At 45.4% G+C, this 72,089-nt stretch overlaps 1 protein-coding gene across 1 annotated transcript; it reads right to left on the reverse strand.

The window, feature by feature from the left end:
• Positions 1-12,716: 12,716 nt before the first annotated feature.
• Positions 12,717-19,605, reverse strand: LOC311026747 (uncharacterized protein; the record flags this gene model as incomplete). Its single annotated transcript, XM_084030445.1, has 3 exons — positions 12,717-12,727; positions 14,760-15,131; positions 18,114-19,605. 3 exons carry the CDS (start codon positions 19,603-19,605, stop codon positions 12,717-12,719), a joined length of 1,875 nt encoding a protein of 624 aa, XP_083886571.1.
• Between the last annotated feature and the right edge of the window lie 52,484 nt (positions 19,606-72,089).

Below are 72,089 nucleotides of genomic sequence, written 5' to 3' on the forward strand. Positions count from 1 at the left end.
TAGCTATGTCCCTAGCGGCCGCCGGGAACAGCTGGCTTAGGACACGTGTGTGCGGCGTGTATGTGTGTGTGTGTGTTAGCGGGTCACAAACAAAGAGAGAGAAAATGCGCGAGCGATATCCGGAGGGACAGAAAGCCGTGCTGCTATCACACGGGCTCGCGTGAATGAACTGGAATTTATTCCGCGAGACCGGTCTTTTAACTGATAGTAGAGGTTTTCTGAGCTCGCGAATATGGCGGAGGTTAGTCGCAAACACTGTTACAGAAAATCAACCCAGCTTTGTGGGTACACAATCAACATTCACATACAGCAGCACATGAACAAACGGACTCGGCGATCCGCGATCAGAACTTAAAACACATTAACAAGAATTACAAGCATGTCCTACACTATCGAATCTCTGCTTCTGCCCAGACAAATAGCCTCTTACTTTTGTCGATGTGAGATGCGTCGATGTGAGGTTTCCGTCCCGTGCGTTGATGGCGTTTCTTCACGCCGGCAGCGGACGGTAGTTGTGGGGCGCTGGTTCAGCGCCGGATCCAATTAGTTGAAGAAAACAGTTAGTATTTCTTCCTTTTGCAGGAACAATCGCATGGCTCGGCGATTTAGTCAGCTGATTTCAGACAAAGACGGGTCGAGTTATCCGTTCTGCTGGCAGCTGGGACGAAGAAAGTTTCTTCTTACCGCGGGGAACGGGAGAGTCGCGCTGGTCTCCTCGGGATCCAAAATGATAAACAAAAGAAAAATAAAACGAGTAGAGAAAAAGAGGGATAAACAGTCTGTTGCTCGTCCAGCGAGTTTGGGGAAAAGACTGCGGCCTAGGACAAAGGAAAAACGCTGCAGACGTTATATTCACCTCCTGGTGTAACGTGAGTTACTTTGGAGAGAGAAAGTTTTTCTGATGGCCGCGGGATTTATAGCTTACGGCTGGTCCGGGGGACCCCCTGGAGTCCCATGCAGTTCGCAGCCAATGGCGCGCCAGCGGTGTGACGTCAGATCCCGTGACCAGGTGGAGGTGACACTAAAATGGTGGTTGTAGTTTTTTATCTCCTTTGTCCCATTGTCCTGGCCGCATGTGTAGGTTTCTGTAGGCCGCATTGTGTAGTCCTTCTAGTGAGGTCCCAACAGTCCCCCTTTTGGTCTGAAGGTTGAGGTGTGGGACGCAACCTTCGGAGCAACATAAGGGCCGAACCGTCCATGTATTCCTTGAAACACGTGGAAGTCCAAACAGTCTGTATATTCCATGGAAAAGAGGTTAAACAGTCATTCAGGTTAAAGTCCATAACTTGATGGAGGCATTGTCTGGGCAGAGATTGAGGCAACGTCTGGGCAGAGATTGAGGCAAAGTCTGGGCAGAGATTGAGGCAAATTCTGGGCAGAGACTTCTAACTATCTAACCTATATTAAACATCACTAAGGCACAATTTATACAAACATCAGCATTATCATTTCATTCAGGAAATTTCAAACAGGACCCATTCCTATTATGAAAAACAGAACGAAGACGGAAGGAAAGCAAGGAAAAAGGAAAGGGGTTAGTGGTCGCTAGGCTTACTCCGGGTGGAGGTTGGAGTTAGCCTGTGGGATGTGTGTGGTATCTCTCCGGAACCTAACATTTAGTATGGCTTTAGCCTATGCGTATCCTGTTTCCCTATGATAGATAGATTGAGGATGAATCTTATGCCCAGGTTCCTGGGGTCTACTGAGATCGGGATTGCATTGCCAAGACTATAAACCAAACGCATTTATGAAGGTTGCACCACAGTTGTAATAGCGGATTGGAGGATTTTCGTGACCAGGCATCTAAGGCATGTAAGGTGTTATTAAACAGGCTGGAGTGTAAGTTGACAGTGGCTACGATTCCCTGAGGGGGTGTTGCCTAACTTCTGCAGTTGTTGTCACTGTGAGAAGGGTTTGATGTTTAGGTGTTAGTGCATGCGGTTACCCTGCTGTGGCCATGGTGAGTCTTCTCCTGGGTGAGAGGGAGACTGCCTCCCCCTTTCGGGTGCGGCAACTGCGATCTCTAAGAGGTGTGACAGGTTTGTAGGGCTTGCTCTGATTCGCATGAACCCACTTGTGTGTGGCTGGGTGCCTTGGTTGTGAGACCCTGATGCGGTAAGCCACTGGTGATAGCTTACCGACGATCTCGAAGGTTCGACTCCTCATGAGGATGTCGTCCACATAGATGAGGTTACCGCGTGCAGCCGCGTCACTCATCGCCTTGTGGAGGAAAATGTTGAACTCGGCGGGGGAGTTCAAATACCCAAAAGGGCAGCGATTCCAGGTATACTGGCGGTTCCCAAAGGAGAAGGCAAGCTTGTACTGGTCGGTTGGATCAACTTTCATTGTCCAGAAACCATTAGCGATGTCTACCGTTGAGAAGAAGCGGGCTCCCTTGACTTTAGCTAGCTCCTGATCCAGGTGAATCATGGGCCAGCGGGAGAGAGGAACCTGTTTGTTCAGTGGCCGGTAGTCGATGGTGAGACGCCATTTCCCAGTGGGTTTCAAGACCGGCCAGATTGGGGAATTATATGTTGAGTTGCACTCCCGGATGATTTGCTTCTCCAGCAATTTGTCCAGGATGTCTCGGATAGACTCGTATGCGGCTAACGGGATCCTGTACTGGCGTACGAAGGTCGGTGGCGCATTCGGATCAGTGGGGATGCGGACCGTGTGAAGTTGGGTCTCCCCACAGTCCTGCGAGTCTCGGGAGAAGATCGGCTGGAAGTCGTGGAACAACTTCCGTAGCGCGTCTCTCTGGTCCTCGGTAGTGAGGGCATCTGCTTTGGCAAGCTGTTGGTTTATCTCAGATTCAAAGCCCGAATAGGGTTCCTCAGGTGGTTGGTGTGTCTCACCTGAGGTCGCTTCGGTCGATTGAGTCGTTAATGCGTAGACGACCAGATCACCCCCTTTCCCCAATGCTGTGCCACAAATGGCTTCACCGTGAAGGGTTTCACGACGGGCCATGGTGATCATTGCAGTTGGGAATGTGAAAAGGACATCGTCTAAGTTTTGGACCAGGATGTAGGTCGAACGATTGTTCAACTCAAGCAGGGGTGTGCCGCAGACGGTAAGGTTAAGTTCCCAGAAATGGGGTAAGGCCTGGAAGAATGCTTGGGAGCCAGGCATCTTCTGTCCCTTAAGGATGGCGAGCCGGATGGGGACGCCTGCGGTCCTGGCAGGGACCATCATGTCAACTTCGCTGGCAACCTGACATGCCTCTGGGATGGTTTGGCCTGATGTCAGGTGTTCAAGTTCAATGGGCAGGGGCTCGCTCTTAGCGTTAGCCTGGGACCAAAGAATCTGATTGACCGTGTCCAGTTTGGTGCCAAGTCTGACCAGAGTATCAGCACCTAAAAGGAATGGTGGATGTAGTTTGGGCACTACGCTTATGAAATGGTCAACCTGTTTCTTCCCAATACGGATCGAGAGGGCGCACACTCCCACCGCCTTAAAGTGAATCTGCGGTGATTCTGCGGAAAGGAGGTGGTGGTTGAGAGGCGCGAAAACTGGGAGAGGTTGATGCTGGCACAGATGGTGGCACAGATCTTGACTGACGGCTGTCTTCTCTGACCAAAGCCCCAGGATCGCTTCTGGGACATGGGTGTCATTGAGAAGCACACCGCCAACCAGATGAGGGCTGTAAAGTGCTGGGTTTCGGTTCTCCAGCGGACACAGGAAGGATCCGTGGTGTCGGAAAGCACTCAAGTCGCCGGCTTGGAGTTGTGGGCTCGCAAGCGGTGCGGTTCGAGCAGAGCCAGGATTAGGCTCTGGAAAAGGCATCCGCATTGGTCGAGGGTCTCTGGACTCTTGGATGACGGCGACTCGTTCGTCGGAAGCCATCAGGCCACCTGAGGGGTGGAGCGGTTTTGCCGTCTCGACCTGAGCCCAGATGCGCCCCTGATGGCAATCGATAAGCGGTGCCAGCCGGTCCAGGAGATCCTGACCAATGGGAAGTGGTTCGGTGTCAATGGCACAAATGTGGATGGGGTGCACAAGAGTGACTCCCTGCAACGTGAGGTCCACCCACGCACATTCTGTGATGGGTGACCTGTCCTGCGTGTAGCTGGTGATGCTAACGTGGCAGGGCTCAATTTGAAGTGGTTATCTAGGGAGAGCATGGTTCGGGTCACCTCCGCAAAGGTGCGTTGGCACATTAGACTGATCTCAGAGCCTGAGTCGAGTAGGGCGAGGATGTTGACACACCCCCCTACCACCACCGAGGTATAAATGCGTCTAGCGTGGCCTTTGCGAACAAGATCTCCTAGGAAAGTCAAGAAAGGGGGTTGCGACGGGTCGATGGCCTTGGTTGCCGAGTCTGATTTTGGTTCCCCCGCCCATCCTACCAAGCAAACCTTGGCGGTGGAAGTGGGAACGGCCCGGCCTAGTCATGTAGGCGGAGGCTCCCTGTCCGGGTTCTTGCCGGGCTTTTGTGGGGAGCTTGGTGCCGGCTGTGACCATTGGGCCAGGTTGAGCCGCAACCCTATTGCTTTTGTCAGCTTGTCGACCAGGTCGTCCATATCCTTTTCTCTCATTCGGGAGTTTGTCGCCCAGGAATTATACTTACCCTCTTGTTTGCGTTCAAACTGGACCTTATTCCTGGGGTTATTTTCGTTCCTGGGTTCTGTGTGATTCCAGGGGCGTGCGTTCCGCCCACCCCCTTGGTTCTGTCGCCATTGTTGCTGGTTAGGTTCCCGGTGTGTCTGTTGTACTGGTCTAGTACTTACCCTTGGCTGAGGCACTTCATCTCCCTCCAGCCCTAGGCCTGTGTGTTCCGCGGTTTGGATCCCCAGGACTCTGGCGTCCTCCCCGGATGACCTTGCGGGTCGCACCCGGGTCTCCCATGACATCTGTGCGAAATTACGAACCTCTTGCATGGTGAGTCGGTATGTCCTGCAGTGCATGGTGACATCGTAGCGCACACTTTCGTGTAGGTTATGCAGGAAGAGGGCTTTGAAGGCAGGCTCTTCCTCCACTCCTGGGGAGTTACGGCCCTGAGCATAGGCGGCCCTGAAGCGCCTATAGTACTCCCTGGGTGGTTCCTGCTTCCTGTGTAGAACAGCGAGGGCGCCGAGCGTGGCGGAGGCGGGGTCCCTGTACCGGCTATACTCCTCCTTGAGTGCTTCACAAAGTCTGGAGTATCGGTCCCGGTTTCTGGGTGCGAGTGTTTCTATGAAACTGTGGACCTGTCTGGTACTGGTCTTCCAGATTAGCTTGAGCTTCTCGCGTGAGGAGGCATGGGGTAGGTCACGCAGACAGTGGTCCATCTCTTTGAGATAGCCATCAATATCCGACTCTTTGTGAGTCGGATCGAACCGTTCAATGTCTCTGGCGAGGGACTCTAACTGTCGGGTGCGCAGGCCATGGTTTGCGGCTGGATATGGGCCATCTGATTCACTTGACGACCCGTTATCACCACGGTAATAGTCTCGGACAGAGTGACCCCTCCCCCTTGGAGGTGGGGATGGAGTCCGAGGCATGCGTGACCCTCCTACCGAGTGTCGGTGGTGGGTGCGTGGGAATCTGGAATCCCCCGTCGAGCTTCGAGCCACTGGGAAATGGCTCAGACTTCGGCGTGGGGACTCGTCCCGCTGGGAGTAGCTCCACTTGTGAGGTGGGGCTTCTCGTTCCAGTGGGTGGGTGGATGGTGGCGCCTGGTAGCGCCGACGTTCGGCCTCTTCCGACTGTACCAGTCTCTCCCTGCGCATGGGACGGTGTGCGTCCGTGGGGGGCGCGGTTTCAAGGTCGGACAGGTCAGGCATATCCGTGTCTTGGGGTGTACCTACCTGGGCAGCCTGAGTTTCCTCACGCTGGAGTTCTCTCTCCTCCTCCCTGCATGGCCTGCGGAGGGCTTCCTCCCTCTCCACCTTCAGTTCGGCCACTTCCTGTCGCAGGGAGGTGGTCGCATGACCCAGTCGATTGATTAACTCCTCATCCTCAGCTTTCTGCAGTTGTGCTCTGCGCTGAGACAGGAGGAAGATTCGACCCACCACGTCAGCGATTGTGCGTTGTGGTTTCCCTGACGGGTGATTAACATAATCAACAAGCTCCTGCAGTTGATCATTGCATGTCACTACATCGTAGTGCTCCAGGTTTTCCCTGTCCTCAAGGGACAGGTGGATGAGACCAGCGACCGCATCCTGCAGGTCTGCGTCGACTGATACCTGGGGAGCCTCAGCTCCTTGTTCTTTCGGGCCGTAGTTGCTCATTTTACCTCTAGTAAAAGGCAGAACCCGGTGGCTTCACTTGTTTGGTTTTAACAGCGAAAAGAATGTATGTTGTTATGCTGATGTGGGTGCACAGGTGAGCGGCGTCGACCTGTGACTTACAATGAAAATGTTAATACACTTCTACAGTCTGTGGACTGGTAGTGAGGTGTCTCTAGCACCTCTGGTGAGTGATAACAGTGTTATAACGCGTCTTAGTTTCCCTAACCCTGTGTTTGTTAGTATTGTTGTTAAACAATAAATGGCTAATCACAACATGCATATGCAACCCTCAACTGTACTTGCTTGGCAAATAGTAATGGGGAACAAACAAATCGATCCTTGAAAATCAATTTCTAAACAATCATATTAACAATAACAATATTTACTATTATTATTATTATATACCTCTCAGGTTATTGTGCATAAATCTCTGGATAAAGCTGGTTTAAGAAGCCCTCACACGGGGCACCAATTATGTTGGGGTTGTAGCAGGGGCAGATTTGGTTATCAACAGTTAACTATCAATATCAATGTGATTATCGGTATTAATAATTATATTTAATCTATCATCATGATATAATCATGAATAAACGGGGCACCACCCTGGGATCAGGGAAAAGATAACCTAAAACTGTATTCAGTCTCAATATGGAGGTTTTATACTCACATGCCAATCATCGTGATCATTGGCATAGGAGTACAAAACCAATCGAACAATTAAAAAGGCGTGAAATTCAAGCACTAGCCTTCACAACCTGCTGTTATCCAGTGACATATACACAACAAGCACAAGAGACCGCTAGTTATAATATAATAAGATTTATTAAAATCAGTAATAATGATCACAATCAATAACACTGCAATTAACAAAGCCTTATTACCTAACTACCTAACACACAAAGGGAGAGACACACGTGGAGTGTGTGTGTGCGTGTGTGTGCGTGCGTGCGTGTGCGTGCATGTGCGTGTGTGTGCGTGCGTGTCGCGAGAGAGAGAGAGAGAGAGAGAGAGAGAGGTGGCTATGGGCGGCCACCAGATGGAGCTATTCCTCGCAGCGTTCAGGGGCGGAGCCACTGAGGTTCGATGGGGTAGCGAGAGAGAGAGAGAGAGGTGGAGCTATTCCTCGCAGCGTTCAGGGGCGGAGCCACTGAGGTCTGACGGAGTAGCGAGAGAGAGAAAGAGAGAGAGAGAGAGATAGCCGTATGTAGCCACCAGATGTAGCTATGTCCCTAGCGGCCGCCGGGAACAGCTGGCTTAGGACACGTGTGTGCGGCGTGTATGTGTGTGTGTGTGTTAGCGGGTCACAAACAAAGAGAGAGAAAATGCGCGAGCGATATCCGGAGGGACAGAAAGCCGTGCTGCTATCACACGGGCTTGCGTGAATGAACTGGAATTTATTCCGCGAGACCGGTCTTTTAACTGATAGTAGAGGTTTTCTGAGCTCGCGAATATGGCGGAGGTTAGTCGCAAACACTGTTACAGAAAATCAACCCAGCTTTGTGGGTACACAATCAACATTCACATACAGCAGCACATGAACAAACGGACTCGGCGATCCGCGATCAGAACTTAAAACACATTAACAAGAATTACAAGCATGTCCTACACTATCGAATCTCTGCTTCTGCCCAGACAAATAGCCTCTTACTTTTGTCGATGTGAGATGCGTCGATGTGAGGTTTCCGTCCCGTGCGTTGATGGCGTTTCTTCACGCCGGCAGCGGACGGTAGTTGTGGGGCGCTGGTTCAGCGCCGGATCCAATTAGTTGAAGAAAACAGTTAGTATTTCTTCCTTTTGCAGGAACAATCGCATGGCTCGGCGATTTAGTCAGCTGATTTCAGACAAAGACGGGTCGAGTTATCCGTTCTGCTGGCAGCTGGGACGAAGAAAGTTTCTTCTTACCGCGGGGAACGGGAGAGTCGCGCTGGTCTCCTCGGGATCCAAAATGATAAACAAAAGAAAAATAAAACGAGTAGAGAAAAAGAGGGATAAACAGTCTGTTGCTCGTCCAGCGAGTTTGGGGAAAAGACTGCGGCCTAGGACAAAGGAAAAACGCTGCAGACGTTATATTCACCTCCTGGTGTAACGTGAGTTACTTTGGAGAGAGAAAGTTTTTCTGATGGCCGCGGGATTTATAGCTTACGGCTGGTCCGGGGGACCCCCTGGAGTCCCATGCAGTTCGCAGCCAATGGCGCGCCAGCGGTGTGACGTCAGATCCCGTGACCAGGTGGAGGTGACACTAAAATGGTGGTTGTAGTTTTTTATCTCCTTTGTCCCATTGTCCTGGCCGCATGTGTAGGTTTCTGTAGGCCGCATTGTGTAGTCCTTCTAGTGAGGTCCCAACAACACAAAGTAGTCTCTGTCCTTCAAGTAGGATTCAAACCATTTTAATACTGTGCCAGAGAGTCCCACCCAGTTTTCCAGACGGTCTAGGAGTATGTTGTGATCGACTGTGTCGAATGCAGCACTGAGATCAAGTAGTACCAAGACTGAAATTCTACCATTATCCGTGTTTAAGTGGATGTCATTGAAGACCTTGACAAGAGCTGTCTCGGTGCTGTGGTGTGGTCTAAATCCTGACTGGAAGACATCAAAACAGTTGTTCATTACCATAAAGTCGTTCAGCTGCTTAAAAACTGCTTTTTCGATGATTTTACTCAAAAATGGGAGGTTTGATATTGGTCTATAATTGTTCATTAGTGAAGTGTCTAAATTTTTCTTTTTTAGGAGAAACAAGGGCTGCGTTTCAATAACAGTTTGAGTCGCCCTCGCTCACTTGCCCTAAGCACTTGCCCTCGGGGGAATCCCCGCCGCCATCTTAAGGGCTGTTCCATTTCCCTGAACAGCTGAAGTGAACTCCGTGAGATCGACCCTTGAGGGCTGAGTGATCGAGTGAACAACGATGGCCACTTCAGAGCTGTATATCACCCACAATGCATTGCAGTGGTGCACGAAAAATATGTCCATGCGGTGGCGATAATGAACCTCAAACACCAGTGTCTGCTGTCTATTCACCACCAAGGAAGAAGAAGAAAGAAGAAAGTAGAAAATTAAATTGTGCAATTAGACTGTCTGTTGCAGAGTTATGGCAGAGCCCACCGTTTACAAGTGTAAGTATATAAGCCGACGTATTGCCATCAAGCGCAGAATACGTCTTCGTCTCAATGAAATGAGTCTCTGCATATTTTGTGTAATTTGGAATAGGCAGTATAGCGCTACTCCAACAACGTGTGGTTGATCCATGATTGTCTGGGCTGTTGGTGAACGAGGGCAGGTGTGTTCCATTTACCTCTTTCACTCCCCCTCCACCCACTTTCCCTCCACCCTCCAAGGGGCCTCTGTGTGACGTCATAGCAAGGGCTGAGGGCAAGTGAGCGAGGGCGACTCAAACTGTTATTGAAACGCAGCCAAGGTGTCACGCCAGTGAGGTTTGTCTCGTCTTGGTTTTTGTCTTGTCATTTCCTGTTTTATTTTGAAAGGAACTCCCCTCTCGTTTCAGGTCACTTGCCCTTCCTCATGTGTTTCCTGGTCTGACTGATTCCTGATTGTCTCCACCTGTTGCCCATTATCCCTCTGTGTATTTAAGTCTGCGTCTCCCCTTGTCTTGTGCCAGTTCGTCTTTCGTCTCTCGTCATGTCACGATCTTCCTCCCAAGCCCCAGTCCGAGTTTGTATTTTTGCGTTCCTTTTTTCCGATGTGCATTTAATTTCATAGCCATGTTTCCTCCCTGTGGAGTGATTGGATAATTAAGCAAGAAAATTAAAATAAAAGAGGAAAATGATCAAATGCGATAGTATGGTTATTTTTAAGCCATTAATTGAATTTACAGGGGGAAAAACCAAACCGTGATATATACCGTTACTGTGATATGAAATTATTCATACCGTGATATAAGATTTTGCTCATACCGCCCAACCCTACGCAACAGTGATTTCTGGATTACTGTTCAATGGCGGCGACTAGCGTCAGGAGCTGAAACATCAATACGGTAGAGCTAAGAAGGCTGTAAGAGCACTCCAGACCACCCTTACCAATGTATGACGTACGAAAGAGATTAGTAGCAAAGAATGTTTGGGGAAACACGCGAAATGTAGGAACTCTAAGTAGGGGTTATGAATGACGTAGTGTTAAGAAGGTTTCGGGAACCGGGCCCTGGTCCAAATCAGCCTTTACTGCAGTAGTTCTGTCACTGCCTTTTTTTTTCATAAACCGTACGTTGTATAAAGCTACTCTGAGATGGGTCATTCATTTTTTGTATTGCATTTCTGCAGCAAAAGAAAGAAAATGCATGTATTTACAACAAAACACAAATGTGGAGAGACTTCAAAAGAAACTGTAGAGCAAAACACAATCTATGATCACTACATTATACTGTCTATTGTAGGAGGGCAGACCTGACACATAAACAATAATGCAGTTTGTCATTTCATCTGATGTTTTTATGACATTGTGTTATGACTAAATGTTCCTGTTGGAAGAGAACATGTTTTAGTGTTCAGTAGACATAGCGTATTGTGTTAGTGTATTATTGTATTTTGAATATTAATGTTGGATTTTAGTTTACAATGTGTGATTTTGAGTATGAAACCGTTTTGCCAATAGTGTGTGGTAGGTGTGTTAAGAGTTTAGGAAAATTGTTAAATGTATTGAAAAAATTGTTTTAGCGATTGTAAAAAACTGTAAGTCACTTCTCAAAACACACTTTTATATAGACTTGCTTTTATGTGATGTTGCCCGTTTTAACTTTTTAATTTTATTTATTTATATTTTATTGACTTTCTACTGTCTTTTTATCTTATCTTTACTCTTAAACTCTACCTATTGCTTCTCCTGCTCTGCACTTTGTATGCTGTTGTTTTTAAAGGTGCTATATAAATAAAGTTATTATTATTATTATTATTATTATTATTATTATTATTATTATTGTATTTTGAAAATAAATGTTGGAGTTTAGTTTACAACATGTGATTTTGAGTATGAAATTAAGTATTGCAAATTGCGTGTGGTAGGTGTGTTGGTATGATAAGAGTTTAGGAAAATTGTTCAAAGTATTGTAAAACAAGTTTTTATATACAATAAAAAATCAATACTTGATGTTTATGTATCAAAATTATATTGGCAAGCAAAATATTGAGATACTATGCCGTGTTGATTTCATCCCCTACCGCTAGTAAAAGTATACTCTAGTATCTGTGTTCAAACAAGTTTCCAGCTTTCAAATAGGCCCCTCAGACACCCAAAGAGGCTCCATTCTTCAGTTTTGTGTTACCATGAGACTAAATGGTCTGCAACAATTGTGACCGCAACAAGCATGAATCCAACCAGACAAGAGTGTGTGTGCTGGTCACACTTTTCTTCCTTTGTCCTTCAGAATCAACAGAGAGAACAAAGCATTCGGGCTCCAGATGCTGCTGCGGGGCCCATGTGGCCTCCAGAACATCCATCAAAACACAAGACTCACTGTCAGCATGTTGACACTCATTTTCCCAGACTCATACTCAAATTCACTCTGTTGGTTTTGTGTATAGAGACATGAATTGTTCATGTTCGTATATCTCAGCATTAAAGGGACAGTGTGTAACATTTTAGGTAATTTGTTAGCTAAAATCAATATCTTAATTCATATACAGTATAGGTCCTCATACTGTAAGTGTATAATCACCTCTGCCAATAATCTGATTTATCCTCGTAAGCAAAGAATTTCTTATCTGTATTTACATTGGAAGGGTAAGTCCTCAGGATGCTTCCATGTCGTTCCACCATGTTGAAGACTAGAACCGCCGAGGAGGGACATAAATGCACTATTCGTTTGAACGCAAAATACAATTTCACCACTAGATGAGAGTAATTCCTACACACTGTCTCTTTAAAGCAACACTTAAGAACTTTTCCTCTTCGGTCCCCCTACAGGTGGGAAGGGAATTGTCCATTACTGCCGTCGTAAATAATTTAGCCTACCGCAGCCTGACGTCGCACGCACGTTATTTGTTTGTATGCAGAACCAGCTCTGGAAACGATGAACGCACAACTGGTCTGGAAACTGCTAGCCTGGCTCTGTCCAAATGTAAGAACATTCCCATACCAGCACTGCTAAAGCTCAATAACTAACATGTTAGAGCTTGTTGGTACGCTTCTGCTTCGGTATGGATTCAACAAATGACAGTCAATAGTGTTTTTCTCTTTATTATTGGTTACTTTTTATGAATTGTTCAAAAGTATTTTCTGATGCAATCCACTTATTTTGTCAGTCTGATGTGCAGAGTGTCCAAGTCTACAGGACTGTACCTGATTGGGACCAAAGGTCAATGGTCAAAACCAAACAAATAAGATCAGAATCTGACCTTTACTGTAAATGCAGACAGTCCGTATTAAATCAGTTACCAGTTGACCTTTAACTAATTTAAAAAGGTAAGTCCAACACCATCCTCCTCCGTCTACATCTGTCTGGAGTTACATGAGAACAATGTTTCCATTGTTGTCCTGAAAACATGATTAAAGATCAAGTGCTTAATGTTCATCTAAGAGGGAAACAAGAGAATGGAGCATTTTTGACTGAGGGCAGGTTCAACAGCTCTCGGTAGTTCATAGCAGCTTGGTTCGGCCGTTAAAGGTCAGTGCCTGCAGCCGCTGAGCCTCAGAAGAATGTGAAAGCTTTTACAGTGAAACTCGCTGAGGTGAACAAAGGATTTCAAAGACAAACTGGGCAGCAGTTATTGTTTTGTGGCTGTGCACAGTCATGGAAATGATGATGATCAGACAGAGCAGCCAAACTGAGGCTGAGAAAATACTTTGGATACTGATGAAGACCAAAGAGAGGCCGACAGGAGTTCTGCTGAGCCAACCGGATGCGTTCAGATGTTCTTCGATACTGCACACAGCTGAGTCCGAGCAGCACAGCTGTTCCACCAAAGACACCTGGATGAAAGGTGTGTTGCTTCCCTGTAATCTGGCTGCAGCCACTTCTACGGTCCAGCCTAGTCTCGTGTAACCTCAAGAAACAGTATATTCATTTTGTCTACAGGAAAACAAATTGTAAATTTTTCCATGATTTTTGTCCGTCACCATCTTGGTTTTCTGCCATGTCCATGCCTTGGATTTTGGCCGTTGTCATCTTGGTTTTGGGCTGTTTGCATCTTGAGGTTTTTGGCCTTTTCCATCTTGTGGTTTTTGGCCATCGCCATCATTGTTTTTGGCTGTCAAGTCTTTTATGAAGTTATAACTTTCATGAAGTGAAAGGGGACAACTGTGTCGCTCAGCATGAAAAGGATACCAATGTAAAGTCAATTAGAATCCTTTTACGTGGTGGAAACACAAATCAAACGCATCTACGTGACTATGTAACATTCAGAGCTAGTGACGTAGTATTAAATATTTATATATTGATTCGATAAGATGTGTTTTTTCTAGGGCTGTCAAAATTAACTCAATGCGGGGCGATTAATTTGTGGAATTAACACGTTAATTTTTTTAACGCATTAACGCTGTTGGCTGATGGGACGTTTGAGTATTAAAAAACAAAGATGGAACAATCAATAAACACCTCATAAAACTACTAAGATACAATGACTACGACACTGCAGCACCGTGACGTTAACCTCTCCCATGGAGCCTAATAAGCTGCAACAATAACCTGATGGACAAACATGTTACATCATCATTTATCAGCTGCTACAGTATGAAGCTACACAGTCTTGTGAGTCTCCACCACATCACTTAATTTGGCTGGGAAGTCAACTGTGTCTGCTGATAGAATCTGTCAGTTTCACCGATGTACTACAGCCATTAGCATGTAGCGTTAGCGAGTGCCCGATAGGGAGAGAGAGAACGTGTGTGTCATCAGTAATCAGTAATCAGCATCAGTAACATTACATTACAGCGTGAACATAGCAGTGCATTGTGGGTACCGTTTATCTGTCGGTGAATACATGCTACAACTAGACACAAGCTTAGGTCCCGTCTTGTTGTCAGCCAGCTGATAGTTAAAGTAATGGGAGTTAGCCCTTTAGTTAGCAACAACTATGTCTGCTCCTACTCAGGAACACAAGCTCCTCCTCTGAGTCTCTTAGCTTTTGTATCTTGAATATTTATTTTAACTGTGTAACTGACAGCAGGTTAAACAGTTAATTATTAATACCCCTACTGCAAACCCTTGTCTTTTTTATATCAGGAAAACACAAAGCTGAATGTTTTCAAAGTAATTGTTAGAACTATAATGCTATTATTAAGTACTCATATCAGTACTGCAATTTAAGTATTTGTACTTGGTCTGAAAAAGAAGTGGTATCTGTGCATAGTCTATTATCTTTCCATTCCCACGACCATATACAGAGGAAATGGGAATTTTTCGGGTATATGTTGATTAATTGTGATAAATTGACAGATACCCTGTGATTAATCTGATTTAAATTTTTTAATCCATTGACAGCTCTAGTTTTTTCTAAACTAAGGAGGTTTTGTTTCCTAAACCTGCATGCTGAAGTGTCCTTGAGCAAGTTACTGAACACTTAAGTAAGGCTGAGCCATCGGTGCTTTCAAAAGATATTGTGGCACCCTCAGGTGTGGGGAGGGATGCCACGTGACCAATCCCAATAGAAAAACCACTGTCCACACTAGAATCAGCTTTTTGCAATTTTATTACGGGAACAGGGCTGGAGCTGTGCAGCGTGGGGGCCGCCGTGAGGTCCTCGTGGCCGTCGGCGTGGTGGTTGCGCACGGGCGGCGCCGTCGGGAGGGGCGCGAAGATCCGGGGGCGGGGGCAGATGAGGCGGCGTCTTTGGGCGAGTGTGGGGTTCGGTGTCCGGGCTCGGGTAGTCCTACGGTCCAGGGTTCGGCAGGGGGAATGGCGGTCAGGCAGGCGGGGGTCGGTACACAGGGGGGTTATCAGACGATCCGGGGGTCGGGCAGCCAGCAGGGTTCTCCGTCCTAAGGGGGTCATACACAGCGCTTGAATCTGTCTCTCTCTTACTCTCCACATTCACCTCTCCGATGTTTCGCCGTAGCTACTCCAGCGATTCTGGGCATCTCTTCCTGCTTTTATCTCCGTCCCTCTCATTATGCCGACTCTCCCCAGCTGTGCCTTCGCAGCACAGGTGAGACCGCTTCCCTCATCGGAACGCCTCATCTGGTTCTCTGCGGAGGGAGAGCATTCAAAGTGCCCCGCTGCTTTCGCATGCCAGGGCGCGATGTACACACCATCAACCACTTGCCCACACTCCCTTTTCCCCATCCTTACCCGGGGGGCGCCACATATCCCCCCCCTTAGCCCCGACCTTGTGGGAGGGGCGGTCCAGCAGCTCAGAGCGTCCCGCCGGGACAGGGCATCCGCATTCCCATGGGCTGCTCCGGACCTGTGGGTAACCTTAAAGGAGAAGGGTTGGAGGGCCAGAAACCAGCGGGTAATGCGGGCGTTGGTATCTTTGTTGCGGGACATCCAGACCAAGGGTGCGTGGTCGGTGACCAGGGTGAAGTGCCGTCCTACTAGATAATATTGGAGTTTGTCTACCGCCCATTTTATTGCGAGACACTCTTTTTCTACCGTAGAGTAATTCTTTTCTCGGGGTAACAGTCTGCGGCTGATGAATGTAATTGGATGTTCCTCACCGTCTTGGAGTTGAGACAGGACGGCACTCACCCCGGTCTCCGAGGCGTCGGTCTGGACCACCATGGGGAGGGAGAAGTCAGGGGTCACCAGGACGGGGTCGGAGCAGAGGGCTGCTTTCAGGGTTGCGAACGCTTCTTCCGTTTCCGGGGTCCACTTTACCCGGTCCGGTTGCTGGTTTCTGGTGAGCTCGGTGAGGGGGCCTGCGAGGGAGGAGAAGTGGGGGACAAAGCGGCGGTAATAACTGGCTAGGCCCAAAAACACTTTTACCTGTCGTTTGGTCTGGGGGCGGGGCCACTCACGGATCGCCTCGACCTTCCCTATCTGGGGCTTCACGCATCCTCTCCCAATGGTGAACCCCAGGTAGTTAGCATCCTGGAGGCCGAGACGACACTTCTGGGGGTTAGCCGTGAGCCTCGCCTCCCGCAGGGCCTGGAGTACCGCTTCCAGTTGGGCCAGGTGGGTCCCCCACTCCTCCCCGTGTACCACTATGTCGTCCAGATACGCGGCGGCGTATTCCTGATGGGGCCGAAGCACCTGGTCCATCAGCCGCTGGAACGTGGCCGGGGCCCCATGCAACCCGAACGGGAGCCGGCAGTACTGGAAGAGCCCGTTGGGGGTTGAGAAGGCGGTCTTCTCCCTGGCTCCGGGGGCAAGGGGCACCTGCCAGTACCCCTTGGTCAGGTCGAGGGTGGAGATGAAGCGGGCCTTGCCCAGGCGCTCGATAAGCTCGGCATGGGGTAGGCGTCGAATTGGGAGATGCTGTTGAGCATGCGAAAGTCATTACAGAACCTGATTGACCCATCAGGTTTGGGGACAAGCACAATAGGGCTACACCACTCACTTCTGGACTCCTCGATGATGCCTGCCTTTAGCATTTTTTGTACTTCTTCTTTAATGGCCTTCTTTCTAGCTTCGGGCACTCGATAAGGGCGTAATTTTACCTTTTTCCCGGGGGTTGTGAGGATGGGGTGCTCGATAAGAGTGGTGTAGCCCGCCTCTGTGGAGAACACCCGCTGGTGCCGTTGTATCAGCTCCTTGAGGTCTTGGGTCTGCCGGGGGGTGAGCTCCTCCCCCATGGGGATGGCGACCGACTCCCTCACCGGTGTTTTCTGAGGGAGAGAGAGAGAGAGAGAGAAGAGGGCGTCGCGGGCCAGCCACCTCTTCAGGAGGTTGATGTGGTAAATCTTGGTGGGGTGTCGCCTCCCTGGCTGTCGCACCCGGTAATTCACCTCCCCTACCCGTTCCATTACTTCATAGGGCCCCTGCCACCGGGCCAGGAACTTGCACTCCACCGTGGGGATCAACACCAAGACCTGATCCCCCACCTGGAACTCCCGTGGCTGGGCCCCCCGGTTGTAGACCCGGGCCTGCGCCGTCTGGGCCTCGGCCATATGTTCCCTCACTAAGGGCCACAGTCTTGCCATCCGGTCGCGGAGCCCCTCCACGTGCTCCACCAGGGTCCGGTGCGGGGACGGCTGCTGCTCCCAGGCCTCCTTGGCGATATCCAGGAGACCCCGGGGTCTTCGCCCGTACAGTAGTTCGAAAGGGGAAAATCCTGTGGATGCCTGGGGAACTTCACGGATGGAAAACATGAGGAAAGGGAGGAGCTGGTCCCAGTTCCTCCCGTCTACTTCCATTACTTTTTTGAGCATACTTTTCAATGTCCGGTTGAATCGTTCTACCAGCCCGTCAGTTTGCGGGTGGTACACCGAGGTGCGTAATTGTTTGATGCGTAGCAACTTGCACATGTCCCTCATCAACCCCGACATAAAGGGCGTACCTTGGTCTGTGAGGATCTCTTCCAGTATGCCGACTCGACTGAAGAGCAGGACCAGTTCCCTGGCGATACCTTTCGTGGCCATAGTGCGGAGGGGGATGGCCTCGGGGTAGCGGGTGGCATAGTCGAGGATGACCAGGATGTATTGGTGTCCGCTGCTGCTCTTCGGCAGGGGTCCCACCAGGTCCATGGCGACCCTGCTGAAGGGAGTTGCTATAATGGGGAGGGGGATTAATGGAGCTCTTACGTGGGGTCGCGGGGCTACCATCTGGCAATCGGGACACTGCCGGCAGTGGTCCTCCACCGCTCTCTTGACCCCCGGCCAGTAGAACCTGGCGACCACGCGCTCCAGTGTCTTCTCCACCCCGAGGTGGGCGCCGAGTAGATGACTGTGGGCGAGCTGGAGGACCAAACGACAGAAGGGCCCCGGCACAACAAGCTGCTCTATTTGTTCCCCGGCCTCCATTATCACCCGATACAGTAATTTATTTTTGATGGCAAAGAAAGGGTGGTGTAGTGGTCTTACCCCTTGTACTGGTCGGCCGTCCACCACTGCTACCTGCTTCAGGGCGTTGGCTAGCTTGGGGTCCTCGATCTGGGCGGTTCCGAATCGTCCCGTCAGTCGGGGTGCCAGGGGGGGGGGCGTCCGAGCCGAGGGGGAACATCTCTAGCAGGTCTTCCGCTTCCTCGGCGGGGGAGAGAGGTCTCCGGTCGGGGTCGGCGGGGCGGGCTTCCTCCTCGGCCCTTTCGGCAGCGGCGCTGGCGGCGCCATCGGACAGTGGTTCGGTGGAGTCGCCGCTCTCGCCATCCTGGAAGCCGCAGAGGGGGTTGCCGCGGGGAGCTCTCCGGCTGCGGGATGCTTTCGGGGCCCCGCCTCGATCCGCCAGGGAGCGCCACAGGGCTGGAAACAGGGCCGCATCTCTCCCGATGAGGACCTCAACGGGGAGGTCCGGCACGAGCCCCACTTTATTCCTAAATGTCCCCCTCGTAGTCTGTACTTCCAGGAGTGCTGTGGGATATTGTCTAGTCTCGCCGTGGATGCACGTCACGGCGAGCGTGCCTGGAAGGGGTTCACCGGGGCCGTATTCGGGCCGGGCCAGCGTCACGGCGCTGCCCGAATCCAGAAGGGCCTTGGCGTCGCGGCCGTTGAGACGGATGGGGGTCATCGGGGAGGAATCGTCAGTCTGGCCCCAGCAGACTGTTAGGAGGCCGCAGGGTTTCCGGGTTGAGGGCTCCGAGGATGCGGACGGCATGGAGACGTCCTGGCGGTGGGGGCACGCCCAGGACAGGTGCCCTAGGTCGCCGCACGTGAAGCATCGCCGGCTTTCCGTCATCGGGGTCCGACGTTCCCCCAGCGGTTGAGGAGCGGGTCGGGCTGGTTCCGGGGCCGGAGCTGGCGTTCGGGGACGGGCAGGACCCTCCGTCCGAGGGGCCCGGGCAGACCGCAACACCACCTGCGCGGCCTGGTGGCCTTCCACGAGGGTCACCAGCTGCTCCGCCGTCTGGGGGTTAGCCTGGCAGGCCAACTTTTTGGCCTCATAGGGGAGGGCACGTAGAAACCGGTCCATTATAACCCTCTCCACCGGACCCGGGGTCGCTGGCTCGGAGGCCAGCCATCGGTTGGTGAGCCTCGTGAGCTCATACATTTGCGCCCGCGGTGACTCGGTGGCGCTGAAGGTCCAGTCATGGACGAGTTGTGCCCTAGAGATCATCGTGTGCCCCAGTCTTTTCAGGACCTCCGTCTTTAGTACCTCATAGGGGACCGCTCTCTCCTCACACAGGTCCTGGTAGGCATTCTGAGCCACTCCGGTGAGGAACGGGGCCACCAGGTCGGTCCACTGATCCCTGGGCCACTCCTCTCTGGTGGCCGTCCTCTCGAATGTTAAGAGGAAGGTTTCGACGTCGTCTTGGTCGGTTCGTTTCATTAGGAACCGGGCCGGGTTTATCTGCTTCTTCGGCTCGAGGTTCAGTAGTCTCTGGGTCAAGGCGCCCGTCTGCTCCATTTGCATCCGCTGCATGTCCACCAGGCGCGCGCACAGCTCAGCGAGCTGCTGCCATCGTAGTGGGGAGTGGTTTTTTATTGATATTGGTCGGCGGGTGTCTGTGCCCGCATTCTCCACCATATGTGGCACCCTCAGGTGTGGGGAGGGATGCCACGTGACCAATCCCAATAGAAAAACCACTGTCCACACTAGAATCAGCTTTTTGCAATTTTATTACGGGAACAGGGCTGGAGCTGTGCAGCGTGGGGGCCGCCGTGAGGTCCTCGTGGCCGTCGGCGTGGTGGTTGCGCACGGGCGGCGCCGTCGGGAGGGGCGCGAAGATGTTTGTTTGTTTGTTTATTAAGATCCCCATTAGCTGCAGCAAAGCCACAGCTATTCTTCCTGGGGTCCAACAGTATCAAATATACAGTTGAAAACACAAAACATAAACATTATAAAAATTTAAAACAAAAAAACAAGTGAGCGATATGCTTAACCTAACAAAACAAAAACAGAATAAGTGTTTACATTTCTTAACTGTGCTTCATTCATTCTTCGTTATATTAATTGTTCACATACTAATCCTATTACCCACATTTCTACATATCATATATGTATACATCATTACACATCACACATCATACTTGTATATACATTCATTCTACAGAATATACATTATAATAACACATATCATATCTCCATCGAAATATACTCCATATATAAATATACCATGTTGTCTTACTTTGATAAATGCTGTTTTATTAATATTTTGAATTTCTTTGTGTTCGTGGTGAGTTTGATATTTTTCGGCAGTGAATTCCATTCTTTCATACCTCTATACAAAACCGTACGCTTGATGGCGTTAGATCTTGCTTTAGGTAATGTAAAGTTTCCTACAGCTGCATGTCTGGTGATATATTTATGACTCTCTGCACTAAAAGCGAGGTTTTTAAACAAGATAACAGGTGTTTTTAGGACAGATATATTTCTAATAACCACAAACAGTGAGTACAATAGTCTGTCTTTGACCAGTAACCAGTTAAGTTTCTTGTGCATATAAATTATCCTTGTCCTGTAGTCACACTTCAGTATTGTGCGGGCAGCTCTATTCTGTATACATTGTAGTTTATTTAACATGTCTCCAGTGGCATTTGACCAAACTGCTGGGCAATAGTCGAGATGTGATAATATTATCGATTGGATTGCTGTTTTCAAGATGTTTATATTTATAAAAGTTGCATGTCTTCTTAGAATTGATATACCTCTACCCATCTTTGCAATCATATTATTAATGTGTTTTTTCCATGATAATTTGTTGTCAACTGTCACTCCCAGCAATTTGGTCTCATGTACCTGGTCTATAGTGATATCTTTGATTTTAATATTTAATACAGGATTTCTATCAATATTATGATTTGAGCCTACAATCATGCACTTGGTTTTAGATATGTTCAGGACCAGCTTGTTTTCTTTAACCCATTCAGCCACACTTTCTAGTTCCTTATTCATAATAGTTTCTAATACATTATTAGTAGATGCTGATGTATATATGGTTGCGTCATCCGCATACATAACTGTGTTAGCTTTCTCTAATACATACGGTAAATCATTTGTGAAAATACTGAATAATAAAGGACCAAGGCAGCTCCCTTGAGGTACTCCACATGTCGTGGTTTTGGTTTCTGAGTAGCTGCCGTTAAAAAATACTGTTTGTGTCCTGTTTGATAGATAGCTATAAAACCAATTAAGTGCAGATTGCTCAAAGCCATAGCAGGACAGTTTTGTTAGTAGTAAGTGATGATCAATTACATCAAAAGCAGCTGAGAAATCCAGAAATACAACACCAACCATATTTTTGTTATCAATTGCTCTAAGCCAATCATCAGACATGCTAGTCAGCGCCGTTGCCGTGGAGTGAGCCCTTCTGTAAGCATGTTGAGAGTTACAGATAATGTTATTCGCAGATAAATAATTATTAATTTGTTCAAATACAATCGTTTCCATTATTTTTCCTAATACTGGTAATAAACTTATAGGACGGCTATTTGAGCTGGAAAAGGGCATTCTCTTGTTTTTTGGCAGTGAGATTATTTTCGCCTGCTTCCATGCTTGTGGACATGTACCACACATAAAACTTAAATTGATTATATGGGTTAATGCAGGAGCTATCTGATCAACAGCTATTTTGAGAAGCCTGCTGTCAAGGCCATCAACACCCGATGGTTTGTCTTTGCAATTTTTTAGGAAATCCTTTACCTTGTTAGTGCTTATATTCTCCAGTTTAAACTTGGGGTTTTTTCCATTCATGATTTTATTTCTTATTAATAGGTGAGATATATCATTACTTAGATTAGACATGTTTTCTCTTATTTTTTCTAGTTTGCTAATAAAATAATCATTTAAATAGTTTGCAATTTCATTGGGCTTGGTGATGAACTTGCCATTTGCCTCCATAAAGGATGGATTCGTTTTGTTTTTTCTCCCTGTCAGATCATTTAAAATGTTCCATAGTTTTTTACTATCATTTCCTACCTCGTTAACTCGTTTTTCAAAGTAAATTTTCTTTTTTTTCCTGTTAAGTTTGGTAACAGAGTTTCTCATTTTCTTATAGAGGTCCCAGTCACATATATTTCCTGTTATACTTGCAGTTTTTTTCATTTGATCTCTCGTTCTCATAGCATCTTTAATTTCTTTATCTAACCAGGGTGTTTTGGCATTCCTGACAGTAGACTTCTGTAGTGGTGCATGTTTCTCCACTAGAGGCAAAAATAAATTGTTAAACTTCAATAGAGCAATTTCAGGATTATTGGCTGCTAAGACTTCAGACCAACAGATTTCTTTCACATCATTAACAAATACATCTTGATTGAACCGTTTATATGACCTTTTAAAAATAATTTTGGGTCCAGGATTACTTACTTTAATGTTTCTTCCAACTATGACCAGGTTGTGATCACTGCTGCCGATGGGCACAGACAATATATTATTACACAGGTCTGGACAATTTGTAAAAATATGGTCTATGCACGTTGATGTTTTAGTGCCATCCTGCTTTACACATATTCTCGTAGGTTTATTTATAACTTGAGTAAGTCCACATGTATTTGTGGCAGTTTGCATCTTGTTCTTCAAAGGGCAGTTATTAGCAAACCAGTCAATGTTAAAATCTCCCATGAAGTAAATATCCTGACCCACAACAGCATTATTATCTAACATATCACAGATTGTATCAAGATATTCACTCTTAGCGCTGGGTGGTCTGTAGCAGCATCCTAACAGTATAGGCTTTCGATGAGGTAGATATGCTTGTAACCATAATATTTCAATGTTGTATTGCATCATATCAGTACATATTTTCACAGGCATGTGATCCCGAACATAAAAAGCTACTCCCCGACCATATTTATTTCTATCATTTCTGTAAATGTTGTAACCTTTAATCTCTAGCTCCGTATCTTCAAAGGAAGAGTCCAGGTGAGTTTCCGAGATGGCAAGAATGTGCAATTTATGTTCAAATAACATTTCAGTGACTTCATTTATTTTGTTCCTAAGACTGTTTATGTTAATATGTGCAATACTTAGGCCTCTCTTTGGTTGTTTGTGTTGTGACATGATTGTGTTAGTCCTAAATGTGTTAAAAGTGTATTTTATGTAGGCATACCTTCATTCATACCCCACTTAACATGGGGTGCTGGTGCGAGGATGGATGATCAGCCTGTCGTGTCTGAGATAGGCTATCTCTCCTCTTTCACGTGCTGCTTTCATCTTTGGCATCAGTTCTTTCCTTTTTTGTCTTACAGCGTCCGTGTAGTCCTCATTGATGAATATCTTCGTGCCCTTGAGGTTCTTGGCCCTTTGCAAGACTGCAGCCTTATCCTTAAAACGCAGGAATTTAACAACTATAGATCTTGGTCTTTCTCTGGTCGCTTCCGGGGGCGATCCGGGGGCGGGGGCAGATGAGGCGGCGTCTTTGGGCGAGTGCGGGGTTCGGTGTCCGGGCTCGGGTAGTCCTACGGTCCAGGGTTCGGCAGGGGGAATGGCGGTCAGGCAGGCGGGGATCGGTACACAGGGGGGTTATCAGACGATCCGGGGGTCGGGCAGCCAGCAGGGTTCTCCGTCCTAAGGGGGTCATACACAGCGCTTGAATCTGTCTCTCTCTTACCCTCCACATTCACCTCTCCGATGTTTCGCCGTAGCTACTCCAGCGATTCTGGGCATCTCTTCCTGCTTTTATCTCCGCCCCTCTCATTATGCCGACTCTCCCCAGCTGTGCCTTCGCCGCACAGGTGAGACCGCTTCCCTCATCGGAACGCCTCATCTGGTTCTCTGCGGAGGGAGAGCATTCAAAGTGCCCCGCTGCTTTCGCATGCCAGGGCGCGATGTACACACCATCAACCACTTGCCCACACTCCCTTTTCCCCATCCTTACCCGGCGGGCGCCACAATATCTACACTTGGGAACAACGAAAGCAGAACAAGAAAAGGCCTCAATTGTCCCCAAGTGTCATCATATATTCTTAACTGGGATTTACAACCAGGAAACACGATGCACAACCCAGAACAGCAGAGTTCCTTTGAAATTGACTTTTTCTAACCAGATAGATGGATGATCAGATCTACCAGCTTTCAGCCAAACTGTCTTCTCGACAATCGCGCATCTGGCTGCTGGAGCAGGAATTTCCCACCCTGGTTGTAAACAACATGACGTAAACAAAACACACACACACACACACACACACACACACACACACACACACACACACACACACAGACACACACAGGACATGCTGATTTCCTATGATTCAAACACCTGTGAGGTCAAACATCCCGTCACACACTTCCTGTGCTGCTGTCACTGTACAGAGGATGTTTTATATTCCCTCAACTCATCACATAAAAAAAAAAAAAAAGACAGCTGGAATAAAGTCACACCTGGATTTTCATGTTTGAACCGTTGGTTTCACTTGGCTTCTATGCTGTTATATCTCAAGGACTTCAGAGAACCACGGTCACATCAAAACATACCAACCATCAAAACACAAAGACAATCAACTCCCTTCTTATTACATAACACAAACAATGCCTGAAGTCAAAAACAAGGAATAAAGTGACAAAGATCGTTCATCTCACCAAATTAAAGGCTCCTACACTACTTTATCTTTCAATCTTGTTGTGGAAAAATGAATCTGCCCAATAAAGATCAACAACCAGGATCAGCTTTTTCTCCGAGGTTTATTCCACTAAGTATTCTCATCTGCAGAGGAGGGACTGGTCACCCCTGCCTTCTGATGCAAAGGTTCAGAATCAGCAGGAACGACCCTGAGTCCAACAACAGTCTCCCTTTTAAGGAGGAGGAACCAAAGGACGGATCATGTCCTATCTTACAAAGACAAGATGTACAGGCAAGGTCAAGATTTAGAGAACACAGGCGTCATAGTCCTGAAATTATCTTATGTCAATGTGGCACTCATGTTCATATCATCTACAAACAGGCATTCATTTTCGTCATAGCATAACAGTCAGATGAGGAGATGCGGATCGACGTCTGGCCTGACAAATATTCTGATTATAAAGTACAAACATCCAAAATTCCCATTACAATCTCAATTCAATTTTTCAATTTATCTTTCATTCTTAGTAAAGCAAACAGTATTGAGGTTAAAAACCTTTGTCCTTGCATTAAAATGTTTTTTCTAAGGCAGAATTTGCTCCCCCCAAAGAAACACATTATGAATACACTACAGCTCTAGTGTCCACATCTTAGTACCGACACCATGTGGTTTTTCCACTGCGGAGCTGATTGGTGAACTTGAGCCAGATACGTCTGGGAGCGTCACCAGTCAGCTCCTAGTGTACCGTTACCAAACCAAAAACCCACTGAGCAGCAATGGAAAAACTCCCCAAACAGAATAGCAGGGCGACAACATGCTGCACTCATGCAATGGAAAAAAAAAACCTCAACATATCAGGAATGGTTTTCCTTGAAGAATCGAAGCTGGAGGGATGGGATGGAAAAGATGTGCCCTGGATATGGGAAAACCAATAACTGGATATGTTTTCCAATTTAAACGAAATCACTTTAGGAGGGAAGAGCTTATGAGCTCCACATGAGCCTTTTTATTAAACATTTTTAAATGAAATCACTGCAGAAAATGAGCTTTGTGTGAAGTCACAATATAATTCACAACAAGCAGTATCGTGACAGGCCCTCGCTCATATGCGGTTGTGGAGTGCCTGCCTGGGCTGTGGCCGCCTCCTCGTGGCGCAAGTTAGACACAAGCGATCGACATTCAAAGCCATCATTCTTCCTGACAGCTGTCTCAGGTGCGTGCGAAGTGTGGAGCAGATCAGACAATGTATAAAGTCATTGGCAGGTGTGGAAAGTTTCATGAGTGTTGATCTGGTGTTAAACAGTAACAGAGGTTACAATTACAATAGGGCTTCGCAGCCCGACGTTGTAGGCGCTCGGGCCCCAATTACCTTTTTGGGGGAAGATGGTCTCGGAACGTCTTTTACAGAGACTCATACTTCCTTAATGCTTTGGTCTACGATTTGGAATTAAAAAAAAAAAAACATTTAGTCTGTCAGCCGTAGGCCTGCATAGAAATTGTCCAATGGGAGCCATTGCTCCGGAAGGCTTGGTTGGGGGGGGGATGCTTTTTTCAAATCTGTCTCACAGGCTCAACTGATTTTCAGAATGTAGACCATAGCTTTAAATAGAGATATAATAACTAGGGATGGGATCTAGGACTTTAGAGTGGATCACAATCAAAAACAATTAGTTGATCGTGGTGAATTTTCATTATTGGAATAATCATAAGTGTAGTCACGAGTACTTGAAAAGCTATCTAGTTCATTATCATGGTAGAGAAGTGAACAACAGAGAAAAACACATTTTTAAATACATTTAATTATTTATGCACCATATTATCATCTCATTTGAGGTCATCTGATTATTTTTGACTAAAAAGGATGTTTACAAAAAAAAAATGTTTCTCCACATTTTGATATCATCCCATGCATTGATATAACATTGATGAAAAGTCACATATGAGAGTCCAACTGACCTTTATTTCATTTATATTTGTGTTCACATACTTCACACTCGGCAAGTGTGTTGCTGGGGACCCTTTATTGAATATTTGGCCAGCTGGTGGTGCTTTAACAACAAACTTTAGATTTTGGCCCGTAACTTAAGGCCCAGTTCAAATGTCCCCCCTAAAGCCTAAAGCTCTGAACCCTCAGGGACTGAATGGGATAGCGCTTTGTGGCGACATATCACGTTAACGTGATCACACAAAAGCATGTGATCTACAATTTCAGGTTTTTATGTGAGGGCTTTTCCTGCCTGATTTGAATGTCGTCCAGGCTCTTGCCTGATGAGAGGAGAATCTTATTACTTGTTTTTGTCAAAATAGCTCCAAAATGTTGATGAATAAACCAGGTGTGTAATAGACCCTTCTCCTGCATTCCTCTGATTTTATGTTTGTGTTTCTGTAAATAAATGTAATATGCCAGGTTGAACATCTATCCATCCATCCATTTTCTACCCTCCTGTATTCAGGGTCGCGGGGGGGCTGGAGCCAATCCCAGCTGTCATTGGGCAAAGGCAGGGTACACCCTGGACAGGTCGCCAGTCTATCACAGGGCTGACATGTAGAGACAAACAACCATTCACGCTCACATTCACACCTACGGGCAATTTAGAGTCACCAATCAACCTATCCCCAGTTGAACAACCATGTTACCTTTTTATTAAGCCTAAGGGGTTCCCCTGGTAACCCTGGGTGTAACGTCACAACACTAACGCCTGGTTCACAACGGCCGCGGAGCGCCGCGAATAGGCCCGCGCCATGAAGCGATAGTTTCAGGGGTCTGCTCTATTTTTTTCGCGTGCCGCGAGCGAACACGTCAATTCTGGCAGGAAATCACACAGAGAAACACGAGACAATCCGGTCAATTTTCTAAATAAAAGCAATTTTCAAAATAAAATACCGCGATTGACAAATGCGATCATATTTGTGTATCTAAACTCGCACTGGGAAACAGGAAGAGACAATACATTTGTGTTTCTCAACGGTATATCTGCACTCCTACTGTCTACTACCATACGTGTGTGTGTGTGTGTGTGTCTCTCTCTCTCTCTCTCTCTCTCTCTCTCTCTCAGAGAGAACGGATAAATAAAATAAGTGTACAAACTTCTTGGTTACAGAAACATGGCGTATTAATTGTATTGGGTTATTTACTCCATAATGAAAACAACAGCTGAGCAGAAGCGCTTGTGGACCGTCGCGGAGAAATACGCGTCTGGTGTGAACAGGGGGGCAGCGGACCACGCGCGATTTTCGGCGGCGCACCGTGCCAGGGCGCTTCCGCAGCAGGTGTGAACCCGGCGTAAGATTTGTGGGCCCTGAGGCAAAGTCTGCACAGACAGTTTGTATAAAGGACTCGGAGAGACAGTCCTCAATCGCTCGGCATTTGGACAGTGGGACGGCCCGAAGCCATCAGGGACATTGTGGGACCTCAAAGTCCGTGAGTCTGTGAGCATGACATTGGGATTAAGCCTCACTCATAAAAACAACATTTTTTGTAGGGTTCAGACGGATCAATCCTTATAGGCCACACCCATTTGAGTCTTGATTATTTTTTCACCATTTTCAATTGTGCAGCATCATCTGACCATAACTAAGGAATCTCTGTCTGTAAATGTGTGTCCCTCACATATCTCAACAACTGTTCATCTGATCCACTTCACACTTTGCATTCAATATTAAAGTGAACAGTGATCTGTGCAGCAGAGGGAGTGGAACAACCAACGTTACAACCAAACTCATCTCCACTTCCCTGGACTCAACGAGCCAATCGGCTCCCTTCAAACAAGCACCGCACTACTTTTATTTTATATTTTCAGGTCGTCTGGCTGAAAAAACGTGTTTGCTTTCGAGATGCCCATTGTAAAAATGCTATTTTAGGTGAACCCATTAAAAACCCGTTTTTCATTCTGTCACGCCACAGAAACTCACATGTGTCATTGTGGACCTGGCGGAGGACGGGAGAGGGGGTTTATTATGATGTGTGAAAAAGGGAGAGTACTATGTGAGTAATTGGAAGCAGCTGTTGAAGGAAACACTGATCCTGGTTGGTTGCTGCTCTGAGATCAGCAGTGGGATGATGTAACACAGTGACACACTGAGCTCCCAAAAAATGCACATTTACCTCTGAGATTTCCGACGCACGTTATTTAGATTTCATTTACATTTTTCAGAATCTGTCTCTTTAAAAGGAAAAAAAAATCTGATTTGAACTGATTTGATTAGCCGTTATAGTGAGTAGGGGTTTTAGGTGATGATCATGCTCTACGTTTTAAAACCACAGTTCTCATCATTTGGGGTTTTGAGAGATTTAACCAGGAAGTGGAAGGCTATTTTGGAGTCAGTTATCTGGGTTATTGGTTATTTTCTTTTTCCTACATTTCTTTACATTTTGCAAATGATCACCATTTAAAAGTATGCTGAATTATCAGCATAAGCAGCTCATGTTTGCAGTGTACACATGGACATACAGAGAACAGTAGTTCGAACCTATATCTGATTCATGATGGGCATCGGCGAGAATCATATCATTGGTAAGTGTAGGTTCTGTTTGTTCAGATTTGACTGACACAAACAGCTCCTGAAGTGTCTCCCACCCCCTCTGAGCCTGTCTAGCACTAACCCTCGGTTTTAAACCAGTTAGAAGGTGCCACACGTTTCACAGCAGAGAAACTACACGAAGAGACATCGAAGAGAACACAGACTGATTTTGCTTAAAAGCAGTTTCATGGGTCTTCCTCTGTGTCTCCTCCTGGTGGGGCATGACTGGAACACCTCCCGAGGGAAGCGTCCAGGGGGCATCCGATACAGATGCCCGAGCCACCTCAGCTGGCTCCTCTCGATGTGGAGGAGCAGCGGCTCTACTCCGAGCTCCTTCCGCATGACGGAGCTCCTCAACCTATCTCTAAGGGAGCGCCCCACCACCCTGCGGAGGAAATTCATTTCGGCCGCTCGTATCCGGGATCTTATTCTTTTGGTCATGACCCAGAGTTCATGACTGTTACATCCCTTACATCTCTTTCAGCGGGAGTATGGTCTGGTTTTGTTCTTTCTTTTTTTCTCTTTCCCAATGTCTAGGTGGAAAAGCCGGTGCATGTGACTCCATGCCTTGCAGCTCCGCCCTGCCTCAGCTCTGCCCACTCTGAGTGGGGAACCAATCCCGGGTCAGGGCCAGGCTTAAAAGGCCTGCTGTGGGGAGAGCAGTGTCTCTCTCACTCTTTTGCTCCATGCTGGACACCTGAGTCGGTAGGTTGTTAAAATCTCTAGTTTTGATCTCTAGGGTTTTGTGGTAAAGGGAGGTTGGCCGAGGTAAGACCTGGTTACCCTATACATTACCTCACTCACATAGTTTGTTTATGTTAGAGTCATTAGGTTATTGGTTGGTGCCACTGGTGTATGGTTTTTCGGCAGCCATTTTGTTAGAGCAGTTAGTTAGGCCTTGGCTGTGTTCGAAATGCCATACTAACGTCCTACTCATACTAAAATGTGACGTATATTTGAGTACGTAGTGCGTCTACATACAATCAGTGTTGGGCAAGTTACTCTAAAAAGTCACTAGTTAATGTACTAGTTACTTCTCCCAGAAAGTAACTAAAAGTAACTAGTTACTTTGGAAAGTAACTATTGCGTTACTTTCAAATATTTTTTAAATACTGATGTGTCAAATAATTTGGACCCCATCTACATCCCTCTTTGACGGAACTTAAAATACATGTGCATGTTCAATTATTTATGATAAATCTGAGTATCATAATGAAATGGATACTCAATACATTACAAACAGAAATCCACAGTGCACTTAACAATTTTAACGTTGCTGTGGGAATGTGAGACTGGCATCCAATAAAATGTGATGGACTATTGTATATATTATAATTACTATGCTTATAGAGTGGATTGATAAAAATAACACTATATCTTTTGGAACTTTTGATATTTATTGCACCTCAACAGGTCACAACTAAGCAAAATTAAATTATGCTTGTTAAGCAATGTACCAAAAATAAATAATAAATATATTCAGAGCAGAGTGTAATGTGTGACAGTGGGGCGGAACGTTTGTGTCACTCCAGTTGTTGCGGGGACGGTAAATAATGCGGGGCTTCCCCCGTCTCATCAGACGCAATCTGGAAACGAACGAGACGCACCATGTCCTCATTTGCTGTGTCTTACCTGCTTTCCTTAACAGGACATATATCTGCCTTACGGTGCCCTATCCTGGGACCTGTAACATTTACATAACGTAACTTGTGTGTGTCTGATCTAGTCGACTACTCGCTCGTACTGCTCAACTTTGCTGCGCCCAGTGTAAGCACCCGCCCAACTTCCCATCTGATTGGCATACCATAGAATTTTACTCAGCCAATCGTCATCACTTTTGCGGTTGTCTCATGTTCCCACCCTCACCAAGGACAAGGAGGAACAAGACATTTCTCTGTCACTCGGCTCAGAGGTCCGATGTAAAACATCTGCCTTCAATGTAGTAATGCGACACATTTTTTGGCAGTAACGATAACGGCGTTATAATAATGAGATGAGTAATGAGATGAATAATTAGATTACTCGTTACTGAAAAAAGTAACCGCGTTACTAACGCCGCTACTTATAATGGCGTTATTCCCATCACTGCATACAATAGTACGTGAATTTGTGTACGCGAGAAATGCCGGGATGTATACTGCATTGGCAAGAATTTCTGAGTGTACAGCCGACCTTGCTAGATCTACTCAACTTCCCCAAAATGCATCGCGGTTCGTCTGACTTCTGAAACTTTTTGGATAATGGCGGACGAATGTGGCGATTCTGGCGACAGCCAGCAACAAACCACGTACACATGTAAGTATACTGTAACACAATTTTTATGTTTACAGCTGACTTTTAAATCGTATTGATAATGAACATTACTTTATTGTTGTTGGAATTGTACGTTAACGTTACGAATTGAAGGTCCTGCTAGCCGGCTAGCCTACAGACGGTAATTTACCATAGAGATTAGCGAGCGTAAGCGAAGCGGCAAATGTGCCTTTTTTTTACCGACGTTACACAAGAAGATAGTGCTAATCTTAAAACGTGGTTATATATTTACGAACGGTGATTAATAACGCAGCACATCGTTGTCTGTTAAAGGAATGGATGCATTCTTGACGTGAAGCATAAAAGAAACAAGATGAAGTTGTCTTTCTTATGAATAATCGGGCAAAGTCAGTGCTGGGTAATATCTACAATGTGTTAAAACACCATTAAGTCCATTAAGTTTATCCCATGTGGAACAGTATTACAGTACATATTCTAATATATGACTAGTGGTGATTAGTTGATCTAAACGATGATTATGAGAAGTATTTGTATACGTTGTTTTCGGAACTGAAGGCACACTGGAAGTGTTTGTTTTCATGGATGAGGTGATGGAGCAAAGACCTGCTATTACCCCACTACACCCCATCTCCTCAGCCATGATGCCAACCACTGCAGCAGGGTCTCTCCTCCAGTGCAGGAGGGAAATAGACCTACAGGCATAAAACATGAGTCAACAATAATATATATTCAGATATGTATTATTTAGATTTGTACAGAGCATCCGATATAATTGTAAAACATTTAACAGGAAACATTTGACTGTAAGAACTTATACCGTGTGGTATTACTTATAAACTGCACCACTGACAAATAAAACCTCAACAATAATCATGTTCCTGCAACACAGGGATCTGGACATTTGGAGCAGACACTGCAGCTACGAGCCTCTGAGGATGTCCCAGGACTGCTGGAGCCTCTGAGGATGTCCCAGGACTGCTGGAGTGGCTCGTTGGCTTCGTCGCTGTCACCCCCATCACCACCATGGAAATATGGACATAGAACCCATATGTTCTGTTAGCAGTGGATGAGGTTTTTCCTTGGAACGCCTCGAAAGACGGAGGTCCTTCCTTAAATCCCCTTCCCCAAAGTAGAGGCCCAGCAGGGGAACATGAGGATTGACCTGCAGTACGGCCCTCTGGCACCAACCTGTAACAGAAAACATCAGAAATTACATTTATTCTGAATGTTTTCCTATTAATTTGTTGATAAATAGTACTTATTTCTTCTATTGCAACCTGTATAACATGGATTATTTGTCTAATAAATTATTCACTAATATATATAGCCCACTACTTGTTTTTTTTTTTATCCCACCAAACTCTTACATGATATTATTAAAACAACTTATATTAGCCGACATGTCTGTTGATTTTGTTTATGCATCATATGCCTGTCTATTGATGATCAAATAATAAAGGAACTTATTTAAACCACATAAGTGATATTACTGACTTCAGAGGGAAAATCCAAATTCCATGTACATGTGAATAATGTAGCTCCTCCGACGGGCCGATTGACTCCGTCGTCTCCGCGATTAAAGTGCTGGTGTTCCGTGGTCAGAGGTATAATACAATCTATGAACGGAAGATTAATGATCGATAAAAGCTGCTTAATATTCATGATCGATGGTGAGTGAAGCAGCTACTCAGGTAAGAGGAAGAAAGAGGTAAAGTGTGGGAGCGCGCATATGTAAAAAACTATAGAAAACATTCAACAATGGTAATTTGACTTAAAAATATTTAGAAATATTGAATTACCGGTAAGTGTGATAATAATCATGCTTTATATTTTGATAAGTAATTTCCATTAAACTGGAGCTAGAACTGCAAATGTAATCGATTCAGTTATGTGAGAGAAGATGAGGACGAGATGTCAATAAAGTTAAAAAAAAACAAAAAAATGTAGTATGAGATGTGTATACTTCCATGTGGACAGTCTGGGGGTAACAGCATACTCAAACTTTCATTTAATAGGCAGTATGCAGTACATACACGTTGAGTATGTAGTAGGCAGTACATTAGTATGGCATTTCAAAAACAGCCCTTATGTTCTTTTCTTTCCCTCCCACATTTAGAGGTAGTCAGGCCCAGTTTTGTTCTATTCATTGTATTTCTTTGGCACAATCCTCACAGCCCTCCTTCCCTCATCCACCTCTTCATTTGTTTGCTCCTCATTTTTTTGTGTGAATAATCCTACATCATTTTGTTCACTAGTACTGTGTCTTTCTCGTCATTGGTTGTCAAGTTACTAGTACAAGTACTGTTTCTACCTGGAGACGTAACAATGACCATAGGTGAGGGTAGGAACGTAGATTGACAGGTAAATCGTCACGTCAGACCGATACAACAACCGCATTACTGCGGCCGCCGCACCGATCCGCCTGTCAATCTCACGTTCCATCCTTCCCTCACTCATGAACAAGACCCCAAGATACTTGAACTCCTCCACTTGAGGCAGTAACTCTCCCCCAACCCGGAGGGAGCAAGCCACCTTTTTCCGGTTGAGAACCATGGCTTCAGACTTGCAGGTGCTGATGCTCATCCCATCTGCTTCACACTCGGCTGTAAACCGCCCCAGGACATGCTGGAGGTCCTGGCTCAAAGGAGCCAACAAGACCACATCGTCCGCAAAAAGCAGGGATGAAATCCAGTGGCTCCCGAACCAGATCCCCTCCGGCCCATGGCTGCACCTAGAAATTCTGTCCATAAAAATTATGAACAGAACCGGTGACAAAGGGCAGGGAGTCCAACATGCACCAGGAACAGGTCTGACTTACTGCCGGCAATGCGAACCAAGCTCCTACTCCAGTCGTACAGGGACCGTACAGCCCTAAGCAGAGGGCCCCCGACCCCGTACGCCTGTACCTCCCACAGAATGTCACGAGGGACACAGTTGAATGCCTCCTCCAGGTTCACAAAATACATGAGGACTGGTTGGGACAACTACCTTGAACCCTCGAGCACCCTGCGGAGGGTATAGAGCTGGTCCAGTGTTCCACGGCCAGGACGAAAACCGCATTGTTCCTCCTGAATCCGAGGTTCAACTATCGGCTGAATTCTCCTCTCCAGTACCCTGGAATAGACTTTACCAGGGAGGCTAAGGAGTGTGATCCTCCGATAGGAGAAACACACCCTCCGGTCCCAATTTTTCAATAGAGGGACCACCACCCCGGTCTGCCAGTCCAGAGGCACTGTCCCCGACTGCCATGCGATGTTGCAGAAACGTGTCAGCCAAGACAGCCCCACAACATCCAGAGACTTGAGGTACTCAGAGCGGATCTTATCCACCCCCGGTGCCTTGCCACTGGGGAGCTTCTTAACTACCTCAGTGACTTCAGCCCGGGTGATGGATGGATCAACCTCCGAGTCCCCAGCCTCTGCTTCCTCTATGGAAGACGTGTCAGTGGGATTGAGTAAATTCCACCCAACGATATCCCCAGTCGAGGTCATCAGCTCCCCACCTCCACAATAAACAGTGTTGGTGGAGGGCTGCTTCCCCTTCCTGAGGCACCGGATGGTTTGCCAGAATTTCCTTGAGGCCGACCGGTAGTCCTCCCCGTGGCCTCCCCGAACTTTTCCCAGACTCGAGCCTTTACTCATTAACACACACATGTAGGGACCTCACCAAAAAGGACAACACAGAGCGGCCTGCATGATGGCCAAAAGCCTTCACATGCGGTCAGAACAAAGGAACAACTACAACCCCCAAAAACCTCCATCTTGTTCTACCTCTCACCGAGGTGTGAAATGTGACGTCACACAACTGGTGCCATATTGGCTAACAACCACAGGGACCCCAGGGGGTCCCTGAGAGACAGCAGTGAGGTATAAAACCCAGTGCCACCTTAAAAACGTTCTCTTACGCTCTTCTCTCCTACACCTCTTCACCGTAGCACACCGATACAACAGGAGATCGCCGCCCTGCGCAGTCTCCTTTTTGCCTGCAGACAGAAGAACACAACTGTTTCTTCATCCAAGCTACCAGCAAGAAGGATAACCTCTGAGACCCGCTCTTGTCTGAAGTTAGCAAATCGCCACACTGCGCGATTTTATCGTTTGCCTGCAGAAGTAAAGAACACAAACTGTTTTCTTCAGCCGAGTTGATCAGCGAGAAGGATAACTGCTAAGCCAGCGGGGCTTGTCTGGACTCAACCGACTTGTCGCATCCCCCGCTGCCGCCGAGGACTCACAAAACCACAGCCCGCCGCCGGCGCGTCAAGAAGCACCGCCACCACATAGGACGGACTCATACGCATCGACACAAGTAAGAGGCTATTGTCTGGGCAGAGCCAGAGATTCGATAGTGTAGGATATGCTTGTAATTCTTGTTAACGTGTTTTAAGTTTTGATCACGGACCGCCGAGTCCGTTGTTTTCTGTATTGTTGTATTCGAATGCTGATTGTGTACCCACGCTGCTGGGTTTATTTCTGTAACAGTGTGTGGCCTAACCTCGGCCACATTCCCGAGCTCAGTAAGCGGTCTACTATCAGTTAAAGGACCGGGGTCCCGCCGAACGAACACCAGTTCATTCACGAACTCCCATGTGATGGTAATAGCTTACTGAACCTTCGTGTAATGCGCGCGCATTCCCTGCTCTCTCTTTGTTCCGGCTAACACACATGTGCACACACATACACCGCCCCCATACGCATCCAATGTCAGCTGTTACCGTCTCTGGACGCTAGGGAAATAGCTCCACCTGGTGGCTGTGCCCGGCCATCTCTCCCTCTCTCTCTTTCTCTCTCGCTATTCTATCTGACGTCAGCGGTTCTGCCCCTGAACGCTGTGAGGAATAGCTCCACCTTGTGGCTGCGCCCGGCCATCTCTCCCTCGCTCGCTTTCCTCCCCCCACACACACATACACACACGCACACACACACACACACACGCACACACACACACACACACGCACACACACACACACACACACACACACTCCACGTGTGTCTCTTCCTTTGTTTAGCTTAGCTTTGTAACAATCACCCCCTTAACTGTCTTTTTAAGAGGTTGTGCTACTCAAACGCACAAGGGGTTCTTTTGAATGAAACCAGTTAAGCTTTAAATAATATAATAAACGTCCAATGTCTTCTCCGCTAACCAGTCATAAATGCATATGTAAGGCAATTGAAAATGCACACAGCAACCAAACAGGTATTCAGACGGCGCTGACCACATACAGGAAAAAGAAACACAGCAGGCAGTTCAGTTAAATGGCGCGCTCTGCGCAGTATATTATAAACACACCAAAACCCGTGAATTCCCCCCCCCCCCCTCTTTTCTTAGTCCACAGAATTAAAGGAGTCATCACCTGGTTTTATACGTATCCAGCCCCCCTTGGATCGCTTTGGATCAATTCGTAAAACTTATTAGAAAAAAAAAAAAAAATTTTAATCAAACATTGAGCTTGTTCTGACCCTTTTTTGTACCGCGATTTTATCACGCGAGATTACGCGCAAGGTTTTGACTGGTCCGGATGTGCATTGTATAATATGTAATGAGGCGCGCGTTGATTCGCCGCAGGAAGGACAGAGCCGGGGGGGCTTGCCTGCATGCAGACTCCAAAACATAATGGCGGCGCTTCGGCGATTTCAGGTAGCGGACGGGGCGGGGTTGGGTGGTGAAAGAGGGGTGGGCTTATGCAAGTAGCCGCCACGGTGACGTCACCGAAGGCGCAGAATCAAAATCTCGTGCTTTAGGAATGCACACCCTTGTGTGCTATTCCTGTTCGGAAAAAGAGCAGAAGCGAAAAAACGGCGCCACTTTCAAACTCCAGCCTTTCAGGCAAGTTTCAACTGAGGTCAAACACAGATATGCATGTTTTAACAAGAGAAATTGCGATTTCCAGGTGATGACTCCTTTGAACTACAAGTCCGACACTAAATGCACTTTGTAAATCCATCCCAGGATCGCGCGATAGTCTTCGGAAATCCGAAACCAGGAAACAGGTAGACCACGCGAATATTCCGCATGGCGACACGCAAACAAAAAGGTATAATCCAACAACAACAAAAAAAAGGGAAAAAAGGCGATCGCTTGGTCAGTGGTATAACACGCCAAAGCGCAACGGAAAAAATAGATCTCACCCGATCTCGTGCGTCGGAATGTTTATGTCCCAGCGCGTCTTCTTGTTGGAGATGCGCATGAAATAAACACAGTCGAGGCGGTTTTGCCCCGAAGCCGTGTTTCACTCTCCTCCGTAGCAGATGCTTAAATTCATACAAGCATTATCGGACCTGCTAATTAAAGGATTTCGAACTTAACGTAGCAGCAGTACTCCACTGGCGCCACACCTTCCAACCCGCCGCCACACTTCCTTCTCCCCACGGCCCTCCTGCGGACACCTAAGGCACCCCCCTTAGTAAGTTTGGGTGCGTGGCCCCAGGCACTACGGGCGGCCCACGTCTTAAAGAGACACCCATTCATACCATATTACATAGCGAACAGAACATAGCACAGATAAATACACATGAACACCCTATGTCGTACATAAACATTATATGTAATGAGTGAAATACATGTGTCTGTGTAGTACAAAGGTAACATATTAAAGGAACCCTAAAATTAATGTGATGGTGTCACAGCTTTGTGTGTATTTAGGTAGCTAGGTAATAACGCTTTGTTAATTGCAGTGTTATTGATTGCGATCATTATTACTGATTTTAATAAATCTTATTATATTATAACCAGCAGTCTCTCGTGCTTGTTGTGTATATGTCACTGGATAACAGCAGGTTGTGAAGGCTAGTGCTCGAATTTCACGCCTTTTTAATTGTTCGATTGTTTTCTACTTCCATGCCAATGATCACGATGATTGGCATGTGAGTATAAAACCCTTTATATTGAGACTGAGTACAGTTGTTGGTTATCTTTTCCCTGATTCCAGGGTGGTGCCCCGTATTATGATTATATCATAATAATATATTAAACATAATTATTAATGTAGCCCTGTCTATTAAAACCACTTAAATAAATAAATAAATAAGTAATAAATACGTTATGTTCATAAGTTCATTTCATTATAATGCATTTCTTTGTGATTGAGATAATTACATAAAATCCATGTCAGTTCATATTTTATACAAAAGGTTAAAAAATAACTACAGTTGATAATATTATGTGTGAGAAGGACATGTTAATAACTGATGTTGTTTACTACAGTGTATAGGCATCTGATGTACCAGGGCTGCCAACTTTTCAACAAACCTTGGAGTGAGATTTGGTGGGCCAACCAAGATTTTACCGCATACACGGCCATATTTTGTTTGGCCCATCCAGCATCATTACCATACAGCAAAAACATTTTAATACCGTTTATCAGTGGTTCTCAATGTATCAGCCTAACTCAGAGTACAAATAGAACCTATTGACCCAACAGTAAGATACAAGACACAGCATGGCTCATTTTGTGCACGTTTACTTTGGGATTCTGTATAAAAAATAAAGTAATCAAATACCAAAATCAAGTCCTTGAGAGCTGTGTGCTCTGTTGTACTTCTGTACTTGTTCTGTTCTCTGCTCTATTGCTTCTTTTAATACTACCCATACTGATAATGCTACTACAACTATACTACCTCCAACACCAAATGCAGTTGGAACCCAAGGGCTGCACCAGATTTCTGCCTAAAAGCCTATTAAGGCAGTTTTTTCTGGCCACTGTCGCTGTAACGCTTGCCCCTGGGTGATGTTGGGACTTTGAAAATATATTGACTCTGAACATCATGAGCGTATTCTAGTCCTGCTCAATGTGTTAAGTGTCCTAAGATGACTTCTGTTGTGATATGACACTATAAATAAGATTGAATTAAATTCTGACCATAGACAGTAGGTTCCAACCAAAGAGTAGGCTGAACAGGGCGAGATCCGAGCTCCACCCCCTATGAACTATGAAATCCGTTTTCATTTTTTCCAGATTCTGTGTTTATTTTTTCCCAAGTTCCGTGTTTTATGTTTTATTTTTTCTTAATGCTGTGTCTTAAAATGAGCATTCTTTCCATCAAATGGTGTGTAATCATGTGGTTGATGACTAAAAATGCAATAAATCAATAAGAAAATATGAGAAATGTTTTGAAGAAAAATTCTAGTAGTCCTAATCCCTTGTGATTCACAGACAAATGTGCATAAAATATGTAAGTGTATGTTCAATCATTTATGGAGGAGTCACAACATACCACCCACTTTTTCAAATCCCCACAAGGACTTTCACCTGCGCATGTGTAGATCCACTCACCGCTATTTAAGTTTCACTTTCAGTTGTGAATCAGTTCATTTCTGACGACGTGTTTTTTCTTCTCTTTCGGCTGAGGCGCGGTGACAAATACTTATCATGTAGAGAAGACGCTGATGCTCCGAGAAAACAGATAACACAATAGATCTGTTTTGTTGCTGGATGGAAACTTCAGCGTGAGAAACCAGGGTTGTGGCGTGAGAGAGTGTGAAACCAATCAAATACGTGTGTCTCACGGCCAATGCGTGAGAGTTGGCAGCCCTGGATGTACTCATTTTGTCACCCATCCTTATTCTACCTTTCAGTCTGATGTCTGCTCGGTTTCCATGGAAAAAAACTATCATCCAATCAAATAGGCTAAGGGAGTGGGACATCCGGGACCCACGGGGGAACAACAACAGAGAGACGGGGATACACACGTGTTGGAAACGACGCATGCAATGTAGCGTTTGCTATCCTGCTGAGTATTGCCTTCATTTCCAGTGGTAAATGCAGAGTTTATCAGCAGAACAGGAGCATACTTAGGCGTACCGAAGGTAAATGTTGTTTCTGTATGTAAATACGGACTGTTTTACTACTGTTTGTGATTATGAATGCTAACCGCGTTTAGCAATTAGCTTGTGCTAACATGCTAGTAGTGATTTTACGCACCTTTGAATGTAGTAGCCTAACGTTACTATAGGTGTTTTGTGTGTGTTACTACAGTATGCTATGTGAACTCGGAATGAGCTCATGGAATTGCAAAGAGACTATGAATATGAGTGATTTAGAGCCATGTGTGTATGCTCGCCAGAGATCCGGACCATGACACACATCTTGGACCTTTTTGTGCTTTTACCCTTGACACGGCAAGCGGCGGCTAGCAGCAGTGCGTGCGACCAGTCAGGAGTCCCCGGGGTTTTCTTTTCCTCTCTCCCTCTTCATTCATTCACACCATTCATCCCTCATCCTTATTCCCAACAAGCAACATACAAACTAACGGAGGACAGACTGTGAGTACAAACAGTTCCAAATACACCGGATTTGACTCATTGCATTTTATTGTTGCTTGTTTGAGTGAAGGGGTCACCAGGTTTGAGACCTCACCGCTCACAAGCCACGATTCAGGCCTGCACCTTTTGTTATTTTCTATATTGGGGTTGTGTGCACACAAGTGTTTATGAAGGATTTTCAAAAGTGTGTAGCATTCAGAGAATATTAAGTGACACTGATATTGAGAGTTTCTTTTTTTTGTGTAAGAAAGATTGTTACCATGTACTACATGTGAAGTAATGTGCTTTGTGTTTTATTCTTTTTTAATATAAAAGAGACAAATTACATTCGGAGGAATTTATGTTTATTCTTAGTAGGATTTGCATTCTATTTAATTTGAAGTTCTACTAAGTGGAGGCACCAAATAATTTATACACTTACCTTATCTCGGAAAAGGGAAAAAATAGCCTTGTCATTTGTTACATTTTATTAGTACAGGTTAATACGGCACCACATACAAAAACTTAAGAACCCAGAGCCCACCCTAATATTAAAGTAAAGTAGTTATTCCTCAGTGCTACATTAATATTGATAATCATATTGACATTAATAATTATCTGTTGATAACCAAATCTGCTCCTGCTACTACCCCAACACACACCAACGTGCTTTAATTAGTTAGTCCACCTAATTAACTTTCCATGGGCTTTGTTTATGTGCTGAGACATGTAAAAAATTAACAATTGGTGTCCCTATTCTCGTATTACTAGCTTTTTCCACCACAGTCTGCAGAATGCCCCCTCACCCTCCCTTACCCCTCCAACAAGCTAACCAAAGCCTTCCAGTCCCATGGACAGATGACTCCTGAAATTACAGCTGCAGGCACAAAAAAAAAACTCATTATCATGAGCTGTACAGTTCCTTCACCAAGCCGGACCGATGCATGTGAGCTCTTTGTGGGAGATTGCTCTATTATTTAGATGCTTACTCTGCATATGTGGAGGGAATTGCAGCATAAAATGAAAAACCTGCTCCGTTTTCAACTCTCTTGAACTGACTGAAGTCTGAGGTGTTTCTCTTGAAATGTGTCTGCCTGTAGCTGAGCTCCACAACAACCATGTCCAAACCACAAAGTGTGTGTGTGTGGGGGGAGCAGTTTTTTTTTTGCCCAGAACAGTGTTGGCCTTGTTAAATTTGGGTTAAGGTATGCCGGTTGTCCACCTCCTGTGTTGATGTTGAGGACTGCGGTGCTCAATGGAGCTTTAATTCCTGACGGCTACGACTTCACACAGAAGCACAATCAACTTTTTTACTCCAAAATATCTACATTTGTAACCAGCCACAGCTGACATGCATCTCTTCAAAAACATAACTACATGTCAAGGATAAAAAGGTATTGTTATACTTTATAAATATGTTAAAGACCCAGTTTAACCTCCTGCTCGTACTGAGGTTAATATTGTATAATAATAAATAATAAACCCCCATCATGGGGAAAATGTAATCCAATTAGCTTCATTAGCCAGAAGCTGCTTCCCTTTGAGCTGTAAGTGAGTTCAGCTCTGCTGAGTCAGATCCTATCGGCTCTGTCTCGTGCCTCAAACACAAACAAAGCCTCTTTGTTGTTGGACCAGACGGTTAAAGACGGCCGACACACGACAACATGGAGGTAAAGTAGGTAGAAAACCCACCGCACATTCCAGCTGAACACAGGGGCCCTTCTACAGTGGTGGTGGTGACCATGCTGGACTTCATTCCTGCCTTGACGAGAAGAAAAACAACTGCTGGCTTCACCTCCAGTGTGTGTGTGTGTGTGTATGTGTGTGCGTGTGTGTCCACGGTCCAGTCAGGTGTTTCATTAGACAGAGCAAGCTGCTGTTTTCCTCAAAAGTAAAAGTTGCAAGCAGTAGCAGGTCAGTTATTCAAGATGACTGCTGCTGTAAAAAGATAAAAGTTCTGCTTCAGGTTTATGTTGAAGTGAGTAAATGGTTTTGATCCTTTGACCAAAACAAAAGGTGGCAGTGGAGTAAGCAGCAGCCATTTTGTTTGGTTTAAGCTTGTGAAACAAATCTACTTCACTGTACAGCAGAGGAAACGCCACATTGTTCCGATTACAAAACGACCCCAATTAGAAGGTGTGCCCGATTTATAATGATGCTGATTAGAAGACGACCTCAATTAGAAGACGATGCCAATCCTGATTAGAAGACGAACCCGATTAAAAGTCAACCCCACTCCCAGATATAAGATGACCCTGATTAAAAGATGACCCTGTTTTAAACAAGACCCGCGGCGGCAATCCCGATAAGAAGATGGTCCAGAAGCAGATCCGCCTGTTGCAATGCGTCTCAGTTATACTACAAAGTGTGACTTATCTTTTTCGAATTGACAAACTGATTTGTACACTCTTAGAAATAAAAGTGCTAAGTAGAACCATATAAGGTTCTTCGGCTTGTCCTCATAGAACATTTTTGGCTCCAGGTAGATAGATAGGTAGAAATACTTTATTGATCCCAAGCTGGGAAATTTATAAAGGTTCCACCTTTAACCCCTCTTCGAGGGTTCTACCGAGAACCCCACATAAAGGGTTATACCTAGAACTGTGTGTGTAAGGTTCCACCCAGAACCCCCCATGAGAGGTTCTACAAAGAACCCATACTGGGGTTCCACCAAGAACCCTTTCATTTTCCAAGGGTTTCATCTAGAACCCAAACAGGGAGTTCCACCCAGAACCCCTCATTAGAGGTTCTACAAAGAACCCACACAGGGAATTCCACTAAGAACCCTTTCATATTTCAAGGGTTTCATCTGGAACCCGAACAGAGAGTTCCACTAAGAACCCATTCGTATTTCAAGGGTTTCATCTCGAACCCACAAAAGGAGTTCCACTAAGAACCCTTTCGTTTTTCAAGGGTTTTATCTAGAACCTACACAGGGAGTTCCACTAAGAACCCTTTCATTTTTCAAGGGTTTTATCTAGAACCCACACAAGGAGTTCCACTAAGAACCCTTTCATATTTCAAGGGTTTCATCTAGAACCCACACAAGGAGTTCCACTAAGAACCCTTTCATATTTCAAGGGTTTCATCTAGAACCCACACAGGGAATTCCACTAAGAACCCTTTCATTTTTCAAGGGTTTCATCTAGAACCTACAAAAGGAGTTCCACCAAGAACCCTTTCATGTTTCAAGGGTTTCATCTAGACCTCACACAGGGGGATCCAAAAACATCCCTTTTCAAAGGTTTTCACAAATAACTGTCTTGTCCTCTGAGGGTTCTATAAAGAACCATATTGTATTCTACAGATCAGTTTAGTTCATATTATATTGTGGTAATATATCATGTTGACATTGAACAAACATTCAAAACATTTTAATGAGAAAAACATTTATTTAAAGATAGTCCAACAGAACAGGCTGTGTAGGTCCCAGGGGAGAACAGGTCAAAAGTCAGCATAGGTCCAGTGGAATCAGCAACATGACAGGCCAGACACATCATGCTGTCCTCAGTCGTGGATTTGTGTAATCTCCAGCAACGGTGACATGGCAGAAAGTGGAGACAAAAAAAGAGTTTTAGTTCCATCAATCAAAGGTGCATTTACTGTGCCTTATTGTAAGCTATCTACAAACAATAAAATAATGCATGGTCCAATGAAAGGAATCAGAGTACATACTGTATGTAGTTATCGTGACAGTGGAACAGAATCATGAGAAAGTGAGGGAACCCCACAAAGTTTTCACATTGATTTAAATAATGTTAAAATACTTTTCAGTGTTATGTTACAAGTACTCAAAATGTTAAGTATTGTAACAATAATGGAAATCTCACCAAAACCCTCTTTTTCAAGCCAATGGCACACTTCGGCTTTCGTCCAAGCTAAACAAGCAAACGAACAAAACATAACATGAAACACATGCTTAGTCCACCTTTCACCATAAAAGTCCTCAGCTAGGGTCAAGCATGCTGAAATAAGATATTATATTTAGCTCACCTTGATTCTCTGAAGTTTCTTCTGTTCTCTCTCTCTTCTGTTCCTCTTTGTTCTGTTCTGTTCACAGTAATCACTATTGGTATGTCACACCTGGTTTGTAGAGGGTGAAGACCAGACCATATGGTGCAATCCATGGGGCAACCAGCTCTTAACTCACACATGACAGCCACCATGGGGCCAGCTCCCAGGCCCAACACACCAAACCTCGCCCTTTCCCCTGGGAGATCAAGGTTCAATTCCCGGCATCAACAAACCCTAATGTAGTAGCCCCAAAGTTAGTGTTAGAATATTCTTTTTTCATCAGTTAAGGCTTGGCCTCTGACATCAAAGACCTTTCTTTATCACTGAACATTTGTGCAGCTTCACAACTTGACTAAGCCAGTCAGCAGGGTACAGCAGCCATGGGATGAGGCCGATCATGGAAAAGTATGAGTAGGAGACAAATACATGAGTAAAATTGTCTGTAAAATAACTGTCTGTAAAATATTTTTCAAATTGTCTGTCACTAATCCACACATCATCTCAGTAGGTATTAACATGGTCACTCTGCATCAACCAGGCCTTGAACTCACAACTTCAAACTGTATCTCTAGATCACGTGACTTGTAACAAACTTTCAAAAGCCTTTGTCCAGTGAGTAGTATAGCTCACTTAGATGCCCCAGAAAGAGGGGTTATATCCTTGCTGTAGGGCCCCAGGGTTCAATTCCCCTAGCTGCTTCTTTGCTGTGTGTCAATTTCCTCCTGAAGAAGGGAGTAGTGTAACTAAACTTTAAAAAAATAAACACAATTATAGCTGCTGCGCAGCAATGGGTCGGGTCCGGACTATTTTTGGCAACTTTAGGCAATTCTAAGCAACAAACAGGAGAATAGGAAGGCAAGACAGTTGACATTGTAATGCTGCACATTTTGCACCAGTTGAGGCTGAAATCCACAATTTCTGGAACCAAAGACCATTGTCTATCACACTGAGCTAATTGGCAAATGGCAACTCAACTGTGGCTTCACAAATTGAGTAAGCCATTCACTGACATGAAGGAGCTGTCAACCTGGCTGTGTGAGTGAGTGTGGCGAGTCAGAGGAGTCCCTGATCTACACATTCTGCTGGATAGCTCAGTGGGTAATGGTACCAGTGTTGCCAGGTGAGAAATGTAGGTTTATCGTACCAGAGACATAACATTATCGTATTTTGAGGGAAATTATCGTACACCCGTCATAACCAAAATAACAAGTCTATTGATGCACTATAGTCACTCTAGTGTTGAATAGCGTCTAACATGTTCACTCATTTTCAGCGCTTCTTCTTCATTTCTTTTTTCTTTTTTTTTTTTCCTCACTCATGGGGCGGGCGCAGCGGACTATTCAGCCAATCATAGCCATTGTTCTGAGGCAAACGCATACACGTCACTCGTAGCTCACATTTAGAAAAGCATGAGTGGCTGGAATTTCCAGCCAATTTCCAGCCTGGAAACTTGTCACATGGAAACAGATGCCTTCAGGGTTCACAAAAAAACTCAGACAGACAGTTGCGACAGGCTCATTACAACCGATTTCACGGAATGGTCAAATTATCGTATATTTGGCCTTTTTTGGGATTATTGATCGTACATCGTACAGAGGACAAAATTATCGTACAAATACGATAATTATCGTACATCCGGCAACACTGAATGGTACAGACTTTAGATTTGGAGGGTGGGGGTTAAAATCCCAGTCACAGCTAATCTTTGCCTGGATCAACAAGATTTGCTGACGAAGGTCTTGCTTTCTTATAATTAATGGTTGTGAAAATAAATTGGTAACAGAACATTTCAGTTATAGGACTGCCATTATTTGTATGTCTGATCAGAATGTGTAAGGTAATAGACTAGTATGGTGGACCTGATAACTCAATGCAGCCAGCTGGTTAGCTCAGTCACTACTGCCAGTCACTTTAGACTGGGTGGCAGGTGTTCAAATCCCAAAATGGGCAATTATGTTACAGTTTGATCAACAGGATCTGGAGAAGAAGAAAAAAAATGAATATGAAAAGTATTTGTATCAGTAGTCACAAGGAATTGTATTTTGCACCATTATTGGTAAGTGTTATTAGGAATGAATGAATGAATGAATGAATGACTTTTATTATTGTGTCATGCATACTTTTGTATGCCCAGCCCACATGGGCTTACAAGACACCAACAAAAAAAAACAAAAGAAAAAGAAACCACCAAGTCAGATCCAGAACACAACTGAATCAGCACAACAACAACGCATCAAAAATTAATTAAACAAGTGTATCTGTCTTCTTTTCCAAGCTTGAGAAATAAAGTTAGCAGTTTTAAACACATTGGGAAGTATGTCCCTGGTGACACAGGATTTTATACCAATGCCTTCAACAATCCCTGAAGAACTCTTTCTTCCAAAAACGGTTCTCTGGATCAAAATAGTTCTTACTGGAACCCTTAGTGTTACCAAGAACCCTTTTAAAACCCTTTATTCAGGAAAGGGGTTTTCAACTTCAACATCAAACACCTTTATTGATCCCAAAGGGCGATTCATTTCAGCAGTCCACAGCCTAGACAAAGTGTACATATAGACAACAGACTGGACACAGGAGTATGTCAGAGAGAAAAACAATAGACTGGGCATCGAGTGTACAGTTCAAAATTAGAAAAATAGTAGTAAATCGAATAAAAATAAACCAAGCTGACAACCTTCTCCATGTCTCACTGATAGATCTCTGACTCCCCCTAGTGGTTGGAGCTCGTTAAAATAGAAGCCCTGCAATTGGAAGAATTGCTGATTTACTGTAGCGCCCCCGAGTGGTCAATTTTAGAAACATTTTCAGGATATGTTCCAGGCAGACATGCCAACATATTGATGGATATTCTGACATATTCTGACATTCTAGTAGTTCTAATTGTAATCCCTTGTCATTCAGAGACAAATGTGCATAAAATATGTAAGTGTATGCAATAATTTATGGAGAAGTCATAATATACCACCCACTTTTTAGAATAGTTTTTGTTAATGTGGTTGTGTTTTTGTTAATGTCGTGTTTTGTTTTTGTTAATGTCGTGTTTTGTTTTTGTTAAAGCAACACTAAAGAGCCTTAAAATAATGTTTCCAAAATAGTTTCAGTGGTTCATCACCTCAAAACCGGGTGAACGGCACTTCAGCATTCGCTCTGCAGCCCTCTATTGGCTGTAACCAAATTATCAATCAATCAATCTTTATTTATAAAGCACTTTTCATACACTGAGTGCGCAGCACAAAGTGCTTTACACAAAAATAAAAACAATAAAGTAGACACCTCCCACCCTCCATACACACACCCACACACCCACGCACCCACATACACACACATGCACAATACCGGCAACAGGGAGACATGGCAAGGCACTGAGAATTGAGGAAGCGCCGTCATTGGGGCCATCCACCCTGGGAGGAGTCACAGACCGTGCCACGGGGGGCGCCAGTGCCAAGGCCCTCCGACCCTGACAGACAACAGCTGGTCAGGCCGAAGGGACCCGAGGACAGCACCCCCAGCAGCAGCCCGGACTCAGCTCCCAGCGTGGAGGACCCCCCTGAGGAAACTCTGGAGTAAAACCTTAAAAACTAAAGACATTAGATAGAATAAAAACCATGACAAAAGATAAATAAATGAAGTGAACGGTTAAAAGGATAAGAATAGGTAAGATAAGAAAGAAAATAAAAAATTGTACCATAGGTAAATAAAACAAATTAAATTATTTAAGATTAATATCGTCTAAAAAAAAAAAATAGGCTAGAGGAACGACATAAAATATGACTACATAAGAATGGAATAAAAATGCAAATATTAGTTAAAAGCCTGATTAAAAAGGTGTGTCTTTAACCTGCCTTTAAAAATGTCAACAGTCTCTGCAGACCTGAGGTTCTCCGGCAGGCTGTTCCACAGGTGGGGGCCGTAGTGGCTGAAAGCTGCCTCACCATGGGTTTTGGTTTTTGGTTTTGGTATCGATAAAAGGCCGGTGCCAGAGGACCTCAAGGTCCGCGAGGGTTGATATGGTAAAAGCTATTCAGATAAGTAAGAGGGTGCAAGGCCATTAAGACATTTAAAAACCAGTAAAATAACCTTAAAATCGATCCTGAAGCATACGGGGAGCCAATGCAGCGATTTTAAAACTGGTGTAATGTGCTCCCGCCCTCTGGTCCTCGTCAGCACGCGTGCGGCTGAATTCTGTAGAAGTTGGAGATTTACAGTACTCTTTTTGGGAAGACCAGAGAGCAGGGCATTACAATAATCTAAACGACAGGAAATAAAAGCATGCATCAGCACCTCCGTACTGGCCTGGGAGAGAAACGGGCGGACTCTGGCTATGTTCTTAAGATGATAAAAACCTATTTTTGTCATATTTCTGATATGTGGGATAAAATTCAGCTCAGAATCAAAAATCACGCCCAGATTTTTTACTGATTGTGTTGGTTTAAGATCTTGTAGTTTTGGTAAAAGTTTCTCTCTCTGGCTTTCAGGACCTATAACTAAAACCTCGGTTTTGTCCTGGTTGAGCTGTAGGAAATTCTCTGCCATCCATGACTTGATGTCTAAAATACAGTTAAAAAGGGCATCAATTGGCCCTGTGTCATCAGGAGACACAGCGATGTACAGTTGTGTATCATCAGCGTAGCTATGGAAGCTGATGCCGTGCCTCCTGATGACATCCCCAAGAGGAAGCATGTAAAGATTAAAAAGAAGTGGACCTAAAATTGACCCTTGGGGAACCCCACATCCAATTTCATGGGTTCCTGAGGAGCATGTATCCATACTTACATAAAAACATCGGTCTGTGAGATAAGAACAAAACCAGTTGAGGACAGTACCAGAGAGGCCGACCAGATGGCTGAGTCTGTTTAATAAAGTGTGGTGGTCTACTGTATCAAAAGCTGCGCTTAGATCCAGTAGAACCAACACTGTGAGCTGCTTGTTATCTAAATTCCACCTGATGTCGTTTAAAATCTTTAAAAGTGCTGTCTCGGTACTGTGGTTTCTCTTAAAACCAGATTGATGTTTCTCCAAGATGTTATTTCTGTCTAAAAAGTCATTAACTTGGTTAAAAACCAGTTTTTCTAAAATTTTACTTAAAAATGGTAAGTTGGATACAGGTCGGTAGTTATTAAAAACACTTGGATCTAAATTGCTCTTCTTCAGAAGGGGCTTCACCACCGCCGTTTTAAAGGCGCTGGGGAAGACACCCGTCTGAAGAGAGCAATTCATGATGTTTAAAAACTGTTCCTCGAAGAATCCATAAAACGATTTTAAAAGTGATGTGGGAATGGGATCTAAAAGGCAGGTTGTTGGGTTTACTTGGGAGAATACTCGACCAAGTGTCCTTGCATCAACCAGGGCAAAACTCTCCAGTGTTTCCTCAGGTAAGGACATCAGTTCAGGTGTGTTAACAGTTAAAACTTGATGGGATAAAAGGCAGGATCTGATGTCCTTGATTTTGGTTCTGAAGTGGTCTGCAAAGTTCTCACAAAGATCGTCGGTGGGTGTCATAAAAACTTCCTTTGACTCAGAACCTGTTAAAATATTGAAGGTGGAACCGGGGGTTGTTTTTATGGTTGGTGATGAGTTTTGAGAAATGGGAAATTCTTGCTTTTCTGACTGCATTATTGTAGGTTTTGAGTTGTTGACGTAAAATGTCATAGTGGACTGTCAATTTGCTTTTTCTCCATCTCCTCTCAGCACTCCTGCATTTTCTTTTTAATTCACAGATTTCGTTGTTCTTTCTCCAAGGGGGTGTAGGTTTTGTTTTTATTGTTTTCGTTAAAAGTGGAGCGACTGAGTCCAGAGTTGACTTCAGTGTCCTGTTAAAATTGTCAACAATAACGTTGCAGGTAGCAGGTAAAATATCAGCAGGAGTGCTCTGTAAAATCTCCATAAAATTTGCAGCCACTTCAAAAGTAAGGTAGCGCCTCCTCACCGTTCTCACCGGGGCCTCCTCTTGGTTAAAACTGGTGATGTTAAAAAATACACAGTAGTGGTCAGACACAGCCAGGTCGACAACAGAGGACACACCAATGGACAGGCCATGGGTTATGACCAGGTCCAGGGTGTGTCCTCTGTTGTGAGTTGGCTGTGCGACGTGCTGCTTAAAATCAAGGCAATTTAAAAGATTTAAAAACGCTCTGGATATCGGGTCCGAGGTAACATCAACGTGTAGATTAAAATCACCAGTTATTAAAATCCTGCTATAAGAGGTGTGGATAATTGAAATAAGTTCTGAAAATTCACTGATAAAAGAGCTAGAGTGATGGGGTGGTCTATAAACATTGATGCAGAGAATCGGAGGGCTGCTAAAAGTAAAGGCATGATGCTCAAATGACAAGTAACTGTTAAAAAACACTCTATTTGAGGTAAGGGGGATGTGGGCGATGGATGCTGTCCCGCCCCCTCTCCTACCCCCTCTAGTAGAAAATAAAAAATTAAAATTTGGTGGGGAAGCCTCGGTGAGAACAGCGGGTGCGTCAGTGCCAAGCCATGTCTCAGTTAAAAGAAGACAGTCTAACTTATTATCTAAAATCACATCGTTCATTAAAAAGGTTCTGTTTAAAAGAGAGCAAACATTAAAAAGTGCCATGTTGATGCTGACAGGTGGTTTGTGGACTGGAGAGGACGGTTGTTTTTTGAGTGGTCTGAGGTTGTTAAAGTTCACAGAGTGGGTATGGCAGTGTCTGATGTGATGACGGAGTGTAATGATTGCGGGGATGGGTGAAATGTTGGTGAGTTGATGAGGTCCAGGTCCGGTGTTGTGGGCAGCACTACTGTCACTCCACATGGGGGCGCTAGTGACAGCAGAGGGTACAGGGCTGACCTTTGTGCACTGGGGTGAGGAGGAAGAAGAGTGAGGGCGTGACCCCGAGAGTCAGTCACGTGGGGAATGCAAAACAGCGTGCTGCATGTTGGCCGTGAGCATGCGACAGCCCACGTTGTTTGGGTGAATGCCGTCTCTGTTAAATAAAGAAGGGCGATCCCAAAACAGGTTAAAATTGTCGATAAAACCAATGTCGTGAGTATGGCAGATGGACAGGAGCCAGGTGTGGAGACTAAGGATCCTGCTAAAACGACCTATTCCCCGCCCCAGTGTGGGAATTGGACCCGAAATAAAAACAGACTTTCCACTACGTTTGAGCAGGTCAAAGAGGCGGATAAACTCGGCTTTCGTCAGCTCGGAATGCTGATGGGTTGTGTCGTTAGTGCCAACGTGTACTATTATTTTGTTGACGGTCGTCGGGAGGGAGGCCAGGATATCGGGGAGCTGTTCAGAAATTGCCGGGGTCGTGGCTCCAGGATAGCACCGCATGACTGCGTTGACAAAGCGAATATTTTTAATTATGGAATCACCAACTACAAGGGCGGTGGGGGGGATGAGAGGAGGCAGCGTGGATGACTGTGGGGACTGTGGAGATTGTCGGGTCACGGCAGCCGCATCAGACAACTGAGAACCCGGTGACAGGATAAGTGACTGGCCAGGCGGGGGACGTGAGGAGCCGGTCAGAGGGGGGAACTCCTCCATGTCCTGGATGTCAAAGCCGCCCATAGACGGTCGCGGGGATGCGACATCCACCACGGCTACTGGAGCTCGATAAGTGTGGCTATGCTCCAATTTTGGAGGCAGCTTTTCCGGTAGCTGAGGACGGGGAAGACCACCAGAGCGCCTGTTTACGGCCTCCTTCAGCAACCTGCGGCGGAATGTTGAGGATTTCCCCAGCTGTCTGTAGTCCGTCACCGCAGCTGCCGCCGCCGGAGGAGTCGACGCGTCAGGTGGAGCAATATCCACCGCTGCCGCTACTGCTACAGCTGTCGCAGCTGGGACGGAGTCCAGTTCCGACTGAGGGGGGGGAGAAACACCAGACACTGGAACAACATCGGCCTTTGGGACATCGGCAGGGTGGACAGGGACATCGCGTGATAGCATGGCAAAGCGGTTAGTGAGGTTTAGGGACGGAGGTGCAACCGCGCAGGGACGCCCACTCCTATCTTTGCCCACCACCACTGACCAGGAGGCCTGAGAGCTGGGGGTTGAACACGAGGTGGGTCGGTGACAGGGTGGTGAAGAAGGATCCCAGAGGATGGTGTCGGCAATGGCTGAGTTCATGGAGGAGATGATTTTGGACTGTGTGGCAGCGGTGTCAGCGAAGTCGGTGAGGAGGGAATCTTTTTTCCGGAGTTGATCTGAGAGCCTTCTGATGTTTTCCCTGAGGTGAGTAATGTGTTTTTCTGTTTTCCGGCAGTCATCGCATGGGTTGGTGGTGGGTGGTGAGGTGCAAGGTGCCATGGTTGGAGCAGATAGTGGCTGTGAAAAGAGAAAAAGAGGACAGCTCCGGCAGCAAAGGTGTTTGTGGTGGCGTTTAGCCGATGCTAGGTTGGGTAGCAGTTTGGCTAGCAGTTGGCAAGTAGTTTGGCTAGCAGTTGGCTAGATCGCTAGTGCAGCTTCGACAAGGGAGGTAGTGTCCGATGCGTGGAAGAGGCGCATATAGCGGATTGTCTCTACAGTGGTTGGAGACTTACCGGCGCGGGCCCAAAGACTGGGCCCGGTGAGGTTGCTGCGTGTCCGGCAGGCAAGGGTTCGGGCTGCGCTGCTCTGCTCTGGGCTGCTCTGCTCTGGGCTGCTAATAGAAACTAACTGCAGCATTCCCGACTGAGCTGCTGTTCCTGGTTTGGGTGGTTTGTAACTGGTTTGTATGTAACTTTGCCTCGTCGGGTAGCGGTTTTGTAGTTCTAATGAGACTACGAATTTGACCTGACCTGAATTTGACCTTTACGGCAAGCGTTACAAAAGCCGGTAGGTGGAGGCTCTGCGTAGAGATCAACGTCAGGCTGCGAAGCCCTATTGTTATTCAAATGTTTTTTTAGGGCCCGAGCGCCGACAACGTCGGGCTGCGAAGCCCTATTGTTATTCAAATGTTTTTTTTTATTATTCTTTCACGCCTTCGCCCTGCGTTTTGGGGGCCTGAACATTAAAAAAAAAACTAACCAAAATTGGAGTGTCCATAGGGCCTGGTGAAAAATTGAAGAATTTGGTGTTGTCCCATTCGATCACGAAAAAGTTGCTCGCCGCACCGTAACTCAGATTGACATGAAACTTTGCACACATGTGCAGACAAGTCTCCTCTACAAAAAAGCCTCTTGGAGTACAAAAGTCCGTCTAGGAAAATTTTCCGCCATCTTGGATTTTATGAAAAACAGGAAGTTGCGCATTTCTCGGACACCGTTAGTCCGATTTGGACGAAATTTGGTACGCATGAACTTCCCAATAGGCGTATGGTCCGAAAAGGTTTTGAAAATATGCATTTAATCAGGAGATATCGGTCAATGAACATTAGAGGGTGGGGCTACTAAAATGCAATTAGCATAACTCTATAACCTTTGCCCCAAAAATTACGAAACTCGAAACCTATGTTGCAATAGCTTCAGAGAACATGCATGTCAAGTTTCATCAAAATTGGGTAATGTTTGGCGCTGCCACAAATTTAAAAAAAGTGCCATTTTTGGCCGTTTTTGGCTGTTTTTGGCCTTTCACAGGGGTCGTACAAAATCAAAAAACTGACTATACCGTTGATCCCATCGATACCAAAATTGGATATGTTGTTGGAAAGGCCTTAATGAGCAAAAGTTATCCAAAGATGTCCAGAATATTTAGGGGCGTGGCCACGGCGACGCCTTGACTGCGCTACTATTTTGAACCTTCGCCATTGACATTAAAGCTGTTATAACTTCACCATTTCTACTCCGATCACCATTTCTACTCCGATCTGCTCCACAGTCAGTCATGTTCCTTCCCACATGACTGACTGTTTACCCCCCCCTCACACACGCCCCCCTCTCCCTCTTTGGTGCACTCACTGTCGACGGCTTCTCCCCAGAGCTCCCCCTGCTGGCCACACCTGTCATTGTCTCCCTCAGCTGCTGATCTCTCCATCATTACTCTGTCCAATAACCACAGAAACTCCCAACCACTCCCTATTCCTGTCCATACTACAATCAGACACCACTCTGGCAGAAACACCACCCGGTCTGTAAATCACTCTGTATTAGCCAGCCCATCTATGCTGGCTTCCACTCACACCAAATATGATAACTCATCTGTCAGCTTCGGACTTCTCAACATTCGCTCACTTACAAACAAGGGACACCTCATCCATGATCTCCTCACTGACCGCAAGCTCGACTTCCTCTGTTTGACTGAAACCTGGCAACAACCAAATGACTTTTCCTCACTAAACGACTCCACCCCACCGAACTTTACTTACCTCTCCCACCCCCGTAGCCACGGCCGTGGCGGAGGTATTGCATTCATTTACCACAAGAAATGGAAAGTCCTACCCCAGTCGCTGCCTGTCTTCTCCTCATTTGAACATCTTACATTTACACTCCCTGGACCCACTCCCACCATCATTGCCACTTTCTACCGCCCTCCTAAGCCCCACTGTGACTTCCTAAATGATTTTGCTGTTTTACTCACGCATCTATCCACTCTATCACCAAATATCATATTACTGGGGGACTTCAACATGGACAACATTAATTTACCCCTCACCAGAGACTTTTCATCATGCCTGGACAGTTTTGGACTCAATTCATCAACTTCCCAAGACACACAAAAGGACACACTCTGGACCTAATCTGCTGCTCTGGCCTCACCCCCTCCAACTGCACAGCTGATGATCTCCATGTGAGTGACCATTTCCTCATCTCTTTTAGCACTGCACTCTGCCTTTCAAGAATCAAGTCATCACGCTTCATTTCATTCCGGAACTTAAAGAACATTAACATTGACACTCTCTGTTCCAACATTGACACTATTCCAATCCCGGACTATTCTACCACCTCTGATGAAAGGATAACCCTCTACAATACACGTTTAAACAACATCCTCAACTCCCTCGCTCCACTCAAAACACGCTCTGTTTCCTTCTCCACAACTGCCCCCTGGTATACCCCTCATCTCCGCTCTATGAAATCTAAAGGCCGCCAACTGGAACGACTCTATAAGAAAACTGGACTCACTATTCATAAAGAAATGTACATAACCCACATACGCCACTACAAGGACTCAATCACCTAAGCCAAAACAAATCACTACTCCGCTCAGATAATCTCCAATGAAGGAAACACCAGATCACTGTTCACACTGCTCAACAGAACTCTCCACCCACCTGACTCCTTACCTCCCCACCTGTATTCAACTGACACCTGTAACTCCCTAATGCAGTTTTTCTATGACAAAATCTCCATCATTCACCAACACTTAGACTCAGACTCACTCCCTTTTCTCCCACCTGCACTTCCTCTCCTCTCACCAGCCCCTCTACCACACTGTCAGCACTTCTCTAATTTCCAACTTCCCACTGACCTTCAAATCCATGACCTCATCCGTAAATCCAAACCCTCTACCTGTCAGCTTGACCCCCTTCCCACCACCCTTGTCAAATCTTGTCTCCCCTCTGTGCTTCCCCTCATATCTGCCATCATTCACTCTTCACTCACCACTGGTACTGTTCCCTCACCCCTCAAAACGGCAGCTATCACCCCTATCCTGAAAAAACCTGGCTTAGACCCCAACAATTACAATAATCTCGGCCCCATCTCCAACCTACCTTTCATATCCAAAATCCTAGAAAAAGTAGTCGCCACCCAATTACACACCCACTTAACTAAAAACTCCCTCTATGACCCTTTCCAATCTGGTTTCCGCCCCCGCCACAGCACCGAAACTGCACTCATAAAAATCACCAATGATCTTCTCACTGCAGCTGATTCCGGTTCACTTTCCATCCTCATCCTCCTCGACCTAAGTGCAGCCTTTGACACCATTTCACACCCCATCCTCCTTCGTAGACTCTCCTCCATCGGCATCACCCACACCCCCCTTCACTGGTTCCACTCCTATCTCTCAGGCCGCACTCAGTTCATCCAGCTCAAATCCTTCAAGTCTGACCCCTCCCCTGTCACTACAGGTGTGCCCCAGGGCTCTGTCCTGGGGCCCCTTCTCTTCATCACCTATCTCCTCCCCCTTGGCATCATCTTCCGTAAATACAATATTCATTATCACTGCTACGCGGATGACACCCAGCTCTACCTTTCCAGTAAACCAAACTCCGCACTCCCACCCTCTTCCCTCACCACCTGCTTATCCGAAATCAAATCCTGGTTCACTTCCAACTTCCTCAAATTAACCCTCATGCATGAATTATGATAAACTCAGTCAGGATTTTTTTACTAAGTGTTTTTATACATCTTTAGGGATGTAAAACAAGATTAAATTATTATTTTTTTTTTTATCTTTATTCTATAAAGATATATTTATCTGTCCACTCAAGTGTACTTCATGCATTTTGCACTGTAAAAAACATCAATGTGATAACATAGTAGTTATGTAGGTATAGTTTTAATTTAGTTATAAAGTTGTAATATTGTATTGTGTTGGAGTGGTAGTGGTTGGAGAGGTAGTTGAAGTGATAGTGGTTTCTATTTGAGCTCTATTGATTGATTCAGTAATTTTTTTCACCAAGCGTTTTTATTCACTTTTGGGATGTAACACAAGTTAACAAAATAAAGACACAATCTCTCTGAACTAAGGATAGTGTGACAAATGTAACAGTCATTGAACTGAGCGTAGATCCTCATAGTATCTAGTTGGTGTTATGTCTGAACTGAGCATCTCCTCTCCTCTTTTTGAGACTATTTTCTGTGATAGTTGCCAAAGCATCCGGGGCACAAAGCTACAAGACACTGCAGGCAGGTGTACTTGGTTCTTCGTGTGCATGCAGCATCTTGGCATCTGCTGGCATATTTTGTTTCCTTAAGCTCAGGCCAGTGGTTTCCAGGGGCATACCGGATCTCAGGGGGGGCCTTAGACACTGCTCTCCGTTTTGCCAGTGGTGGAGTGCAACTGGGTCTGCCTCTGGCGTGTATCTTCACGGATCCTGCATTGATGAGAGCACGAGCTGTCGATGCCTTGAAATGCAGAAGATCCTTTGCTTCATTTCCAGACATTCTATAGAGCTGCCAGGCATTCACAGTTGTGACGTCAAGGAAGTGAAAGAACACCCTGATGTACCACCGTTTGTTTCTGCGTCTGTGGGGATACATTGCGACACACTGATCCATCAGATCCACTCCACCCATATGCTGATTGTACAGCTTCACAGAGAACGGCCTTTGGATGTTGAGCATCTGCTTCTCTTTCTTGCTCCATCTCTGTGCCACATCTATTGGGGACAGGCCAGTGCAGGAAGAGGCCATGTGAATCACTGAACTATCCAACCAACGGGTGACAGTGATGTTTTGCCCATTGGTCACGACAGAGACACATCCTCTTCCTTTTTGCTTGAGTTGCTTTTCACTGCTGAGCTTCTCTTGTGCTCCATGGAGCCTGTTGCTTCTGCATGTGCCAGTGTCATAGATCCCTTGGTGTTCCAGTGCCTGAAGGAGGGGAATGGTGCAAAAGAAATTGTCGAAAAACACCTTGTGATTCTTGTTCTGAATGTCTTCACAAAGGCGCATGACTACATCTCCAGCCATTCCCAGCTGACTGATCTCACCTCGTCCCCCAGCTGAGCCTTGATAAGGTTCAAAGTTGTACATATACCCAGAGGATCCTGCTCGCACCCACACTTTCAATCCCCAAGGCTTGGGTTTTTTGGGGACATATTGTTTGATAGACAGGCGTCCCTTGTAGGGAATCATCATCTCATCGACCGACTGAAATTCTTCTGGATCAAGTGCTGAGCGGAAGGTTTCCTTGAGTGCATCCAAGATTGGTCTGATTTTGACAAACTTGTCAGCATTTTCGGGGTCCACTAGTTTTTAACAAAGTGTATGTATCTTAGAATTTGCTCGAATCTGTTCACTGACATTGCATCGGCTATGAGATCAAGACGAAGTCCTGTCTCTGATGACCAGTACATTCTGGATCTTGGGTATCTGATATATGACATTACCATATTCATTCCAAGAAATGTTTTGAACTCCTTCGAGGTCAATCCCAGCTTGTCTTTCCCCTTTTGGACAGCGTACAGGTTTGTATTGTATACAATGTAATCAATCATATCCTGAGTGAAAAGATGCATGAAGAAATCTATTGGGTCTGTTCCCTCAACATTCATCTTGCTCTCTCCTAAGAATGGAGGCAGGTCTCCCTCAAACTGGTTATTAGAGTTGAGCCGGATACTCGGCTGAAACGAGTATCCGGTACGGATAAAGCACTTTTGCCGAGTACGAGTATTATACGAGTAATACGAGTCAATATCTGTGCTCGGATTAAATAAAAATCCTCATTGGGTAGTTGACTGTGTCTGCGTCCTGTGATATGCTACAGCCCCTCCCCTACACACTCGCAGATGTGTTGTTGTGTCCGCTCTGATCACTCACACACAGAACAGCTCTCTGTCTCTCCCTCAGTCACTCAGGTTCGCGGGTCGTTTTCCGTTAATGTTTAGGGTTTCTTTCTTCAGCTTCAGGTTTGTTATTACTTAGGTTGGTACTTACTTATGAACTAGTAGAGTTCTGGTACTTCGTTCAGACGTGGTGCCGACTCGCGTTGCGTCTCTGCCTGTCGGAGATTTTTCTTTTTCTTTTTTTAACCGTCATCTGGCTGCCTGGCTCTAACACTTTCTTGCTGTATTTCGTGAAAAAATAAAGCTGGTAATGGTATAAATATTGGAAATCAAGCTACACACACACACACACACACTCTCTCTCTCTCTCCCTCCACCTCTCTCTCTCTGCCGTCGGGAGTTTTTTTTTTTTTTTAACCGTCAACTGGCTCTAACGTTTTTTTTTTTTTTTTTTTTTTTACTTCTTGCACTGAGTGTCTGACACTTTCTTGCTGTATTGGATAAAAAATAAAATAAAGCTAGTAGTGGTATAAATAATATTAAGCTACACACACGCCCCCCCCACCCCCACCCCCTCCCTCTCTCATGATCAGTGATACAGAATAATGAGTGACACAGAGAATACTTCAGCTGACACTGAACCACCAGTCAGAGTTTTCTTAACCTTGCAGGACAGTGAGGGTCAAATCAGTGACAATGAAAACAGTGGCAGTAGCACCCACCTTTCCCCCACTGAGACCAACATTGCATCTGGTGATGGAGGTCCTCCTCCACCAAAGACCAAGAGGACTTCTACAGTATGGGACTCTTTCACTGTTTCTGAAAATGATCCCTCCAAAGCCATCTGTAAGCTTTGCAAGTCCAAGCTAAGCAGAGGTAGAGATGCAAAACATTACAACACAACATCTCTACATAACCATCTGCTATATGTCCATCACATGAGAAAGCCCACTGTATCAGCCACCTCCTCCTCCTCCTCCTCCTCTCCTCTTCCTTCTCCGGTCACTGGTGTTCAGCTGGGTGCTGCTACGGGCTCACATTCATCTTCCTCTTCACCAATACTCACTGCATTTGCAGCAAAGCAGCCATTCTCAGCAAACCATCCCCGGTCAAAACAAATTACAGACATGATTGGTAAAATGATCTGCACTGATCTTGAACCTTTCTCTGTGGTGGAGAGGAGAGGCTTCAAGACACTTGTTGGCTTTCTAGAGCCCAGGTATAAGATCCCATCGAGGCACTATTTCAGTCGAACTGTAGTGCCTGAGCTGTATGAGGCAATGAGAGGGGAGCTGGTCCAGTCACTTAAGGCAGCTGAAGGAGGTGTCATCAACCTCACTACAGATCTCTGGACCAGCAATCACAACGCACATGCATATCTCTGTCTTACTGGGCACTGGTGTGAACGTGTAGGGGAAGCTTCAGTACAGAGGAAAGCAGGGCTGCTAAATGTCGGTGTGCTGGACATTGAGCACACATCAAACAACATTCTGTGCTGCCTTAAGGAAAAGATGAGAGAGTGGGAAGAGTCTGTTGGTCAGTCAGTCACAATACGGTTTGTTGTTTCAGATAATGCAGCCAACATGGTGAAAGCTTTGACTGAATATGGGCACATCCGTTGCGTGTCCCATACACTTCACTTGGTGGTGATCAAAGCACTGGAGAAGGCCAGGGTTGTGACATCTCTTCTCTCCAAAGCCAGGAGCATATCTGGCCATGTTCATCGTTCAAGCAAAGCCAGCAACAGACTACATGAGCTGCAAACACAGTTGAACCTCCCCCAGCACACGCTCATAACAGATATAAAAACAAGGTGGAACTATACGTTCTACATGCTCCAGCGGCTGGTGGAGCAGCGCAGGGCTGTGCAGATTATGACTCAAGAGTCTAACATGGGTAGAGCTCCAACAATCATCTATCCACATGAGTGGAGGTTAGCATCAGACATGCTCACTGTTCTTAGTCCTTTTGAGGAGGTCACATGGGCGATCTCAAAACACAGCGCCTCCCTCTCTGAGGTCATCCCCCTCCTGCATGGCCTGTGCTCCATCATCAGATCACTGCATGTGGGAGGTCTTGCAGCTGGTGAGGAATCTGAGGATGAATCTGATCAGTTCATGGCTGGTGATGATGATCAGGATGCCACAGTGGGGCTTGGCCAAGATGTTGCAGCTGAGTCCAGGGAAATGTTAGGTACAGCAGCAAGGAAACTGGCAGCCAATCTGAGCAGAGAACTAGAATGGCGTTTTGAACCCATTTTTGCAAACTCCACATTTCTGCTTGCCACTCTCCTTGACCCCAGACGGCCAGCTGTTTTCCAAACACTGTTGATGTGGAGGCACTGAAGAGGACATTACTCCTCAGGATGGAGCTCTGTGACCCTGTGGCTCCACCTGCAAGAAACACAGAAGAGACACCTGCTACCAGCAGCACTTCAGTCTTGTCTTTCCTGCAGAAAAAGAAATCGGCCATTCCAATGAGGACACATTTACCATCAGGTGATGTGGAGGCCTACCTGGCAGATGGGGACATCAGCCTCACCGATGACCCAGTGAAATACTGGTCAGGCAAGCTTCAGTGCTGGCCCAATCTTACACGCTTTGCACTGCAGCATCTCAGTTGTCCACCTACAAGCGTCCAGTCTGAGCGTGTTTTTAGCACAGCTGGTAATGTGGTCAGTCCACAGCGTGCAAACTTAGACCCTAGCCATGTGGAACAACTGGTCTTCATCAAAGTCAATGCAGATCTGAAAAACAGCGTTGGACTATTTGAGCCGTAGAACACAGTCCCCCCCCCCCCCCCCCTCCCTCTCTCTCTCTCTCTCTCTCTGTCTCTCTCCCTCTATGTCTCTGTCACTCTCTTATTCACTCACACACACACACACACCTGGTGTGGGGAAAAAAAAAAAAACCCCAAAAATATATATATAAAAAAAAAGATCACACTGATCATAAAAAAAATTAAAGTTAAAAGAAAAAAGTTATTGTTGAGTATGAAAACTCTTGTTCATTACATTTTACTTGATAATTGCAACCGCATGTGTTGTATTCATTGTTGCAAAACTTGTTCTGCAAATTGTTCGTTTGCTATCGTAATCAAAACCATTGATCTGAAGCTCAATGCTGATGCTGTCCTGTAAATAGTTTTCTAATCAGCAATAAATAACAATTTCTGATCAGCCCATATCAATTGCATGCTTAAAATAACATACCAGTTAAAACCTCGCTCATTTCAAGACGACCAGACCCACTTCCGGGTTAAATCCCGCCCACTTCCGGGTTAGGCACCCGCCCATTTCCGGGTTAGGCCCCGCCCACTCCGAGTACAGCTACAGATACAGATAATTCATATGGTTAACAGATACAGATACAGATAATGCTGTACTCGCTCATCCCTACTGGTTATCCTTAGCTTTCCAAACATTTCTGATACTCTTTTCTTTTGCTTTTTTCCTCTGAGCTTTGGGAGGTGGTGGTCCCTCAGGTTCATCTTCCTCATCTCCTTCCTCATCCTCAACTCCCTCAGCAACATTTCCAGCCTCCTCACCTTCACTGTCACTGCTTGATACTATTTCTCTGCCTGCACCTTTCTGTACTGGCAGCCATTCCTCATCACTGCTACCAGAAGCACACTCTTCCTCACTTGAGTCTGGAAACTCCTCTATTACCCTGTATGCCGTTCTTTCTGAGCCCTACAAAAATATGGATGTAAATATATTTTTTTTAAACTCAAATTACATTCTAAAAACATAAAGCAGTTGATTTAAAGCCAAAGCATTACAGGATATGAATCATTTGCAAGAACAACATTGGTAGTAATTGACATTGCATTTAAGTTGAAACATAGCCTGTGATGCATGATGTACACTTGAGTGGACAGATGATTAATCTGTATTTCCTCCAAATATAAAATCAAAACTTGGAAAATCTTTACATAATATGTCAGCTTAGATGTTACTTGATGCAATTATATTTTTTTTACCTGCACTGGTATCTTTTTATAAAAGGTAGAAGTCGAAATAGCGGAGGTGATTGGTCTTTCTCCCTGCCTGTCGGCCATCTTGTTTTCACTGGCTACTTTTTCCTATTGCATCATCCCAGCCAATGGGATTTTTTGTATGGGATGATGCAATAGGTTCCACTAGAGTGGACTATATGCAGCACTGGCTGAAATTGCAGGCATATATAGAGAAAAAGCACTTTTAAACAGCTGTACACTGTAGTGACCTCTATGCATGAAAGGGTTTTAAACAGTGAAAAAACAGAAGTCCTCCTAATTGGCACCAAATCTACACTTTCCAAATTTGACCGTTTCCCCCCCCCTTCTTATCGACAGCTCCTCAGTTTCCCCCTCCCCTCAGGTTAAGAGTCTGGGTGTCATCCTTGACAGCACTCTATCATTCAAAGCTCACATCAATAACACCACTCGGGCTGCCTACTTCCACCTACGTAATATCAATCGACTCCGTCCCTCCCTCACTCCCAACACCACCTCCATCCTTGTCCATAGTCTCGTCACCTCCCGTCTCGATTACTGCAACTCTCTCCTCTTCGGTCTCCCTCACAAGTCTCTCCATAAGCTTCAACTGGTTCAAAACTCTGCTGCACGTGTCATTAGCAAAACTCCTTCCCACCATATCACCCCCATCCTACAGCAACTTCACTGGCTTCCAGTTGCACTCCGAATACAATTCAAAATCCTTCTGTATACTTTCAAGGCTATCCACAACCTCGCCCCTCCGTACCTGTCTGACCTTCTCCACGTTGCCACTCCAGCACGCTCCCTCAGATCTTCCTCCTCTCTCTACCTCACTGTGCCCCCTGCTCTCCTCAGCATCATGGGGAGCAGAGCTTTCAGTCGCTTTGCTCCCCGACTCTGGAATTCTTTACCATCTCACATCCGTAACATTGACTCTCCCTCTTTTTAAAACAAAACTCAAAACCCACCTGTTTAAAATTGCTTATCCACTCCACCACCTCTCACCCTAACATCTACCTTTTATTCTGCACAGTTTTATCTATTTGTTCTTTTCATTATTCATTTTTACTGATGTTTTTAATTTTGTTTATTCTGTGCTCTTGTGTTCTGGTATTTATTTATTGATGATTTATTTTGTGTTTTGGTGCTTGATGATTTTAACTGCTGTACAGTGTCCTTGAGTGGCGTGAAAGGCGCTTTCTAAATAAAATGTATTATTATTATTATTATTATTATTATTATTATTATTATTATTATTATTATTCATGCTTGTTAAGAGTCACGTCCTGAACACAACTGCACTGCAATTTTAACTCACAGGTAGAGCGCCACCTAATGGCGACATGAAATGTGACTGATTTTAGGCCCTTTTTCTGAGCAACAGCCCCCCCTCTAGGTTGAGCATACACGCATGAAATATTTTTTCCTAGATAGCCCAAGTGGAGATGTACAAAAAAGCCTCTTGGACCCACCGCCTAAAGTCATCATAAAGTGGGTAAAAAAAATGTTTTTAGCCAAGTGTGTAAATCAGCCAGGTTTTCACTCATCTTCACTCAGGGAGCATAGAGGGGAGAGACACAGGCGCACAGCGACCACCAGATGGAGTCAGAGATCTATCAGTGACACATGGAGAACTGTGAATCTCACATGCAGCTGCAGTCTGCCTCACACCAGATCAACAGTCATGCCACTTTTAATTCCTTTTTTTAAATTCCTCTCATTTCAGCCTGGACACAAAGGGAGGAGGAGAGATGGCACACATCTCCACATGCACCACACACAGCTGTCAGTTGAACTCTGCCATAAACATCCAAACTATTATAACTTCAGTGTTTCTTCTCTGATCTGCTCCAAACTTTCCACACTTGATTAGAGTTCCTTCCTGAACACATCTGCACTTTGATATTCACTCACAGTCAGAGCGCCACCTACTGGCCACAGGAAATGTCATTGCTTTTGTGACTTTTTCCAAGTTAAAGCCACACCTGATTTTTTTTATAACTAATTCCTCTCATTTCAGCTTGCAAGGAGGACACAGGGGGAGGAGGAGAGGTCACACTAGGGAGAGGAGGAGAGATGTCAGGAAGTAATGAACATGTGTGTATGTGACAGACAGATGGCTTTGAATGTCAATCGCTTGTGTCTAAACTCACGCCACGAGGAGGTGGCTGCTGCACAGGTAGGCGGCTGCCACACGTGTGAATGCAGGCACTCTACGACCGCACGTGACAGACGGATGCCTTTCGGTGTCCATCGCTTGTGTCTCGACTTGCGCCGAAGAGGCGGCCGCGCCAAGGGCAGCGTCCACGACACGACCTGTGACCGCAGGCACTCCACGACCGCATAAGAGCGAGGGCCCGTCATGACACTGCTCGCAGTTTTAATTTAATTTGCATCTGTCAAAAAAATAGCCAGGCCTACCTGTATGCGAGCCAGGGAATTCTTGGGCATGTAACACGGCTCTCTTCATCTCGAAGTTTTCACTGAGCCACTGAGCCGCGAGGCTCAACATGCTTGTCTGGTTGAGGTCGGAACTCCAGATATCCATCGTAAAACTGATGCCATTATAATTGCTGTCGAGTAACTTGTGGACGTGGGTGGCTATGATATCACGTAAGGCAGGCAGGGTGACATCCGCAAAGTAACGACGACTTGGCTTGTCATAGCGGGGTTCAGCGACCTCCAGCACCTCGCTGAATCCTCCGTCTTCCACTACTGAAAACGGTTGGTCATCAACAGTGATCATCTTCGTTATTGCCATGGTCAATGCCTTTTGCTTCGGGTGGTCCTTGTGGAATTTCTTGGTCTTTTCCAGCGCTTGTTCTATGGGGCTACCGACTGGTGCAGCTGCCGTAGCGTTAGCAGCAGCTTTCTTCCGCTGCTTGTTAGCATTAGCTAGTTTATCGTATTCTTTGTAGGCTTCGGGATGCTTGTTTTTTAAGTGGGTGATCAAATTGGTCGTATTGAACGATTTGACACGAACTCCCCCTCGCATCACCCGGCCCTCACAATCATTACATACAGCATAGCGAGAATCCTCTTCAGACACTTTGAAGAACGACCAGACAGATGACATCGCTGCTCTCTCACCAAAGCCAAGTCGAACGTACTTTTTGCCGCCTCCACAAACATCCCCGACACTCTCACGTCTCCTTCTTCTTCTTCTTCTGCTTCTTCTTCTTCTAGGATTTCGGCAGTGTAGACGCTGTTAAGCGTATTACTGCCCTCCACAGGTCAGATTTAAATCTAAATTCTCACACACACTCACATCTAAGCCTACACACACGTCAAATACACAGGAATGATTCACATCGGCCCTATTTTGACATCGGAACGATACCGATGTGTAAAAAAATGACCATATCGGCTGATATTATATCGGTGGCCGATATATCGTGCACCACTAATTAAAGGCATATTGATAACATTTTTATTTAAATTAATAATTTAAAAAAAAAAACATCCACAGAGCTTTGAGAAGGGTGCAAGGTGCTTCAAAGTATCACTTCTCGAGAAAAAATGTTTTGATTGTGAATTAATGATTTAAAATGTTTTTTGACAGTCCGTAATTAATGTTTTGTTTACCTCTGTGTAGATGTGTGGCGTGTGGCTGCGGCTTCTAGCAAGGATTGTGAGCCAATGAGTAACGACGTTGGTATCGTGGTATCTCTGCATAGTTAGGGGTCAAGAGTCTTTGGGGTTGCGAATCTCTTCTCCCTTTCTGGTGTATTTTTGTAGCAGAAACAGCGCCACTTAAGGGCCTGGAATATGCACTACAGCGTACTGAGTTGTTTACAATGGATTTGTGTGGACGCAGATTTTCTTGAAATGATGCCAAGGACAAACTGAGAAGATCGCTTTGGTACGTGTGGATGGCCCCTAAGTCCAGCCAGGTACAACTCTTCCTGGAGAGTATGCACATGCGTCTTCCTCAACTAGACCTTGAGATCCGTCACTGATTCACTGATGCAGATCCCAAATTCACCATGACAACGTCGAGTGTGGCGTTCTTTTCACAAACTGAGCATGAGCTTCTGATGGAGACGTATGAGGAGTTCAAGCTCCTTCGTAAAAAGAAGTACTGTGTCTTAATGAACCAGAAGTGGATTCTTCTAAAGCCAGACCACGTAGAAGAGATAGTATGTAGTCGCACTGTTCTGCTGGTGTCTGCTCTCTGGACTTTAAAACCCTTTCAACCTCTTCAATTAAGTCTTCCACAGATCTCGCATCTGCAGCACCCTCCCCACTAAATGCTTGGATCTGACGTTCTCGTGGGACATAGATGTATGAACGTGTGGGTGCAAGGTTACTATTTTCCCTCTGAGCCCTTGTTTGGTCATTTAACCTGGTAAGCTCATCTTTCAATCTAGTGAGCTCTTGCAATTGACTCTGCATTTCTTCTGTAGCATCACTACTTGTGCCCGCAACCGGGTTTGACTGGTCATTTGTATACCCAACAGCACCATCATCATCTGACTCACTTGACATGATGAAATGTTAACTTTTAAACAGTTCAGTAGGAATGCGAAACACTCAAGTCCAAAATATGGGTTAAGGATACTGTGAAGACGGTCTTGGAGCCCGGGCTGCAATCAGTTACACATACATTTCAAAATCACAAACCTCAGATAATGTCAAAATGTCACTTAATGAATTCAAAGCACTTACATCTTGAACTTTTAGTGCCACGTGCACCTTTCACCATAGATTTCACCAGTCTTTAATCTTTTCTCTAAACAAAATAACTGTAGTTAAAACAACATTGCTCACAATTAAACTCAAAATCACACCGCACGGCGTTACACTAGCTTATGCTTATGTCATTGAACATTAGTGCATCGGCGACTCGCGCCCACAATCCGCAGATATCAACAGGAAATACAATCATCAGTTACAAATATCAACAGGTACCTTTATTTAAGGTTTTTATACAGCGATACGTAACACAATTTGTTCGTTTTTTACCTTCTTCCTCACACAATGGCATCACATCACCGTCCTTCCTGGCTGAAATCTCTCCGTGGTCCACACGCAACAAAACAAAACCCATAATGCACTTTACGCAGTAACAAATCCCCAGGCTAAATGCTGCTGTTGGGACCTAACCGTTAGGACTACACCATGTGGCCTACAAAGCCTACACAGGACAAAGGGACAAAGGGGATTAAAAACTACACCGCCATTTTAGTTTCACATCTCACCCAGGTGAGAAATGTGACGTCACACAACTGGTGCCCTATTGGCTGACAACTGCAGGCACCCCAGGGGGTCCCCGGCAGCAGCCGTGAGCTTTATAAACCGAAGCCGCCTGGAGAACGCTCTCTTACTCTGACTCTTACTCTTACTCTGGCGTCTCTTCCTACAACCGGCGCAACACCACGTTGCAACGGGAGGCGACGCCTCCTGCAGCGCACCGCTGCAACAAGAGGAACCAAGCTGGTTCCTTCCTTCCAGCTACCAGACGCTGTCTGAAGTAAGCTGACTAAATCGCCAAGCCGCGATTATATCGCCGCTCGTGGAAGGAGGAAACACCAACTGTTTTCTTTATTTGAGTTTGATCAACGAGAGGAAACCCGCTCCGCTCTCGTCTGGACGAAGCCAACTCATCACGTCCCCCGCTGACGCCGGGGCCCACAAACTACCGCCGTTACGGACATAAGTGATAGTGTAGGACATGCTTGTAATTCTTGCTAACGTGTTTTAAGTTCTGATCGCGGACCGCCGAGTCCGTTTGTTCATGTGCTGCTGTATTTGAATGCTGATCGTGTACCCACGCAGCTGGGTTGATTTCTGTAACAGTGTTTGCGACTAACCTCCGCCATATTCGCGAGCTCAGATAGCCTCTACTATCAGTTAAAAGACCGGTCTCGCGGAATAAACGCCAGTTCATTCACGCGCGCCCGTGTGATAGCGGCACGCCTTCTGAGCCTCAGAATATCGCTCGCGCATTCTCTCTCTCTTTGTTTGTGTCCCGCTAACCCACGCACACACACATCCTCCGCCAGCTGTTTCCAGCTCCGGACGTTGAGGACGTAGCTCCACCTCTCGCTCTCTCTCTCTCTCTCTCTCCCTCTCGCGATCCTGTCTGACGTCAGTGGCTCCGCCCCTGAACGCTGTGAGGAATAGCTCCATCTGATGGTCGCGCCCGACCATATCTCTCTCCCTCTCTCTCTCTACACGCACACACACGCACACACACACGCACACACAAACACACACACACTCCACGTGTGTCTCTCCTTCTGTTTAGCTTAGTTTTGTGTGTTAGGTAGTTAGGTAATAAGGCTTTGTTAATTGCAGTGTTATTGATTGTGATCATTATTACTGATTTTAATAAATCTTATTATATTATAACTAGCGGTCTCTTGTGCTTGTTGTGTATATGTCACTGGATAACAGCAGGTTGTGAAGGCTAGTGCTTGAATTTCACGCCTTTTTAATTGTTCGATTGGTTTTGTACTCCTATGCCAATGATCACGATGATTGGCAGGTGAGTATAAAACCTTTATATTGAGACTGAATACAGTTTTAGGTTATCTTTTCCCTGATCCCAGGGTGGTGCCCCCTTTATTCATGATTATATCATGATAATATATTAAATATAATTATTAATATCGATAATCATATTGACATTAATAATTAGCTGTTGATAACCAAATCTGCTCCTGCTACAACCCCAACACTGCCCTCTAGTGACCATATTTAAGAACTGACTGTGGCGAAACATTTACAATCTCCTTCACAGTTTTAACAAATAGAAATGGCACAATCAAAATAAATCAACAAATGACATATGAAATAAACTTTACATTTCTCAGGTATTTAACAACCAAAGTGAAAACACAAACATGTCGGGTTTTACCACCCGGTTACACCCATAATAACACGCATTTCTTTTATTGGATACATTTAATTGATTTATTTTTACGCGCGCGCTCAGGCAGGACACTCGTGCCATCGTTACGCACACCAGGCAGCTGGTCAGTGCTGTATCTGGGCTGACGATGGCCATCAATGCCCTGGCAAAAGGGATCGAGGATGGCGTACAGAGAGTCGGGAGGTCATTAAACAGCAGTGGTGTTTCATCTGAGCCGCCGGGAGAGGGAGGGGAGATCGCAGGAGGAGATGGACGCGCGTTACGCACTAGTGGACACCAGTGGAACCTGCGAAAACGGAAAGAAAATAGATAATGGCAATTTCAACATTAATTTTGTTTGAATTTAGGCTGGGTTTTCGTTTTTTGGTGGCTGTTATTTTTTGTTTTGTTTGGTTAGAGATGGTTAGGCTATACTGCCTATGGGCCACAATATATTCTGTTGTGTTTGAGGAATGTGTTTTTCTCCTTGTTTAATTGTGTGAAAAATAAAACAAATGGACACCTCTCAAATGGTTTATGAAAAATGGCTTTGAATCAGATTGGCCCGTGTCTGCAATCCCGCAGCATTGCGTTGTCCTTCATGTGGCCGGTGTGGATTATCCTCCACGTCCAAGGCATCATGCTCGATATGTCTCTAATATTTTTCCTTCAGTCATTCCAGAAATGTTGAGTGAGCAGAAAAGACTTGTTCTCTCCGTTGCCTTTCGTTGTGCCTATGCCTGCTCCTTGCTACAACGACCGAAGCCACGTGTGCGTAAAGCTGCGCCAGTTAATACATGACTTTCAAACGTGCTAAATAAAGACGCAAATTCAGCGAACGCAATTAGTTCCAGGTTTGGCAAATCACATTGCGTGTGCTAAATTAATCTATTTGCATCTACTCCTCCCAATATTTTGCGTGTTCTGGCATATTTACATATTCATAAAGGCAAACACGCTCAATGGATTGTGCGTGCATCTGCTCTAACATGGTAAAAAAGTTAAAGTGCAGTGCATTTATCACAACAAAAATGACACAATTGCAAATACATCAGTGTTGATGTGCGTCGGTTAGATACGTCCCAGGTGTCTTGCAGCAGTAGAGAAAAGTTCCATCTCTAAAAAGAAACGTATTTCCGGGCAAGAAAAAAAAAGTCTCAAAAATGCAAAGAGGACCAGGTCATGGGGCCAGGATTCAGTGTCGGGTGGCCAGATCCACGATCCCCATGGCATGCTTTGTCATATGGAGTTAGTGCCTCATGTTTGCAGGTCTTCAGAAAGCTCAGTCCCGGACTTAAAATGACCAGGAAGTGGTTTGTAGACACATGACTTTAGCTGCCGACTTTGAATTACACCATAGACATAGATAGCTATCACCACAGCCTTTATTACATTTTAGCCATACCCTATAGTTCCCAGGCATGGATATTTTAGAAATAAGTAATAAAAATAGAAAGAAAAGAAAAGGTAATCGTCAAACACTATCGGGTACATTTCGACAATTTGTTTAAGATTTTGATAAGTGATTGTGTCCAAACATGCAGCTGTTGTTTAATTTTAAAATCCAATTTTAACATTTGTAAATTAGTATCTCTACAGGTAAGTCATTAATGCCGCTATGTGGGGGAAACGTGTATATTGTAATTGAGCTAACAAATGTTAGGGCATTACATTAATTCAATTGGTTCAGCATTTAATTCTTTCAACTCATTAAAATTTTATTTTTCATTAGAGTTGAAGATTTGAGCCTGTAAAACCGAAAGCCGACCTCATTCCTGCTACACTGAACACAGTATGCTGCTGACCTGTTTTTATTTCATGACTGGAACAAAGCAGATATAGTTTTATAAACCAGGCTGCTTAAAGTCATACATGCTTAAAGTCATACTTCAACCGAGAAATAGTGACGGTGACAGGCAGTAGATGCACAAGACAGAATAAAAGCATGCAATGTTGAAATCACACAATATAAAGTAGGCCTAATCCAACAGTGTCAAATATAAAAGCACACTTAAAACTGTCCTGTGACACACACTCTGTGGTAACATGGTCCCAGGCAGTGTTTTAGTATTTGGTTCAATGGATTCATAGGACCGCTGCATAACTGTGCATTTTACTGCTGTAGATGCACAGTTGTAAATACTCTACTCATAGCTTTCAAATTAGCTTTCAAATTGTTTTGCA

Source organism: Eutrigla gurnardus (assembly GCF_963514095.1).
Source record: "Eutrigla gurnardus genome assembly, chromosome: 16".
Taxonomy (NCBI): Eukaryota; Metazoa; Chordata; class Actinopteri; order Perciformes; family Triglidae; genus Eutrigla; species Eutrigla gurnardus.